The sequence below is a fragment of the Staurois parvus genome, unplaced genomic scaffold, assembly GCF_062004578.1.
Source record: "Staurois parvus isolate SC_StPar_1 unplaced genomic scaffold, SC_StPar_1.0 ptg000059l, whole genome shotgun sequence".
NCBI classification, from domain to species: Eukaryota; Metazoa; Chordata; class Amphibia; order Anura; family Ranidae; genus Staurois; species Staurois parvus.
Window position 1 is genome coordinate 13,197,103 of NW_028317855.1, and position 72,089 is coordinate 13,269,191.

At 40.6% G+C, this 72,089-nt stretch overlaps 1 long non-coding RNA gene across 1 annotated transcript; it reads right to left on the reverse strand.

Annotated features, from left to right (window-relative positions):
• Positions 1-34,517: 34,517 nt before the first annotated feature.
• On the reverse strand, positions 34,518-45,054 carry LOC149469823 (uncharacterized). Its single transcript, XR_016311507.1, has 4 exons — positions 44,968-45,054; positions 36,126-36,229; positions 34,894-34,985; positions 34,518-34,809 (listed from the first exon to the last, which is right to left on the reverse strand). It is a non-coding gene; the product is annotated as an uncharacterized LOC149469823 (long non-coding RNA).
• Between the last annotated feature and the right edge of the window lie 27,035 nt (positions 45,055-72,089).

Below are 72,089 nucleotides of genomic sequence, written 5' to 3' on the forward strand. Positions count from 1 at the left end.
CTCTCTGAAGAGCAGTTCGAACATGGATCACTCTTCAGAGCCCTGTGCATGTGAATGAGGCCTTAGGAGGACACTGGAACTGGTGTGGTGGTGACTGGGGACACTGTGACTGGCTGCACCGGTCTGGTAACATTGTACTGCCATAATGGTGATCAGAGACAATGGCTGGCTACACTGTCATACAGTGATATCAGAGCAGCCAGACATTGTACATAATCATAGTAGTGTAATGTCACCAAAGTGACCCTGCATTTCCTCTAATGACAGTATGTGTGAAAAAATATTTACAGTATTACATTATCACCTTAATGACACTGTACTACTCAGGGTTAGGTGATTTTATATATATGTATATACACACACACACACACACACTATCTGACTGCTTACAGTCATGATGACTGTAGTAAGCCATCAGTTTCCTCTCTCAGCTGATCGCTGTGAGAGGAAGCGACTCAAAGGCTGCACATACAGCTTTAGTTTTCAAGTGTGATCACTGTGATTGGTCACAGCTATCACATGGCACAGGGCCAATTTCATTGGTGATCTGATAAGTGAACACATTAAGTTTGGGAGTGAGAAACCCTCAGTGGGGCTGAGAGAAACTCCTTATTATTATAGGCCTTGGTGATCACCTTTTGCACCCAGCTGGCCCCCTGTAAAAGGTAGACTTGGATAGGACTTCCAGTCCTTTGTTCCTTGGGTCCTTAAACACTAGGACATCCTCAACAGGGGACAGTTAGAGGTTTGTTTCAAGCATAACGGTGCTAAGTCACAGGTAGGGCCCTCTTAATAACAAATGCCTTCTTTACAGGGTATTGCTTGGCCAAAAGAAAAAACAAAAAGCGTTTAGGAGGCAAAAAAAAGCTTTTTCTGAAAGGGCCAGTCAGCATACACGATTGTAGTAACACATGTACTGGAAATTATAGGTTGGAGTCTATTGAGGAAGATCGATCGTCAACCTTTGAAAACAGATAACCAGGTTGCTACAGCTCTAGACATGAGCCTATTGTGTCCATGCAGACTGAAATGCAAAATATTTAATCTGGGAATGATTTCAGAGGACCTCCTTATGCACAAAATCTTCCACGAAGGATAGGTGAGATTATTCCTCGTCCTCAGCATCATATGCAGAAGCAACTGCAGCTGTAGAAGAATTCACTCACAGCCCCTATGTACTGGACCAGCCACCATGATAGTGATGCTTTTGTCAAAACTTCTATGATTGTAGAAAATTCCTCTCTGGAGGATAGAGTAGGGTGTTATCCTAGACGAAACTAAGGAAGCTTCCGAGAAGCGTATACACTCAAATAGAGGACTGTGATCATGATTGTCTGAGTCAGGTCCAAGTAATAGATACTACACATCACTCCAGAAACATTTGTGTATGTAAGCAGGCAAGACCCCAGAACCAGTACTCTTTCACCATTATCTGCTATACTGCTAGTATGGGAATTGTCAATAGAGGTACACCAGCCACAGAAAGGTGGGAAAAGTAAAATAAAAGGCACACATACACAACGCACAACACATTCATGCTAGAAAAACAGCACAAGACACAATCTAAAAGTGTCTACTATTGTATTGTACTGTGCAACACAATAAAAATCTGTCACAGCCATACAACGTATTGAAGTCACCTTACAAAGTGTTGCAGTTAGGGCCAGATCTAGCCTGTCTGATCTGCGGGTGCAGTAAAAAAAAAAATCAGGGGGCATAATGTCAGTAGTATGACAGGGATGCATGGAACCAGTATTCCCTGTTCACTCGGCACACTTTTGTAGCACGGAGTTATAACCTGGAAGTAACATCTTATAGGTAGTGGATAGGTGGTGCAGGAGTGAACTGGGAATGCTGTCATTAATTTAGAGTAAGTAAACAGAACCTGTTCCCCCTTATATCAGGTGTCCCTAACAGAGTCCCTCCTTATATCAGGAGTTCTTCTCAGAGTTCCTCCTTACATCAAACTTCCCATAACAGTCCCTCCTTATATCAGGTGTCCTCACTAGAGTGCCCCTTACATTAAATGTCCCCATCAGAGTGCCCCCTTACATCAACTGCCCCCATCAGAGTGCCCCCTTACATCAACTGCCCCCATCAGAGTGCCCCCTTACATCAACTGTCCCCATCAGAGTGTCCCCTTACATCAACTGCCCCCATCAGAGTGCCCCCTTACATCAACTGCCCCCATCAGAGTGCCCCCTTACATCAAATGCCCCCATCAGAGTGCCCCCTTACATCAACTGCCCCCTCAGAGTGTCCCTTTACATAAATTGCCCCCTAAACTCTGCAACATTCCTGTTCTCCATTCCCACACAATAATAGGTTAATCGCTTAATTTATTAATTATGAAACATATGATAGAGGTGTGCTAATGAACAAATAATACATTTTACTAAAGTATTGCAAAGGAAGCATGGAAATCGAATGCCCCGTATATGCATTTGAATTAATTACTTTTAGCTTTTTATTATCTATAGCGGCTGAAAAGGGGGAGTATATCTGGTATATGGTGTTTGCTTTTTAACTGCAGTTCTTTACTACACACAAAAAAAACAATAATGTGCAACCAGTCCACAGGGTGCAATAGTACATTTCAGATATCTTTTGATTGAGAATATACTTGGTGATCCTACCTTGACGGGTCTCAATGTTAATACATGGTGGTGGAATACTCCATTGTTGTCACTCATCCTGCTTGCATCCACCCTTGGACTACAGTGCACCACACTCAAGCCAATCTCAATGAAAGATCACCTCTGTGGCATCTGCAAATATTCAAATATGGGACCTGTAGTTCTTTTAGCTGGCTACATGTCACAGGAAACTTACTTTTTAATGTTTTTCTACCCGTTGACCGTAACAGAAATCCAATGAGCTCCTAACTTTCTCTAGTACATTGACAACACTCATTCTACTGGAAATTCCATGCAATGTTTCCACCCCATAAAAAGGAGGATGTGTTTTTATGTAAATTAAAATAGCATGGGCGATTAACTAAAATAATATGTGCAACAAAATAAGGAGAGCAAGGGTAACAGCTAAATGTACCAAATTTAAATGACAGTTTGCAGATGACAACACAAAGTGGGAATAAATGGAGCACCAAAAATGGCTACAGATCTCTCCCTGTGTCTCCCCTTCATTGGCCCTAACAACAGAGGTAATAATTGAAAGAATAAGTCTATAGCAGGGTAAAATGACACAGGGGCGGACTGACAACTCATGGGGCTCCTGGGCAATAGGGGATCATGGGGTCCCTGTGTCCTCGCCCATACTCAAACCACAACCAAAAAAGTCTATGAAAAAGCCTATGAAAGGTACCAGGGGCATCTCATGGGGCCCCCTACTGACCCTGGGCCCCCAGGCAGTGCCCAAGTGCCGGAATTGCACAGGGCAATCTCTCCCTCTCTAAGGGACATAAAAACTTCTATTTGAATGGTCAAATTAAACACCTCTAGATGGCATCTCTATAAGCACCAAAACAGAACACAAAAAAAAAAAAAATGTTGCAAAGAAATATAGATCAAGATTTGTCCACAAAACATAAATATAATATCACAATATATTTTAAAAAGCAGTGTTAAAGCATTGACTTTAAACCCAAATCTTAAAAATTAAAATTAAAAGGATAGTCCTGTAAAAATGGTATCATAACACAAGTTTGACATGGTGATAAATAGGCAGTTAATGTATAAGTACACCCATAATGGGTTTTTTTAAAAATTAGAATAGGGAAGAGTTAGAAAGCTTCTATCTGGGGGAAGATTTCCTCTCATCTACTGTCATAGTGAAAATGGTTTCACAAGATTGAAGTCTAAGAAGAACTGTCACAATTTGAAATCATTCAGCACTTGGTGGAAGCATAAGGACGTTTTACAAAATTAGGAATATCCAGTCACTTTATATTTCTTTATTCATTTATGTTTGGTATATGAATTGTTTGACATTTATTTATTTGTATTTATTCACAAAACTCTTTTTTACTTATTATATGGGGAGTATAAGGTGCATATTTACACTTTATGCTATATATTCCATTTGTGCACCTACCTATTCATCACTAATTCATTTTCATGGTAATAAATAGGCAGTTAATGTGTAAGTACACCCATAATATTTTCTTTTTTTTTAAATTAGAGTAGGGAAGAGTTAGAACCTCTCATGTTTTGGCTTCTATCTGGGGGAAGATTTCATCTCATCTGCTGTCATAGTGAAAATGGTTTCACAAGATTTTTCCTCTGCTGAAATAAAGATGAATGGGAGGCATGCAGGCTAGTTTTATTCAACCTGACTAATTACTATGTAAGTAAAGTTTTGAGCATGGTGGCAGTATTTGTGAATGTACCTGTGTGGGGGGGAAGGGGTGTTGGACATTGGGTAACGGGACAATATGAAAAAAAAAAAGAATTTCCTTAATAGTTTGGTTTTTTTTTTACTTTTTTTGTACATATTATTTAGATTTACATTTCACAATATTACCCATTGGAAAACAGTTTCTGATTTCTGTCACCAGATGGCATTGTTGCAAAACAGTTTTCGGATTTAATCGCCAAATAGCAAAATCCATCAGACAGAAGAATCCCTCTGATAGTAAGGGGAAAGTAGCTATGAGTACAGAGGAGTGGAATGGTCTGCTGGAGCTCAAATCAAACCCAACCAATCTAAAAGACTCTGTAGTATATGGTTTGGTGTTGTAGATATTCCTGTATCTTTGAGATCTTTTAAGATTTTTTTTAAATTAAAATGCATTCAAAGAGCTCACAACATTGTTATTGCATGGTTGGAAGAAAGTCAGGCATCCTGTGGGCTTTTACTTTGATTTAATAAAGCAGTGTATACAATATAGGCAAGGCTCTGGTTAATACCTAAACAGAGAATGGGAACTGGCTATAATCTTGCGGGGGTCATGCAAGGACAAAGTCCCAAAGTGGTACACATACACAAAGATGCAGTGATTGTGTCACTAATTTCCACCATGCATGTTCTATTTCTTAGCAGACAACCCTTCCAGCTCACACTATTCGCAGGCTGATTATGAACAAATCAAGTCTAAAATTGAAACAACCTAAATATAGAAATGAATCAGCTCATGTATGGGAACAATAACAAGAAACTACAGTCTTTTTTAATCATGGCGCTGCTCGAGGCTGGACAAAAATACAATCACCCCACCGGCAAGGAAGAGGGGAGCAGCATCCCGAGCTATTCCAGGAACCAGGCAGTGTGTGAGGAAGGAGGATGGATGCTGCTCAGACCCATCCCGAGGAGTTCTATTAGAATGCTGTAATGCCAATGGCCTCAGCATGGGTGGACTCAGGGGCGGACTGACCATTTGGAAACTCAGGCACTGCCTGAGGGCCCGGGGTCTGTAGGGGGCCCCATGAGATGCCCCTGGTACCTTTTTCATAGGCTTTTTTGAGTTTGGGCAAGGACACAGGGGCCCCATGTTCCCCTATTGCCCGGGGGCCCCATGAGTTGTCAGTCCGTCCCTGGGTGGACTGGCAACTCATGGGGCGTCGATCCAGCCACGCACTCTGATGCGTTTCACCCCGCTCATAGGGGGCTTGATATCTGAGGCCTCTGTGATCAAGCCCCCATTTGGCAAAACGTGTCAGAGGGCATCGACGGCTTGAGCCATTGGTATTACAGCGTTCTAATAGAACTCCTTGGGATGGGTCTGAGCAGTCTCCATCCTCCTTCCTCACATACAGTCTTTTTAATGTTTTGGATAGACAAGTGAAAGCGATCATCTTAATGTAATTAAGGTTATCAGTTTGTTAGTGTTTAAAGGCATTGTTGCTACATACTGTATAAAATAGAAATGATACCGTTTATAAACATGGAACTGCTTTAGTTGGTTATTACATATGCAGATTCCACTTGCTCGTAGCTCTCACGCAGTTCAGAAAGAGAACAGTGCCCTTTTTAGTGAGTTCAGAATAAAATGAGAAAAAAAAGAGGAACATATGAGGAAGATTTGAGCCAGATAACCTGTTGTAACCTCATGGCAGCCAATAATACACATGTAGATTTCAGACAAGAATTTTTTTTTTTAATTAACTACTCGCCCTTCAGAGGTTTTACCCCCCTTCCTGACCAGGCCATTTTTTGCAATACGGCGCTGTGTTAATTTAACTGACAATTGCGCGGTCATGCAATGCTGCACCCAAATGAAATTTGTGTTCTTGTCTTTCCTACGAATAGAGCTTTCTTTTGGTGGTATTTGATTGCCTCTGCATTTTTTATTTTTTGCACTATAAATAAAAAAATACTGACAATTTTGAAAAAAAAACACAATATTTTTGACTTTTTGCTATAAAACATATCCAATAAAAAAGTTAAAAAGATCTAATTTCGTCATAAATTTAGGCCAAAATGTATTCTGCTACATCTTTCCTAAAAAAAAATCCCAATACGTGTAAATTAATTAGTTTACGTGAAAATTATAGCATCTACAAATGGCGATATATATATATATATATATATATATATATATAAAGATATATATATATATATACTGGAATTTTTTTCTATAGTAGTAATGGCAGCGATCAGCAACTTATAGCGAGACTGCAGCGGGCATTCTGACACTGGGAGGGAACTGACTAACTGCCACTGACAATCCCCAGTGACACTTATACAGTGAACAGTGCTAATAAAAAGCACGGACACTGTACTAATGACACTGGGCAGGAAGGGGTTAACATCTTGGGCGATCAAAGGGTTAACTGTGTGCTGTTTTACTGTTTGTGCTCTGTGTGTGTTTTACTGAGTAAGCATGCTGCTTTATGTTGCTCTGCTATGCAGAGCATTACAAAGCAGCATGCTTTTGCTGACAGGGGAGAGATCTGTGTTGTTCACATACAGACCTCTCTCCTGTCACTGTTCCTCGGAGATCGCCTGGAATCTCTGGCTGGGACCTGGCAATCGACAGCTGTAGCCACCAATGGTGGCGAGGGTAGGGCAGCGCTCGCGTGCTGCCTGTAGCAGTAGTTCTGCTATAGGGTGATAGGGAAGCAGTTAAAGTATAAAATAAAAGGAGAACACAAATGTGAGCACAAAGTCTCACAGTCAACAGCCAAAGCAGAGGTATAGTTGTCGTATCCAGAATTAATTATCAGACAAGGAGTGTGTGCTGACCCTAATACCATTGAGTTGCAATGAGCAATATTCCATTTGTTTTCACAAAAATAATATGAGTTCTTTAGCACACTATCCCTAGATAAGGTGGGAGGTGAGCTATGTCAACAGTCGGTAAATTCCATTCAGCAGTAAATGAAGCCCATAAATATCAGACAATAGACAATAGATAAAGGCAACATGTCCTGCAAATAGTGCGATAGAAGGGGGGGGGGGATAAGATTAATAGAAAAGGAAGGAAGAAAAGAAAAAGGTGTAGAGAGAGAGTAATGTCTCGCACACATGATGAAAATATCGGACGAATGATCGTCCATTCTCTTTTTGCATGCTAGTCTCCATATCGAAAACGAAGAGGTTACTCAACTTACGAAAATACTCGCACGACAGGATGGAATTTTGGGAGTGATGTAATGTATTGTATTGTATTTGTATTGTATTTTCAGCCAAAAACTGTACTGATTAAATGAAAATTGTACAATCTGTTATCGAATGAGAACAATTTTCGGGAAAAGTTTTTGGATGAACTGTGGTGATCAGCTGTTGAAAGCTGTGTACTAATGATCAGATTATTGACGATCGCTTCGAAAGGTGTATTTGTTGCACAATTTTCAGATCGTGTGTACGAGGCTTAAGATGTGGTTCTGCCTGGATCGACTCCCATATCCCAGATAGGGGTTCCAGGTTCCAATGTAATCCAGGGGTTCCAAACTTTTTCAAAACTAACTTGTTTATCCCTTCAAATACTAGCCAGCATTTCATGGAGCATTATCTAAGAAATGTTGTTTTTGTTGGCAATGTTTACCCCTGGGATTTTCCATGCTTAACAATAGACATTTTATCAGACAAAACAATAAAAAAGATGAGAGACTGAGAATGTTTGGGGATATCATCAGACATGTCACTGAAGAGCTCCATCTTAGCATTTTTTCCATTGTTGACAGTAGTCAGTGAATGAATCAGAGTAAACACTCTAGTCCAAAAACGTTGGACTTTCGGGCAAGTTCATTGAGCATGGTATATAGTGCTCTCCAGTCCACAACCCCTAAGGCCTCTTTCACACAGGTGTTCCCTTTGTCTGTTTTTCATCTGTCCATTTACAGATGAAAAACGGACATTCATGTATTTCTATGGACTAGCGGATTCAAATGATCATCTGTTTATATCCATTAATGTCCACATCTGTTATTCACTGCCCGGCTGCCCTATAGCAGAAATACTGCTACAGGGCAGCATGGATGTGCAAAATCACGTATATATACACGTGATTTCGCATTTTTGAGTAGGGGGAGCACATGCCCTTCCTGCACTGCCATTCGCAACCGCGGCTGTCAATCACCAGGCCGCGGCCGGTAATTAATCGTCTGTGCCCGGTGATTTCCGAGGATCTCCGACGGGGAGGAGAACTGTTTTGTTTACTAACAGTCCTCCTCCCTGTCAGCTTGGGCACACTGTTGTGGATGACTGTGCACAGCACAGCAATCCACAGCAGTATGATTACAGTGAGGCACACACATCCAGTCCCCTAGTAAAACACTCCCTGCACACAGTTAACCCTTTGATTGTCCCTCATGTTAACCCCTTCCTGCTCAGTGCCATTAGTACAGTGTCAGTGCTTTTTTTAATCACTGATCACTGTATTGGTGTCACTGGCGCTGTCAGTGACACCAAGCCAGTTCCCCCCAGTGTCAGAGTGTCTGTCGCAGTCCCGCTATAAGTCGCTGATCGCCGCCATTACTAGTAAAAATTAAAACAAAAATCCCAGTATATATACCGCCATTTGTAACTTTCTTGTAAACCAATTAATTTACACGTACTGGGATTTTTTTTTTTTAGCAAAGACATGTAGCAGAATACATTTTGGTGTACATTTACAATGAAATTTGAATTTTAAAATTTCTCTACTGGACATGTTTACTAGCAAAAAGTCAAAAATATTGTTTTTTTCTCAAAATCGACGGTCTTTTTTTTTACAGCACAAAAAATAAAAACCGCACAGGCGATCAAATACCACTGAAAGAAAGCTCATGTCGTGGGAAAAAAAGGACATAAATTTCATTTGGGTGCAGTGTTGCTTGACTGCGCTATTGTCAGTTAAAGTAACACAGTGCTGTAAAGCAAAAAATGGCCTGGTCAAGAAGGGGGGTAAATCCTCAGGAGGGCAAGTGAATCGTTTTTTTGAATGGAAGAAAACCCTATTTTTCTTCTGTAAAAATAAACGGAACAGATGAAAAACGGATATAAACGGGTGTAAACAGATGTAAAACAGATGTAAATGGATGTAAACAGATGTAAATGCATGTGAATGGACATACGGTCTGTTTATGCATTGGTAAGGAATGTAAAAAATGGATGCAAACATATGAAAAACTGATGCAAAATGGTGAAAAAATGATGTGAACTTTTTCTAGGAAAAAAACGTGACTGAACCGATTAAAAAAACAGAACAACTGTGTGAAAGAACCCTAAAGCACAGAGGGGAAGCATCAGGAACAATGCTGGCAATCCTTGATGGCACCAAGTACCAATGGGACAGTACTTTATAGTTTGCAGTGTTAGGCTATCCCCTGTGCACCATGGTGGACCATTGGGACCAGTCCCCTTCTTGTATCTCCATCCCCAGATCCGCCTCCCATGGCCGCTGTTTTTTTTTTTCATTATACTCTTCCTTTTCCTTTGTATAAACTGAGGAGAAGAATGTATTTACCCATTTACTGCCCGCCCACAGTAGTTGTACTGCAAGTGAGCAGCAGCTCCAGCCCTGTCCCTGTACATCAAGATCTTTCTTCTGGGTTCGGGATAGGCAGGAACACCACCTGCTGACCTGTTTGGCAGCTAATTTGAGCCAGTGATCCCTTTGAAGCTCCAGCAACAAAGACTCCACCTCTTTACTAGTCCTGTTAGCAATGTCACCCCTCATATTTACTAGCAAATACCCCTCCCCCCTTCTACCTACCCTGTCCCTCCTATACTAGGAATTCCCTTGGACAGTCACAAGTCAATCATGTGAGCTGCCAAACAAGTTTTCTGATATTCCCACAATGTTGTAGACTTTAAAAAAAAATGAGGGCAATAAAAACACCAGGCAAATCTGAGTATTTTTTTTTTGCTGCCATTCGGAAGTATTTTTGAACCCATTATCGCAAATAAGGGCACACTTCTGAAAAGTTTTTTCTTCTGCCTGTTCATGAGTTTATGAGGGCACAGGGTGTTTTTTGTAAGGTTACATTTTATCTGTACATGTCTTTTGCAGTCTAAATATTCGGTGTACCCAACCTTTTGGAAGTCCTAATGAATACCTTGCTGTACAGACCTAGTGGCCACTAAATAGAATGAGTTGAGTATATTAACCACTTCAAGTCCAGACACTTTCATCCCCTTCCTGTCCAGGCTAATTTTCAGCTTTCAGCGCTGTCACACTTTGAATGACAATTGCGCGGTCATGCATCACTGTGCCCATATGATTTTTTTAGCATTTTTTTGAGACAGATAAAACTTTATTTTGGTGGTATTTATTAACAACTGGGTCAAAATGTATTCAGCTATCTTTTTAGTAAAAAAAACCCCCATAATAACCCAAATTAGTTTATAATCAAAATGTATTTTTCAAAAAATGTTTTTACATTTTGATTTTTTTTTTATATTATTATTTATGTTTTTTTAACATACTGTCACCCTAGCAGTACAGTGTCACCATAGTGACACTGTACTACTTGTGGGGGGGTGAAGATTTTTTTTTTCTTCTTTTACACTGATTGCTTTTACACCCATAAAGGCTGTAAAAGCAATCTTTTCCCCTTCTCTATGGCTTCATTCTTGCATTGAGAAATACTGTGAGAGCTGTGATTGGCCACAGCTCGTCACATGGTACATGGTATGTAGCCTTGTGCCATGTGATCTCTGTGATCATTCACAGATTTCACTAGTAGTAAGCAATGATATCAGGAAGTGACATCTTGTTTACTACTGTTCCTGTGATCACTGATTAGCCAATCAGGGGTCACATGAATCGGGACCTCACACAGAGGTCCTGTTCAGCGATCGGTGTTTGGTGCCGGGCGCTCCCAGGGAGCGCACACAGGCAGTGAATGCGGGGGCCGTTTATAAAGGGCGACCTGCTTCGGCACTGCTCCCTTCTGGTCATGTATGTACATGGGCTGGACAGGAAGTGGTTAATGTGTGCTAATCCAGTGCTGCAAACAGTGAGCTCAAAGACTCAGAAAGCTGCCATGAACTTGCACTTGGCACTTAAGCCAAATAAAACAAAGAAATATTGGGCAGCACAGTGGCTAAATGGTTAGCATTTCTGCCTGGCAATACTAGGGTCGTTGGTTCAAATCCCAACCAGGGCACCACCTGCCTGGAGTTTGCATGTTATCCCTGTGCCTGTGTGGGTTTCCTCTGGGTAGTTGGGTTTCCTTTCACACCCCAAAGACTTGGCTTCTGTCTAAAATTGGCCCTAGTATATGAACGTGAGTTAGGGACCTTAGATTAATTGTACGCCCCTTGAGGGTTGGGGACTGATGTACAATATATATGTAAAGCACTACGTAAATTGACAGCGCTATATAAGTCCCTGTAATAAATACAATTTTAAGCTAAAAGTAGCTTGTGTACTGGAGAAACTATAAATATTTCTTGCTCATCATATGCCCTAGGCAGTCTGGGCTGGACCATGCAAGTTTTGCTGTGTCTGAGATCACTTTTAGATTGGAGTATAAGGGGGTAAAATGTTAGGACTGCCTATCGTATGTCAATATTTTGGATTAAACTGTTAGTTATATTTCTAGTTTTTCCTGAGGACTGTAAGCCTGTTAACTATTGGCCTGTATGCCATAGAAGTATTATTTTTATTGTGCATACCTTTCATTCATTTTCACACTTAAAAAATGTTTTGAGAAACATGTCAGGAAAGCTGAAGAGGTATGGGACATTCAGCCTTCAGGCACAGTTGGGTGGGTTTGGTCACAAAGGTGTGCTGAGAAGAGAATGTGGTGCTCAACCTGTAAACATTCCTTCTGTAATGTAGTCTGTGAAAAGCCTCTGCGCAGCAAGTCGTGAGAATCTTCTATTGAAATAACGCAGTTGCAGTTTTTCAATGCATTATCCTTGCCCGTGTCTACAAAAGCATGCAGCTACGTCTGGCTCAGACATTTTGTATGAAAGCCTACTAGCTGGATTTGATTGTTCTGTACGTTCACTAATGATGAGATAATGATGCACGTGTGGTTCTGTTCAATGCAATGCTGATGTGATATGAGGATCGGAATACATGTCTATCCACAATTCAGGAATGCACGAGTTATCTTGGCAGTTGGATCATGCATACATATTAGCTTCTAGAATATTTGTCATTTTAGATGACAGCAAAAGTCTTCAGGCCAACAATTCTTTTGAAAAATTCTCATTAATCACAAATGTGGTTTAGAGGTGTGTTGTGTCATGTCGTAGTGCACTGCATAACCCAAACCTTCCAGCACTACATTACAGCCCCATTTATTTCAAATGGGCTGGTGAATGCAATGTGCCCCAGAGCAGTGTGTGCTTTTGTGAAGTGTGTTGAAACTTCATGCTGATTTTGTTTTAACGCAGAACCCAGCAATATACTGTATATCATGCATTAAGCAGGGGCATTGTGGAGTGCTTTGGGTGCCATTTAAAATCAATATGCCATTATTAGCAATGAGCTAGATTAGCAAATTAGCAATGCACTAAAGTGTGCACAAGGAGTTACTGCAACATGCTGTTAAATGCTTTTTATTCCGTTTTTTTTACATTGTGTAAACCAGGGGTCTCCAAACTGCACCAGCAGGCCAGATATGGCCCTTTGCTTCCTTTTATCCAGGCGTTGGGCCACTCCACTGATACAAGGCACTATCCCTTCCACTGGCACCAAAGACGGGGCACTATTTCTCCCACTGACACCAAAGACAGGGCACTATTCCTCCCACTGATACCAACAATGGGGATCCATTCCTCCCACTGACACCAACAATGGGGGTCCATTCATCTTACTGATACCAACAATGGGGCACTATTCCTCCCACTGACACAACAATGGGGCACTATTCCTCCCACTGACACCAATTATGGGGCTTTAATCCTCCCACTGACACCAGTTATGGGGCACTATTCCTCCCACTGACACCAATGATGTGGCACTATTCCTCCCACTGACAGCAATGATTGCGGCACTATTCTTTCCACTGACACCAGTCATGGGGTACTATTCCTTCCACTGACACCAACAATGGGGCACTACTCCTCCCATTGACACTACTTATGGGGCACTATGCCTTCCACTGACACCAATGATGGGGCACTATTCCTCCCACTGACACCAATGATTGAGGCACTATTCTTTCCACTGACACCAGTCATGGGGTACTATTCCTCCCACTGACACCAATAATGGGGCACTACTCCTCCCATTGACACTAATTATGGGGCACGATTCCTCCCACTGACACCAATGATGGGGCACTATTCCTCCCACTGACACCAATGATGGGGCACTATTCCTCCCACTGACACCAATGATTGCGGCACTATTCCTTCCACTGACACCAGTCATGGGGTACTATTCCTCCCACTGACACCAACAATGGGGCACTACTCCTCCCATTTACACTAATTATGGGGCACTATTCCTTCCACTGACACCAGTTATGGGGCACTATTCCTCCCACTGACACCAATGATGGGGCACTATTCCTCCCACTGACACCAATGATTGCGGCACTATTCTTCCACTGACACCAGTCATGGGGTATTATTTCTCCCACTAACACCAACAATGGGGCACTACTCCTCCCATTGATACTAATTATCGGGCACTATTTCTTCCACTGACACCAGTTATAGGGCACTATTCCTCCCACTGACAGCAATGATTGCGGCCCTATTCTTTCCACTGACACCAGTCATGGGGTACTATTCCTTCCACTGACACCAACAATGGGGCACTACTCCTCCCATTGACACTACTTATGGGGCACTATGCCTTCCACTGACACCAATGATGGGGCACTATTCCTCCCACTGACACCAATGATTGAGGCACTATTCTTTCCACTGACACCAGTCATGGGGTACTATTCCTCCCACTGACACCAATAATGGGGCACTACTCCTCCCATTGACACTAATTATGGGGCACGATTCCTCCCACTGACACCAATGATGGGGCACTATTCCTCCCACTGACACCAATGATGGGGCACTATTCCTCCCACTGACACCAATGATTGCGGCACTATTCCTTCCACTGACACCAGTCATGGGGTACTATTCCTCCCACTGACACCAACAATGGGGCACTACTCCTCCCATTTACACTAATTATGGGGCACTATTCCTTCCACTGACACCAGTTATGGGGCACTATTCCTCCCACTGACACCAATGATGGGGCACTATTCCTCCCACTGACACCAATGATGGGGCACTATTCCTCCCACTGACACCAATGATTGCGGCACTATTCTTCCACTGACACCAGTCATGGGGTATTATTTCTCCCACTAACACCAACAATGGGGCACTACTCCTCCCATTGATACTAATTATCGGGCACTATTTCTTCCACTGACACCAGTTATAGGGCACTATTCCTCCCACTGACACCAATGATGGCGCACTATTGCTCTTGCACAGAGAAAAGATTGGCAATGCAAGCAGCTAGACTGGTAAGTATAATATATTTGCTTTACAGGGCAATCTTTTTCCATATTTTGAATGTTGCAAATAGGGTCACCAAAACTAGGATGCATTTGAGGATAAACGTGTAAATATCTAAACGGCAGTAGAGAGGATTTTGGTGACTAAGCAGCAGAAGGAAATCCCAGCAGAGCACAGAGAGAGTGCATGAGAATGTGGGAGAGAAAGAGATAAAATACTACTCAAATGGCAACTCTTATTTTGTTGCATTTTTTACATTTACAGTTGCAAGAAAAAGTATGTGAACCCCTTGGGATTACGTGGAGTTTTGCATGAGTTGGGCATAAAATGTGCTCTGAACGTCATCTAAGTCACAACAATAGAAGAACACAGTCTGCTGAACATAATACTACACAAACATTAGATGTTGCCATGGTTTAATTGCACATACCATGTAAACATTCACAGTGCAGGGAGGAAAAAGTATGTGAGGCCCTAGCTTAATGACTTCTCCCAGAGCTAATTGGAGCCAGGAGTGAGCCAACCTTGACTCCAATCAGTGTGATGATATTGGATGTGTTTTGGACAGCTGTCCTGCCCTTAAAAAACATGCAACTGTTTTGGGTTTACTGGTTTCAAGAAGCACTGTCTGATGTGAACCATGCCTCGCAGAAAAGAGCTCTCAGAAGACCTACGATCAAGAATTGTTGACTTGCATGAAGCTGGAAAGGGTTACAAAAGTATCTCCAAAAGCCTTGATGTTAATGTGTCCACGGTAAGACAGACTGTCTACAAATGGAGAAAGTTTAGCACTGTTGCTACTCTCCCTAGGCGTGGTCGTCCTGTAAAAATGACTGCAAGAGCACAGCGCAGAATGCTGCATGAGGTAAAGAAGAATCCCAGAGTGTCAGCTAAAGACCTACAGAAATCTCTGGCACATGCTAACATTTTTGTTGACACATCTACAATAAGGAAAACATTAAACAAGAATGGAGTACATGGGAGGACACCACGGAGGAAGCCATTGCTGTCCAAAAAGAATATTGCAGCACGTTTGAAGTTTGCAAAAGAGCACCTGGATGTTCCACAGCACTACTGGCAAAATATACTGTGGACAGATGAAACCAAGATTGAGTTGTTTGGGAAGAACACACAACACAATGTGTGGAGAAAAAAAGGCCCAGCACACCAACATCAAAACCTCATCCCCACTGTAAAACATGGCGGAGGGAGCATCATGGTTTGGGGCTGCTTTGCTGCCTCAGGGCCTGGACGGATTGTTGTCATTGATGGGAAAATGAATTCCAGAGTTTATCAAGACATTTTGCAGGAAAACGTACAACCATCTGTCCGCCAACTGAAGCTCCGCAGAGGATGGGTGATGCAACAGGACAATGACCCAAAGCATACAAGTAATTCAACAAAACAATGGCTGCAACAGCACAGAATACGCCTTCTGGAGTGGCCCAGTCAGAGTCCTGACCTCAACCCCATTGAAATGCTGTGGCATGACCTTAAGAGAGCGATTCACACCAGACATCCCAAGAATATTGCTACACTGAAACAGTTTTGTGAAGAGGAGTGGTCCAAAATGACTCCAGATCGTTGTGCAGGTCTGATCTGCAACTACAGGAAACGTTTGGTTGAGGTTATTGCTGCCAAAGGAGGGTCAACCAGTTATTAAGTCCAAAGGTTCACATACTTTTTCCTCCCTGCACTGTGAATGTTTACATGTTATGTGTAATTAAACCATGGCAACATCTAATGTTTGTGTAGTATTATGTTCAGCAGACTGTGTTCTTCCATTGTTGTGACTTAGATGACGTTCAGAGCACATTTTATGCCCAATTCATGCAAAACTCCACGTAATCCCAAGGGGTTCACATACTTTTTCTTGCAACTGTATATAATTGCAGATATGAGGAAACCCTGTGGCAGTGTCGCAGTGCTAGAAAGTTCAAGTATATCTATAACCAAAGATGTTTTTTTATAGGTTGGAATAGAGTGTGGAAGGGTTAGAATCCCTGTCAGATTTGTATTACTCAGTGGGGTTCATGTACTAATGTCAAGTAGACTGTGCACTTCGCAAGGGGAAGCTCTGCTGACTTTCGTTGTCCAATCATATGCAAGCAAAGATTTCCTTGCATGTTATTGGGTATTCTTTGCAAAGTGAAGCTTTACCCAGGGCCAGATTTAGACCTTGGGGGACCTGGGGCACTTTAGGTTGGGGGGGCTCATACACAGAGTTCATTTACATTCTCAATGACAGTCACACATTTTAAAATATATAACATTCTGAGATCATACAAGCACACACATGTGCAGTCATAGGTCACCTACCTTAAGAGCATAAGTTCCTTATGTATGGTTTGCTGCCAAAATTTAATTTTTCAAAATTATGCACTATACCAATCCAGAATAAAAACTTTTACAGATGATGGCAGGCAAAAGATTCCTTCCCAGGATACATATAATAAAAGAAAGCAATTTTCATTCTGATATATTTTATATTATTTTATCATTATTTATTTGTATTATTTTATATCTTTTTTTTTACATTATTTTATATTATTTTTGTATAGAGAAGGGCCTCTTCTGTCAGAAGGCCCAGGGCAGTTGCTCCTTTTGTCCCCTTATAAATCCGGCACTGGTTTAACCTCATTTACTAATCTCTGGATTGCACTTGCAAAGTGCACAGTTTATTTACGGTTAGTAAACCAACTCCACTGTGTCCTCGCTGTGGAGACTGACTCTAGTAGTTGCAAGGACTGTTGTCACTGAGATAAAATCTTACAGTTGTTTCCAGAACAGGAGGTGAAATCTGCAAATAGGGGCACTTTTTCTGGTGACAGTTTAGAGTTTTCCCTCTTGTATCTCTGGGAGAGAAAGTAAAGGGAATTCTTCCTAGATAGACAGAAAGGTAAGACACTTACAGAGCTTTTATCCATGCCCAACTCTTCCAAAGGGGGTCACTAAAACTATCCCATTTAAAATGCCTCCTAGGTCACCAAATTCAGTTTTGACAATTGGTGAATCAGAAAAGTTAGAGCAGATTAAACACTGCACTGCACTTTAAATTTCAACAGTGCTGCAGTTCAGGTCTTAGAATAGAACTCCTCGCTTGTAATCAGATAATTTATTTTATATAACCAGTTCCCCCAGATGTCACATAAACAAACTTACAATCTAAATGACTTCATTCATAACCAGAAGTTGCTCTTAGAAAACGACCAAACGGTAAACATTCAGCATTCTTTTAATTTATGTGACTTTTCTCTACAGATGTTTGACCATGCCTTCTCCTGTGGGTCATTTTATTGATTTCTTTGTCCTCTTGGCAGTATCAATTGGCAACTGACTGGCCATGAAGTCATATGATATCATGAATGTGCTATGTCTAATGTTACACTGTGTCACATAAATCGCATCATGTAGGGTGTATCAGAGTTCTTAGTTGTCAGTCCTCAATTAATCCTCAAAAATGATGATATCTCTTACATTGTTACAAAAATGTTAGCTTGTTTCTTGCTGGACTTGAAGGTTGAGTGTATTGTTCTGCTATATGTGTCAGAGGTTAGAACGTGTGCGGTTTGAGGTATGGATTATCATTGCTAGGCAAAAGGCAATGAACAAGGATCTGAAGCATACTAAACTATAGAAATTCACTGGGAACATCAGATCTGGGCAACAAGCCATGTCCATACTGTAAAACAGTCAAATATTTAGTCAAATCTACAGTGTGTTGGATATCTGACCCTTCACTGATTGCCATGGATACTCCTATCAGCCACTATGTCATTACTGTGTCATTTTAACCTGCATTAGCTGAAAATACCCATATGGAAGAAAAATATATTTGAAATATATTTTAAAAATATTCTTCCCAAATATATTGCCGTATATTTGAAATGCTACAATTTTGGCCATATTCAACATATTTCAAAATATATTCCAATATATATATATATATATATATATATATATATATATATATATATACACTGAATGTTGAAATGTGTTTTTATTATAAAGTATATGCAAAATATTAACATCTAAAAAATTAATTTCAACATATATTTTACATATATTTGTAAATGCATTCCAAAAATGTAGATCTGTATTTTTAAAGACATACAGTATATTTGAAATATATTTTTAAAAATTTTTTTCATATATTTTGTAATACAAATGCATTTCAACATGCAGTGTACAGTATATGTATATACATATATATATATATATATATATATATTTTTTTTTTTTAAACATAGTGAATATGGCCAAAGTTGTAGCATTTCAAATATATGGCAATATATTTGGGGAGGATATTTTTAAAATATATTTCAAATATATGTTTCTTCCATGTGGGACATACGCAGTGTTAGCAGGATCAGCCCCGTTCGCTGCCAGCACTAGTGTTTAGCCCCTTCACTGTTTTTCAAGGAAGATTTGTATCAATTGATTGTGGGCCAAAGCAATTCATACGCACAACAATACACCCAAATTCAGCTCTTGCCAGACAATTCACATACAAACCTTTCACGGTTTCCGAGTTTAAAACTTTTTTGGGCCTAACCCTCAGCATAGACATTGCAAAAAAGAATGAATTGCGGTCATATTGGTCCACAGAGCCGATTCATCATATGTCCATGTTCTCTGCTGTTACATATATGCCCAACAAGAACCAGCAATGTATTTGTATGTCACTGGACTTTGAGTGGTTATACCAGGATGATGCCTGTAGCTACAGGCATCATCCTAGTATTGTTTGTTTCAACTGGTCATCGACTTTCATGTAAAAGCAATCCTAGCTGCAAATTAATTGCTGGGTCACTTTTACAAGGAGCAGGAAGGGACTTTCCCCGTCCTGCCGCCTTCCACGTCCACTGGGGAACCCGAGAATGCAACCAGCAGTTCTGCTGGCTGACCATGGAGCTGATTGGAGACTAGAATGGCTCCAATCATCTCTATGGTCTAAGAAAGCAGAAGCTAAAAGCATTTCATCATTTTGGTTTCACTGGATATAAAGAGCGCCATTTTAAATTTGGGAAAGCATCTGATCACACTGATTTTGGTGCCATCAGATGCTTTAAGGGCAGAGGAAAGATTTAAAGTCTAATAGACCCCAGCTTTCTCACAAAAGAGTATCTGTCATTGCCTATTGCTATCAGAAAAAAAAAGCAAAATAAATAAAAAAAAAAAAAATCACCCTCTCCACCCCCTCCCATGCTGGCACGCAAAGACAAACGCAAGCGTCGGTCAGAGATTATATGATGCAGGTATCACCGCAAATGTCACATCGAAGGCAGTAATTCTAGCACTAGACCTCCTGTGTAAATCTAAAGTGGTAACCTGTAAAAGCTTTTAAAGCATTGCCTATGGATACTAAAAATGTACGTAGTTTGTTTTGCACAATTTTAAAGCATGTCATGTTTGGTATCTATTTACTCGGCATAACATCATCTTTTATAGTTTATCAAACAATTGAGCAATATATTATGTTCTTGTGCATTAAAATTAAAAAAAGTGTATTTTTTCCACAAATGTTGTGTTTGAAAAATCGCTGCCAAATACCTCTGTGACATAAAAAATTGCAACATCCACCTTTTTATTCTCTAGGGCCTCTGCTTTAAAAAAAATATAATGTTTGGGGGTTCAAAGTAATTTTCTAGCAAAAAGCTGGGTTTTTTTTCACGTAAACAAAAAGTGTCAGAAAAGGCTTGGTCTTCAAGTGGTTAGAAGAGTGGGTGATGTATGGCATAAGCTTATAGTGTTGGTCATCAAATGCCAGGATAGAAGAAGCAACCCCTTTTCTCTTGATTGTTCATTTTGGCCGGGTGGCCCGCTTTAGGAAGATTCCTGGTGGTTCCAAACTTCTTCCATTGATGGATGATGGAGGCCGCTGTGCTCATTGGGACCTTCAATGCTGCTGACATTTTTCTGTACCCTTCCCCAGATCTGTGTCTTGATGCAATCCTGTCTTGGAGGTCTATGGACAATTCCTTGGACTTCATGGCTTGGTTTGTGCTCTGACAACTGAATTTCCCACAGGTGGACTCCAATCAAGTTGTGGAAACATCTCAAGGATGAATAGTGGGAACAGGATGCACCAGAGCTAAATTTTGAGTGTCATGGTAAAGGCTGTGAATACTTATGTACATGCGTTTTTTTCATTTTTTATTTTTAATAAATTGCAAAGATTTCAAAACAAACTTCTTTCATGTTGTCATTATGGGGTATTGTTTATAGAATGTTGAGGAAAAAAAATTATTTAATCCATTTTGGAATAAGGCTGTAACATAACAAAATGTGGCAGAAGTTAAGTGCTGTGAATACTTTCTGGATGCACTGTATATACCATAGTTTGTAGATGCTATAACTTTTACACAAACCAATTAAAATACATGTATTGGGATTTTTTTTTTTACCAAAGACATGTAGCAGAATACATTTTGGCCTAAATTTATGACTAAATTTGAGTTTTTTGGATATTTTTTATAACAGAAAGTAGAAAATCTTCAGTCTTTTTTTAGTTTATATCACACAAATAAAAAACCCAGTGGTGATCAAATACCACCAAAAGAAAGCTCTATTTGTGTGAGAAAAAGTACATACATTTAATTTGGGTACAGCATTGCACAACCACACAATTACCAGTTGAAATAGCGCAGTGCCGAATAGCAAAAAATGGCCTGGTCAGGAAGGGGGGAAAATCTTCTGGGGCTGAAGTGGTTAATATTTTTACACCTTTAACATATATTTACATGAGAAAAAAAAGCGCAAAATTGAGAAAAAAACCTACTATATTTCATTTGTAAATAACTTGGCAATGCTTTGCACCAGAATCATAATTTTAGTGTCATTTTATACAGGACAAATTACAGAATAAAACACACTTTTATGTGCAGTAACACTACCTATTTTTAAACTAATATGGCTAAAAAAAATAAAAAGTGTGTTTTGTTTAGTTTTCTTATGTTTAATTGTCAAAAGATTGTAAAAAAAAATCATTTTTCCAGAAAATATTCATGAAAAGAAAGCCTTGTGTAATGTGTATTACGTTGTTATCTTAAGTAATGTAAATTTTGCTGTGGTCCACAGGGTGTGAACAGGTGGGAGAGTCAAAGTGGTTCAGAATAGTGATCATGTGAAGCCATTTATTATCACACAGTTGTTTGGCTCCATTTTAAGTCAAAATGATAGCAGAAATAACCAAATGGACCTGATCAAAAGTTTACATACCCTGGAATGAGTTTATTAGCTTTTTTTATTTATTAGCTTTTATTGTGGATGCAATGAGCAGGCTAAATACTAAACCACGGGGAGCAGAAAATAACTGTCAAAAGACCTGCATAACAAGGTAATGGAACTTTATATAAATGGAAAAGGATATAAAAAGATATCCAAAGCCTTGGATATGCCAGTCAATACTGTTCAATCACTTATGAAGAAGTGGAACATTTGGGGATCATTTGATACCAAGGCAGACCAAGAAAAATTGCAGCCACAACTGTCAGAAGAATTGTTCGGCATACAAAGAAAATCCCACAGGTAACCTTAGGAGAAAAACAGGCTGCTCTGGAAAAAGATGGTGTGCTTGTTTCAAGGCGCATAATACTTGAACAAAAATGATCTGCATGGTTGAGTTGCCAGAAAGAAGTCTTTACTTTAATTTGGAGTGACAAGACCAAAACAGTGCTTTATTCTCACAACTATAAGCACTATGTTTGGAGAGGGGTCGACAAGGCCTATAGCCACAAGAATACCATCCGCACTGTGAAGCATGGTGGTGGCTCACTGGTGTTTTGAGGGTGTGTGAGCTCTAAAGGCCCTTGTGCAAATTTATGACAAGATTAATGCAGCATATTATCAGAAAATAAACAGTATTAAGAACTAAGGGTATGCAGACCTTTGAACAGGGGTCATTTCATTTGTTTACTTATTGTCATGTTTTGGTTTATGATTGTGCCATTCTGTTATGACCTACAGTTGAATATGAATCCCATAAAAAAAAGAAATGCGTTTTGCCTGCTCACTCATGTTTTCTTTAAAAATGGCACTGTATATTATCAACTCTCCAAGGGTATGCAAACGTTTTGAGCAAAAGGGTAAAAATTGCTAACTGGGAGATTTCTGGCTAGGCTTCCATGGGGGCCCAAATGGCCTACAGCTATGACAATAACATTAAGAAACATTTTATGAAGCTGCCCAATTTATTAATATTTACAGGGTCCCCTTGATGGCATATGCTATTTTCTGGCTTAGCTTTTAACTGTCAGTATACTGTATGTATAGGTATAGAGAAGCATTACCCTTGGAAGATTGGATTAACTGAAATTGTTGGAAACCAGAACCTGGACACCAAGGGGAAAACAGAAAATTATAGCAACCATTTTTATTAAGATTCAGAAAGTAAAGATATTTTTTCCTAGATTGTTGTCCACATGTTTATTTATCTGATACCAACACACACTGTTTGATGGACACAAAGAGGCTATTTCCTGTAATAACTATATCACAAGTTTGCAAATATGATCACCACTTTGCATTAAAAAGTTCTATCACGATCCACTAATATTGAGTTTGGAAAGCCTACCTGCTTTTGTTTTTTAAAAGCTTGGATACACCCATGCAATTAGGACACATTAGTAACCATAGAAGTGCAACCCTAAGATCTCTGGACTATAATCTGAAATCTCTGATAGTTTTAAACTGCATACCCTGATTTCTGGTGAATGCATGCTATCAAACTACTGTAGACATAAACTCTTTATTGGTTTGGTGGTCCCATTTCATTTTGACAGTATACATAGCTGATAATGGCACAGTTCCATAACTAGGGTGGTTAAATGCCTGCGATGATCACGTGAGGATCTGGTCATGTTGTTGGAATATCTCTGTATAGGAGCATGCCTGATTCTTTCCTTTTCAGAACAGAAAATAAAAGGAAGTATTACTTTCTGTCAAATGAACCAAAATGAACTTTATGATAGGACTGAGAACGGGCAGACGTTGCACAAACTGGTGAAACATCTGTCCATCCACGACTAGCCTTCTACCTGATACTACAGGCCCCAGGTTTAATTGACTCTACAGTCCTATTTTCTCTGTCTCATACCTTTGCACTGGAAATTATCATGCCCACTGAGTAACAAAAAGGACTATGCCATGTTAAAATATTTTTTTCTGGATTGTTAGATATTTGTAAAGAATTTTAAAACACTGTTACATGTGTATTAACCAAAACTTGTTATCCAATTCCCATTCATCCATTTATACAACCTAGCTGAATACCTGATTGACAATAACTAGTACGCAAGCATTTATGAACCACCTGACCGTGTGTCAAGTGCATTTGTACAGATAAAACATGGAGAGCGCTGGAGTTTTTTTGTAGACCTCATGGAACATGTTTGTATAAATTTTTCACTGTAACAACAGCACATTTGATCTATTGATAAACTCTACTTAACTAATGAAACATGATTAATTTTCAGGGTCTTTAGGCACCAGTGTTGTATCGGTCTGTGAGATAATTAACTGTAGCTACCTGCAGATTTGCAAAATGTGTGTAAACTTTCTTTTTCATACATTTTTTTCGATCAAAGAACCGTTTTAAAAAAGCCATATATCATAGGCTACAAATATTTAACTGATCCACTTTGTAACATGACATTCTAGACTAGAGGTCTTCAAAGTATGGCCTGAAGGCCACATCCAGCCTGCTAAGACATTTTCTCTCCAGTCTGCAGCTAGAGTCCTCAGACGCACTGCGCAGTTGGCCTCTTTTCAGTTTAACTCCTCCCCCCCCATTTCTGCATCAGTATGTGGCAAAGATTCCTGCCAACAACCCGTAAATAAAGTCCTCCCTCACCTTACTGTAGTGTTGGTTGCTGGACAACTGGCTGCAACTCCCAGATACTGCCCCTCTGTTAACGTCAGCCTTTTATCGCTGTAATCCCGCACACAACTGGCCAGTGTAACAGTGGGGTAGTGTGGGAGCCAGAGATGTAGCAGATCTCCAACACAGGCACTCTGTATGTGGAATTATAGTGGTATGATGTACTGAAGTAAGGGGTATATGTGAGGTGGGCGAATGGACAGGAAGACTCAGGTGGGGCACAACAGAACAGGGAAACTCTGATGGGGATACAAAAAGAAAGGGGGACTCTGATGGAGACACAAATATACATGGGGATTCTGATGGAGACACAAATAGACATGAGGACTCTGATTGGGACACAAATAGACAAGGAAACTATGATGGGGACACAAATGGACAGGGCTACTTTAATTGGGACAGAAATGCACAGGAAGACTCTGACGAGGACACAATGCATATGAAGATTCTGAAGGGGACAAAAATGGAAAGGGACATTCTGATGGGGACACAATCGGACAAGCAGACTCTGATGAGAACACAAGTGGACAGAGAATCTGTGAAGGGGACACATGGGATAGGGAGACTCTGATGGGGACACAAATTCATTTTGTTTTACTAAAGTTCTTTCTCTTTTGTTCAGAATCATATCATGCTGATTACACATATGTAAACCATATCTATTTATTTAAAACATATTCATTCTTTTATAAATAACTGATTTTTTTCAGCCCACAAATATTTCTAAAATTTGGAATGTAGCCGTCTTACTGAAAAGTTTAGAAACCCCTGCTCTAGACCTTGAGAAACACTGATTATTGCCTGTGAATTATGACCTTGCACCTCATCAGGTGTTAACTGGTATCTGGATTACTGGAGCAGTATTTATTGTATAACAGTAGCAGTAACAGATCTGTGCTCTTTAGGACTGAGGATTTGTTACAGTATGATTTGCCAACTAGACCTCAACATGTAATTTCAGATAAATAATCCATGTCTCGAAACATCTAATGTTTTAAACATCTTTCTACTGTTCTCTTTCTCAAGAAATGCTTATAATTGATTGAATTGATTAGTTAAATCGATTTGGATTTAGAGAATTCACATTTTATGTTAACAGAGCAAGGTTTAGCTAAACCTACATAAGAAAATGGTAGCAATCAATTAGAATTGCAAAGGTTAAATTGACTCTTTAATAAAAAAAAAATATATAGAGGCTGCCTTTGCCCTATTTTGAACATTCTGCTTGCCATGGAATGAAATGAGAGCAATGACACCACCCATACTTTTCTTATGACACAGTCACTTTAATCTAATTTCTGATTGCTATAGAATGCTACTCTTTGGAAATTTTATTTATTTCAATAATTAAGTCAAAACCTGTAGAGGAGTGACCATTTACTGACTATGCTCAGATGCAGGGGCAGGTACCTTTAACTCCATTTCCCACAACTCCCTCGATTCCTGCACATGTTTAGTTAAGAAAAGTTCCTCTCCTTCCCTCCCTTGGCAGCTCAAACAAGCCACACCTCTTGAGGTAGAGGTGGCTGGGCGAGTAATCTGTAGCCTGGTGAGTGGTCCTCCACTGTCAGAACCAGGATGTGGGCAGCTGGGCAGGAGTCTAATAGCACACAGCTTCTCTTTTAGACTCGTCTATTGTGAGCAGCACCTTCACGATTGCTATCTGTGAAGGTGCTGTGCCCTCAGGTCTTGGATTCCTTCAGTAGCTGTTTGTGTTCTGAATTGTTTTACTAAAGTGGTGATACTCATCTAGTATCTCTGTTGTTAATGAGTCTTATAGGGACTATACCATGCAGCCATAGGTTACTCTGATTGAGCCACAAAAACATTGCTGTGAAGAGTCCATGTTTTTGCAAATTTCATAATCTGAGGTCCTTGCTCTACCTCAGAAGAAGTGCGTGCGCACGAAACGCGTCAGCAGGGGCCTGTGGACGTCGTTGACACTACGCCGCTGGTGCCATGTGGAGGCCCAGCGGCCACCTTTAATTTTAAGAGGGTCAGTGGGTCACTTTCACTTGCCACCTGATTACATGTTTTTTACTTGGTTTTTTTTTTTAAATAAATTGAAGTAATATACTACACTATGAGTATCTCTCTGTGTTCTCTGTGAGGAGTCTCTCTCCCAATTTCACAGCCACAGAGTGATTTCAATCCCAGCCTTGGTTCCATTGAAGAGGAATATCCTATCCTGGGAGCTTCCTGGCCTGCAGGATTTCGCTTTTCCACAAGAGGGCGTTATCATCATCCATTTCAGCACATATCCATTTTCTGACCAGAGGGAGAGGGGAATCTCCAAGATTTCTTACACACATGCGTACTTTAAATGCACTTCTGGTTAGTTTGCATTCTTTCCATTGACACTGGGAATTAATGAGCACCTTTTCAGGACTATTATTGTGTTGATTTGCATGATTTGATAATTTTACAGCGCTGCATTTTATATGTATAGGAGTCTAATAGCACACAGCTTCTCTTTTAGACTCGTCTATTGTGAGCAGCACCTTCACGATTGCTATCAGAGTACTGTGCCCTCAGGTCTTGGATTCCTTCAGTAGCTGTTTGTGTTCTGAATTGTTTTACTAAAGTGGTGATACTCATCTAGTATCTCTGTTGTTAATGAGTCTTATAGGGACTATACCATGCAGCCATAGGTTACTCTGATTGAGCCACAAAAACATTGCTGTGAAGAGTCCATGTTTTTGCAAATTTCATAATCTGTTTTGTATTATTCTGTAGTGTATGCATTTTCTTTGCCAATGTGTTTTGCATATTTGCTTCTGCTTTTGCTATACACAACACTTTTGCACCTGTTTGGTAAACTGTAAATTACAGGAACTCCCTGTCTTATTATTTGGCACATTACAGAACATAAATATAATGAATAAAAATGGAATACAAGGCATGTGTCATGCCTGAGTGTTTGCATTAACAAGTGGCATTTACCAATTTCCCTTTGGATCACAAAATAATTAGGCCTGAATGTGTCTAGCTATTAAATTAAAGGCTAACCTGTTTGCTCTCAGCATGCACAGTATTAGGAGTATTGTCTTGGATGTGCTAAACTAGAAAAAAATTGGCAGAGGCATGAGAGGATGCAAGATTAGGCTACTGATGGCCTATGTGGCGCCAGTACAGTCTGCACAGTAGACCCGATGGTGTTTATTTCAGATTGATATGCCTGCTTAGTTTGATCTTTTAGACCCTGCCAGTACTGATATATGAAATTCCCCGCGTGCTGAATAAGCTGCCATGCCAGGATATATGGATTTCTTAGTTAATGTCAACAATTTCTTTACAGGAGCACAACAGGTGCAGATACAACTGCCTCCTATGTACAAGTCTGTGGGTGTTATATGTACCGTTATGTGTGGTATTATGTATGTAATATAATCTCTCTTTAAAGTAGCAAGTAGACTTCCTTTACGGAATTAGATTCTGAACACTAGCATTAGTACATACAAGGGCATCCCCACCTACTTAAAGTTAACATTTGTTTGAACTTTATCTTCCTCTTTAAAATTCTATAAATGACTACCAATACCCAAACATATTTTACCCAATGTTCAATTGTCAAAAATATAAAAAGATAATCCTCAATATTACATAAAGTGTATAAATAACCAAAACCTTGTGAGTGGAGTTATATTTTGCTATCTGTGTCCTATTGGGGAGATTTCACATTTCCCCTCTTATGCAGATCTTCTGAATAGGTGTCTCCATTAAAAAAGTATCCTCATCTCTTCTGGAAACAAATGTAGAAGTTTTGATTTCTCATCATGTTCTGTCTCTGTGATAATGCTCACCAGGACCAAAGGATCAGCTGAATCTACCAAGTGTAGGTGACACTGTTCACTTTGCAAGGGAATTATCCCCAGAGCTTAGTGAATGAGGTGAGGCTCTGCTGACTACCATCATTCTATCATATGTAAGCAAAAATTTTTTTTTTTTTTTACCACATTCACTCGGGGGGAATTTCCCTTGCAGAGTGCAACTTCAGTTGAACACAAACGGTGTATTTGCCTTTAGCAAATAAACTGCTGTTTGTTTCTAAAGAAGGTATTCAAATGAATACCAAAAAGACATTATTGCATGGTGGGACTAATATAGTAATATGGAAAAAGAGAGCTGATATGTTTGCCATACCATCAGCAGACATTACATAGTCTTGAATGAATAGAGATATTCTGATGTGTGGTACCAGTGGCACAACATTGAAAATGGATTCTCTTTGTGAATAGTGGAGTTGTGCAAACAAATGGATTGTGACTATTTGACTTGCCAGGTGAAAAAAAAGAAAACCTTCTTGCCTATAATCTCCAATCACATATAATAAAGAAGTGTTTTGGAAATGGATTTCTAGGAGAGAGATATTAGTACTTTTAAATGAATGAACTAAAGATTAAAGTAATAGACCTTTAAATCACTATAAAGGGAATGATATCAGTGGAGGTAGAGTCTTTAGTAAGGTATAAGGAAAAGCTTAGGCTTGTTCCTGGTCAGTGACTCAGAAAGACATCAGCATGGAAGCCATAAACCTTTATTCTTACAAGGCCATCAGTAATAGCTGCCCCACTGTTTTCTCAATACAGATTTCCTCTTAAATTGTGGTATAATGCATACCTGCAAGGACAGTGATGGCATTAACCTAATTCTTTCCCATCACCCCTCATCAGCTGTGTAATTGACTATTGCAAATGTTCTCACTCCACATCGCCTGCCATCATAGGTCGTAGTTGTGATCTGAGTTCCAAGGTTTCCAGCAATACATTCAATTCTGATGTACCAATAAACAATACTCTATTAAGGCCTTTCCAGATACAGGAGACTGGCTGGAGACATAAGGGCCACAATACTCTTTCGTGTATACTGGAACATCAGTCAAATTGTGAAGCACTCCAGGGTTCTTTGGAGCCTGATACACTTACCTGGTCCTGGGCATGGAGGGCAGTGCAAACTATATACTCAGATAAGTTACAGTAATTAATTAAAGGTAGATGTGAAAAGGGGAGAGTGGCATTCGCAATAGTCACAATAGAACACTATTTAATAAAATTAAAAATACAACCCAAGCTTCGTAAGTATACCACAAAAATGTCAGGAAGAATGGATTGAGGTCTGAAGGGAGAAGCAGTGTTGATGGCTGCAACTTGCCTAGGACAGCTTTACATGTGCAGATCTTCGATCCAATTTTCATGAAACATGAGGCATTTACCGGAGCTTGTATTGGCGGCCGCACATCTGATCTCAAAAGAGCTTGCTGCCTTATATTTTTTTTAACTCTTGTGCTCAAGCAAGGTAACAATTCTTGCAATAATTTTTGCAGAGATTTTTAATCAAATTTTAAATCATTCGGACTCTTATGTTTGCTGATTTGGACCCTGAACACCAAAACTGCATGATTACTGCTGGTAATGCTTGTATCTGTTTCATGAAATTAGTAAGTGTATAGATAGACATGATTTGAATGATTTTTAATTTAATGCATGATTTTGTTTTAGAGTCTACATATTTAAATAGCAGGGAAACTATTTCTGTAATCATAGACCTGAGGGGGTGATCATTTATATAGATGAAATACATCTGTCCTCAGGACAAGCAGTCTGCAAAGGGTTGCACAGTAATGATGCTGACCTAACAAGTTCCTTTTACTGTCTAGGAAAGAATGGAACGAGATCCAAGTTCTAATTAAAACCTATCCAAAAGCATTTGCCAAATGGCTGCCAGAATACTAACACTTTATGCATTTTTTGTTGACCATTACTACTTTACCTAGCAAGCAACCAGTTATACAACATTATATAAAATATTGGTCTTTGTGGAACTGTGATTGTACACTAGGCATGGCACACGTTCGTTCCCCTGCATTGTTTGTTTAAATCCTACTGAGATCTGCATGTAAACAGAAAAAAATCTCTGCCTACCAACCCGTTGCTGAAAATAACCAAAAAAAAATGTGCCACAACATCAATGTACTGTTCCCCGGTTCCATAACAAGGCTTTAAAAAATCCATTAGAGGGGGCTGAAACCATAGTCTGTAAGAATTAAAAATTGTGATAGGAATAGCTCTCCAATGGAGGCCCTGAGAAAGTTAAGAAGATGGTGCCAACAAAATTCACACTGTTGATTATCAGTTTTTGATATGTTTTAACTAATACCAAATGTTAAAATTCTTCTAAACACCTTTAGTAAAGTTTTTTGACAAGAACAAGAATTATCTTTTACTTTTAAGTACTAAAAAACCTGCTAACAACCATATGCCTGTTAATATTTTTAGCCATCCAATTTAAAGTTTTCTGGTATTAGTACATCAAAAGCACCTGGGCTTGCTTTGCATTATTGAAAACATTTCCAAGCTCATTCAAGGAGCTCCGTTGGTTCAGCTGAGAGGTAAGGAATTCTCTCTTGCTCATACACATATGGTAAATTCTGTTGCCATAATTATGTCAAAAGAAGTTTCAAACCTTAATGATAAAAGTAGCAGAAGGAGCAAATTGTTATAAAACTGCCAAGGTAGAGCTTTTAGGACAGTATTGCATGTGGCTGGTAACTGTTAGCCCCCTCCATCAGGTAAACATTGTTAATCCAGTTGATCAAGTCTGGTTTAGATGGTTTCCTCTATTATTTTATGTGTTTCCAACTGTTCTCAAGAGTGTCCCAAAGATTAAGTTAGCTAACAGTCTCCACTAGAAGCTTTCCTAAGTTGTACTGTGGGTTTTTCATTTCCCTTAGTACAACATATATAGCTTGTTGCTCTCTTTGCTGCATTAAATTATGGAGACCACATGCAGTCACAAGCTGGAGCTTTGATGTTTAACTGCAGCAGAGATGGGTCATGTCTCCAGCCTGGCTAAACAGTCTGGCAGGGCTGTGTAAATGTCAGGACTGGATGGCCAGAATTACAGATGTTTTGACAGGTAACAGTTCCCAAATATGTAATAATACTGTATATTTAGCTGCTTGCCTGGAGTTCAGCTCGAAAAAATTGTTGGCATGCATGACATCACCATTACCATCTTCACCATCTATTGAATTTATTGCCTCTGAAACAGATACTAAATTAATAAAAGAGTTCAGTAATTCAGAGAGACATACAAGCGACTGATAAGCACAGGGGCAGGAGCCACACAGCATACAAATATATACAAGAACAACATGGTGAGAACACAACATATTAACTTATCCCCACTACTTCTCAGGGTAGAGATCATAACGTTGTTCATGGGAGAAGCCTCACTGATCTCCTGTTTGAATAATCTGGGATTCATAGTATGAAATGAAAGAAGTAAATTAAATCTGTATTAATTAATTAATACATCTGAAACATTTTTTATATTCATCTGTATTTTAATTTGTGGGTTTTATAAAATGTAAACATTTTACAAGTTCATAGTTGCCAACATTATAAAAAAATTTCCAGGGACATTTTTTTTTGGTGTGAATCCCGTAAGCCATGGTAGGTGGAGAATAGAAATAGGGGTGGGGCATTCATTTAAAATGGATATGGCATGTGGCATATAATTGACCTAGTGCACAATTTTACCACTTCATTACAAAACACTTTCAAACCCTTCCTGCCAGGCAAATTTTCAGCTTTCAGTGCTGTCACACTTTGAATGCCAATTACTCAGTCATGCAACACTGTACCCATATAATTTTTCACCATTTTTTGCGACACATTTTTTTTGGTAGTATTTATTCACCACTGGGTTTTTTGTTGAAAAAATAACAACCCCCCCCACACACACACACACACACACACACACGTACACACGCACACACACACATTTTTCTTTGTTTCTGTTATACTATTTTGCAAATAAACAATCTTTCTTTATAAATTTAAGCCAAAATGTATTCTGCTACGTTTCTTTGGTAAAAATAACCCAAATCAGCATATTTAATTTAGTCTGTGTATAAGTTAAGGAGTCTACGATCTATGGTTTATATATTTGAAATCTGTTTTTTATTTATTTTAATACAAAATTAAAAAAGAAAAAAAAAACAATATTTTCCACATTCTGTTGTAAAGCATATCCAATAAACAAATAAAAAATAAATATCAAATTTCCGCATAAATTTACGCCAAAATAAATTCTGCTACATGTCTTTGTTAACAAAAGAAAATCCAAATGACTATATCATGGTTGTGTGAAAGACACACACACAGACACACAGACCTCCCCTTAGGCTCCCTCAGCCTGTCATACTCCGGTTCTCAGCTCTGCGGGCACAGGCAGCTCTCCCCTCTTCCTCCCACTGTTACACTTCCTTAAACTGAACCTCTCCAAAACTGAGCTCCTAGTCTTCCCCCACCCCCCACTGACTTCTCCATCACATCCAACAATGCCACCATCAGGCCCACCCCGCAGGCCAGAGTACTTGGTGTCATTCTTGATTCCAATCTATCCTTCCAGCCCCAAGTCCAATCACTAACAAACTCATGCAGACTCCACCTCCGCAACTCCACCTCAGAAACCAGTAAGCAGCTCATCCACTCCCTCATCATATCACGACTCGATTACTGCAACTCCCTCCTCACTGGCCTGCCTCGCCCCAGGCTATCCCCGCTTCAGTCAATCCTGAATACGGCAGCCAGACTCATCCACCTTACCAACCACTCAGTTTCCGCCACCCCCCTCTGCCAGTCCCTCCACTGGCTTCCGATTGCCCAACGGATGAAATTCAAAATCCTAACACTGACGTACAAAGCTGTCCATCATATTTCCCCAAACTACATCACCGACCTAATATCCAAGTACCACCCTACACGCATTCTCCGCTCCTCACAAGACCTCCTTTTCTCTAGTTCCCTAGTCTCCTCCTCCCATGCCTGCCTCCAGGACTTCACCCATACTCTGGAACTCCCTACCCCAATCCATCAGACTATCACCTACTCTCCTCTCCTTTAGGCGCACCCTGAAAACCCACCTCTTCAGGGAAGCCTACCCCACCCCCTGCTAATTCCCGACCTCCTCCACTCCTCCTACCACTCCATCCCAAACAGCTACTTCCTCCTGTACCACTATCCCCTCCCTCCTAGATTGTAAGCTCCAAGGAGCAGGGTTCTCGAACCCTTCGTGTATCGCATTGTATTGTTATTGTACTGTTGCATGTTCTGTCTCCCATTGTAATGTACAGCGCTGAGCGAACTGTTGGCGCTTTATAAATACTGTATAATAAATTAATAATTAATCTTTCCATTTAATTCAACTAAATAAATTCCAGGTGCACCAAAATAAAAGGCTTTACAGGTTTTTTCTATAGCAGCTAAAGTCAAAGCAGAAATGCCTGTCCCCACCATCATGCTCTAGAGAGGGGCTCTTGCTCTCTGTTGGGGAGCAGTGGTCTCTCTACAGTGGTTTGACACGCGCCCTTGAAAAGTTTGACCTCTCCAATCAGCAAAGCTCATGTTCCATGCTGTATGTAAGATCAAACCGCGCAAATCCCCAATCAACTAAAGTCACAAAGCTGCAAGTATATAAAAAGGATATCGTTTCTTAAAAGGCTAATTCAAATGGATACTGCACTAGGTGAACCCTTAAAATTTTATGAGAAACCTTCACACCTCTGAAAAATGATAAAAAAAATTAAAATAAAACAATGTAATAGTTAAACTAAATAAGTGCATACATATGCCCTATGAAGACCCTCATGTTCCATGCTGACTGGAGAACTCTGGGCTCTGATTAAGAAAGGGATTTTCTGAACCTCTGTATAGAGATCGCTGCTTCCCCAGAGAGACCAAAGGTCCCACTCTGAAGAATGCTGGCAGGACACAGGCTTTTGTATTCATGTTGTGGCTTTTTAATCAACAGATATTAAAATACTTTTATTGCACATATATTGCTTTGATCCATCTGCAATGTATTTTGCTGACTTCAACTGAAAGTTTAAATGGGCTTCCAAGTATATAACACAGAAGTAACTGGGGTGGTGAAATTTAATTGTAAGGGCAATGGCTTTTTCATGAAGCAATGGGTTGTGGTGGAAGAAGGGTTCTTACTTTTCTTCATTGACTTATATCTCAGTACATTGGGAGGGATAAGTGAGACTCCAGACAGGAGTGAGAGAAGGTCCTGGAATTTGAGCAGTTTCACCGATGTAGACCCTGTAATGAATAAAATGCAATTTTAGTGATTCTAGTCATTATTTTGCACCCATAAACTAATTATTCAATGTGAATAAACTTCACCGATTGTAAGCTATAATTTTCTCTCCCTCTTCCCCGTCCAGGTGGTGTTGGCATCACAAATCTCCACTAATAAGCCGATGGCTGTCAAAATCCTGAAGAAGAATGACAACAACTTTGAAGATATCCTTAAGGAGAGGCAAATACTGAAGAAAGTTCATGTCAGCCTGTCACGGCCAATTATCAATTCCTGCTTACTGATCTGGAGTGTCACGATATGAGTTCTCTGCCAGCCCAGTTATTAATCCCCAGGTATTAATTCCTTTATTAATCCCTCCTGGCCATAGGAAGAGCCTCCTCCAATTAGTATTCACTCCTGTGTGCCAAAGGCCCCTAGCTGTAATTAACTCGCCCCTCCACAAAAGGTCCCAAATTCAATTAGTGTATACATCCCTAATTAGTGCCTTACTTTTGTATTAATGTATTTTCCCCCACTGTTACACTGTTTACAGCTGCAAATCCAATTATCCTGTTTCAGTGTCCATCCTGTTCAACCAGGATGTCTAATTATAATATCCTCCCCACTAATTAGTGCCTTACTTTTGTATTAATGTATTTCTGCCACTAATTATCCTGTCCAACCAGTCTTTTCTGTTTCCAGCCACAAATTAAATTACTGTAGTTCCATTCCTGTCCATTCTCTTCATTGTCACCTGCTAATGACCCCCCTCCGCCTCTCGTCCTGCTCAGGGGGTTTAAGAGGCCAGTGCTGGTCTCTCTTGTAAAACCATTCTGCTGGGCAACCACTGAGGGGTCCAGCTGGACTCTAGTGGCCCCCCGGCTCTGCCTGAGCCCCATTGGAGGAAGGGGGATCCCAGAAGCTACATCAGCCCTGCCTGGAACGCTGTCAGCTCTGCCTGAGACTATCGCATCAACTTTGCATGAGTGTATGCTTCCCTTGTGCTATCTGACTGCTTATGAACTGCCTCTTGGATTACAAATTGCTGTAGAGACTTTAACTTTGCCCACCGGGGGTGGATTACAAGTATTTTGGACTCTCTCTCCCTGCACTACTCAGTCACTACTGAGTGACTGTTGTCTGTTTTAATAAAGCTTTAAGTGTTTGCCGTCTGCCTTGTGTGTTCTGTCCCGCTTACCCTCCGTCACACAGCCCATTCTGCACTCATGCATATGATGTCTTGCTGACAGAATTAAGTGACTCTATATTCTACCTATTATGTGGGTGAGGTTGGTATTAAATGGTTATCCTCTCGGGATACTGCTGTGAAACCTACCTTTCTCTCAACATATCCAAGGCTGCATAAGGGTTCAGAGAGCGAATCATTTCTACAACCTCAATCTTTCTTTCCTTTGCACAGGATGCTTCATCACGGAATACCTGAGTGATGGAGACCTGTATAAGTTCTCTGAGTAATGGAAACCAGTAATTATTGAGACAACAAGGTAAGCCAATAGGGGTACCATGATAATAGGGGTGGGAGTAAAACAGAGAACTGTAGACAGATCACATCAGTGTGTAGAAGTGTTCTAGTTACAAGATGGATAAGACAATAGGGTACCATGATGGAGGTAGAACAAAGTACTCTAGAAAGAACACATCAATGTGTAGACTTGTTCTAGATTTAAGGTAGGCAAGACAATAGGGTAGACTTGTTCTAGATACAAGATAGGTAAGACAATAGGGTACCATGATATTAGGGAAGGGGGTAGATCATATAAATATGTACAATTGTTCTAGATACAAGATGGGTAAGACAATAGGGTACCATGATAATAGGGATGGGGGTAGAACATAGAACTGTAGATAGATCACATCAATGTGTAGACTTGTTCTAGATACAAGGTAGGTAGGACAATAGGCTACCACGATAATATGAATGGAAGCAGTACATAGTACTCTAGAAAGATCACATCAATGTGTAGACTTATTCTAGATACAAATTAGGTAAGACAACAGGGTACAATGATCATGAGGATGGAGGTAGAACATAGTACTGTGCATATAAACCAAAAATGTGTAGTGCGCAACTCCTCATTCAGTAATATGAATGAAATAAAATAATCCTCCAATTATCCCATGCAAGATAAATACACACTAAAAAAAGTCCAACTCCCCCCCAAAAAAAAAAAAAAAATCCAAACTAATACGTTTAACAGTCACTTTCCAGATACTCCCCTGCTCACCTCTGCGTTCGACCTACAAATTATAATAGGTCAAATGCGTTTTTACAGGAGTGAATCCTTTCATGTGGCGATGAATCCAAATTTCTTCACTCAATCACGACTCCAAAAATGTGTATATAAAAAAACAAAAATATATATCATAGTACAACACTGTTTAAATTACAACTAATTGTTGAGTGCACAAAACATATGCGCTTGCATTAAAGCAAAACACACCATGCTCCACAACAGTGTTGTAAGTGTTCACTTCATCTAACATGTACAAAAGTGCTTCCCATCATTAATGAGTGTGCCATGCACTCACCTTCTTCCTTGCCCCATATATTATATAGGTCATGAGCACTATAAACTTGGTAAATCTTTTGCTTGTCCACCGCTATCCCTTAGTAGCTATTTCCTTGCTACTGGCCCTTTAAGAGACCGGATTTCAGCTTCCCACCAGGATGGTAAATGCTCATGGGAAAAGAGGACAAATCATAGTGCAACCCCATAAAAAAGATTTCCTTTAATAAGCTATTAATATCCACACACAAAGTGCAAAACAGTGCAGGTATGTAACTCCAGAAATGGTTCCTCTCACCACACTTCTCGGTTTGCACAACACTGGAAGTGACATCACTAGGCTCTGCCCCACGCATTGCATCACTGGTCACATGACTTTCATAGTACTGTGCATAGCTGACATCCAAGTGTAGGCTTGTACTAGATTCGAGATCGCAGTGGGATGATCTTTTGGATGATCTGTTTTACCCTGAGAATGATTTGTCAGGGTGTGTCACGGTCTGGGTCAGGTTCAGAGACTAGTTGATATAGCAGAGTTAAGGCTTACCTAAAACCAGCAGGATAGGTACACAGGTAGGTCACCCTGGGAAAGGACGCAGGCTCACCTGAGGTGCGGGGTCTAAGCACCAACTGGTTTTCACCAGAGCTCCTAATGGTGGAGATGGATTTGGCCGCGTGCTGGTACCAGGTTGCCGATCTCAGGATCACCCCACCAGGGAATGAGCAAGCCGGAATCCAGTAGCAGATCGAACAAGTTAGGGATCAAGCAGAAGCGGAGTCAGTCAACAAGCCAAGGGTCGGTCACAAACGGTAGTAGATGAGGATGAGGCAAAATCATAGTCCAGGAACAAGCCAAAGATCGGTAGCGAAGGTTTAGACGGCAGCAGGAGGGACAAGCAGGATATTGGCTGGAGAAGGCACAATAATTTGGCAAAGAGGAAATGCAGAGACATGGCTTTTATCAGGAAGTTCATGGGAGGAGCAAGGGGTTCAAGACAAACAAGGCCAAGGCAGGATCATCCAAACAATTGTCAAGGGAGCTGTCCAGCATTCCAGGTGGCTCAGCAAGAAGAAACATTACTTCTCACCGCAGAAGGCCCAGGTTCGGACCCAGGCTCTGACAGGGTGCATCTACAGATGTTGCAGTGTGATCATATACATACTGTTAAATCCAATCCAGCTGGTTTTGGCCAATTCATCATCCAGTGGACGCCTTCAACCTACCATCTGATTGGGCAATCTTTAGCCCATCACTTCTCAACTTTACTAGAAATTATATTGTATAGGGGCCTACTAAAAAATCTATTCAATTTATATCTAACAAGTCTTCATACAACATCATTTTTTATGAACTTATTTGTAAATGTAGTTTATTTGTAGTTTTGGATGGAGTAGGGAAGATTTTTTATATTCCTTTCTGTTTTGGCCTTACATACACATTAAAAGAAACTGTACAATCACATTCAGTCATATTTGGACCCATTTACTATCACAAAAAACATTTTGTGAAAATTTACAAAGCATATTTGCTACCAATTCATCAGTGATTTCAAATATCAGTATAAAACACTTCTATGCACAGTATTTTGCTAAATTCTGCTGTTACTGATAGTATTTTCTTTCAGCATAATTTAGTTATAGCACGCATACCTGACTATACCTGACAATTGAAGTGTTATCATCAATATTTTATTTTCTTTGGCTTAGATTGTAATAAGATGCTTCACATCAACCTTTTCTATCTCTCCTTCAGATTCTTCACTGCGGAGATCATTTTCAGTCTGCAGTTCCTTCATGGCCAGGGGAATGTGCACTGGGATCGCAAACCAGAAAACATTCTGGTGGATAGCATTGGACATGTGGGAATCGCCGACTTTGGCTTATCAGCAATGGGTGTGGGCGAGTCCAGAACCCTGACAGTCTGGTATGGCACTCCAATGTACATTGCTCCGGAGGTGAGTATTGGATAATTTTTTTTTTATTCTTGTCAGTATTCAGTAATACTACTACTATACTGCTCAAAAAAATTACAGGAATGCTTTTTAATCACAGTATAGCATCAAGTCAGTTAAACTCCTGGGATATTGATCTTGTCAGCTAAGTAGCAGAAAGAGTTGTTAATCAGTTTCAGCTGCTTTGGTGTTAATTAAATTAACAACAGGTGCACTAGATGGGCAACAATGAGACGACACCCAAAACAGGAATGGTTTTACAGGTGGAGGCCACTGGCAATTGTTTCCCTAGTCATCTTTTCTGACTGTTTTTCACAAATATTGGCTAGGGTCAGTGTCACTACTGGTAGCATGAGGCTTTACCCTACAGAGGTTGCACAGACAGTCGAACTCCTCCTGGAAGGCACATCAATACGTGCCATTGCCAGAAGGTTTGCTGTGTCTCCCAGCGCAGATTCAAGAGCATGGAGGAGATTCCAGGAGACAGGCAGTTACTCTAGGAGAGCTGAACAGGGCCAGTATCTGCTCCTTTGTGCAAGGAAGAACAGGATGAGCAATGCCAGAGCCCTACAAAATGACCTCCAGCAGGCCACAGGTGTGAATGTCTCTGAGCAATCAGAAACAGACTTCAGAGGGTGGCCTGAGGGCCCAACATCCTCTAGTGGGCCCTGTGCTCGCTGCTCGGCACCATAGAGCTCTGTTGGCATTTGCCATTGAACACCAGAATTGTAAGGTCCACCGCTGGCACCCTGTGCTTTTCACAGATGAGAGCAGGTTCACCCTGAGTGGATCTGTCATTCTAGTCTGGCAGGCAGGCGGTTCGCGTGGGAGCGCTGCTCAGGCCATTTAGTGACCGCTGCATTAGTCCGTTTTGGTGCCATCTACTGTTGGTAGTTCATATGTATTGTAGATGCTGACTATAGCTCAACCACATGATTACATTGCCTCACCCCATGGTTTTGAGGCTTTGTTAAAAGCATTTTTGCACTAAAGTAAAATAGTTACAAAAGCTACATAATTACTGACACGAGGTTTATTTGGATCTTTACAGTTCATTTCTGTGCGTTAGAGAATGCATGTTTTCTCACGTATTAGTCTATGTTATGTTAAGCTAGGCAATTTGTTTGACTAGGTTGACTGTGTAGCAAAATGCAACAAAAATGGGACATGCACTTTTTTTTTTTTACACAGTGCTCCCCAGCATGGGGTACATTAGGGTTCAGGTCAATGGACATAGCTTTCCTGTGTTTGCTGTGTATTTGGAATACACCTCAAATGGAGTTCAGCAGAACCCCATTGACTATAGTTGAGCAGTACACATGGGAGTACAGAAGCTGCGTTTGTCCTAGGACATAGCATGTCCTATTAAGATACATCTGAGCTGCAGGCAAAGCAGGTCAAACACTGCCTTTTCTTGTCAAAAGCTGCTTTCCCATTTGAAATAGAAAAGCAGTGTTTAATTAGAATGCCGATTAACAAGAACCCTTACTGTGTCTGAGGACATGATGAGACATACAGGAAACAAACTAAAGAAATAAAAAGAGAAGTAGAGAAGTATCACTGCCCCCCATCCCCCCTTTGCTGCTTGAGGGGTTGTCCTTGCTCTCTTTTGCAAGGGAGCCCATTTAACAAGATTTAGTACTGAGGAACTGGGTAAGTGACACAAAGTTAAAAAGATTTTCTGATCCTATAAGTGGGCTTAATTGCATATTATATGTAATATGTATTATATGTGCCCGTCAGTGCCACCAGTCAGTGTCGTCAGTCAGTGCTGCAAGTCAGTGCCCTTCAGTGCTACCTATTAGTATCCTTATGTGCCGCCTGTCAGTGCCCATCATTGGCACCTATCAGTGCCCATCAGTGCCTCCACATCAATGCCCACCAGTGCTGCCTCATCAGTGCAGCCTATCAGTACCCATCAGTGCTGCCTCATCAGTGCCCATCAGTGCTGCCTATCAGTGCTCATCAGTGCCGCCTATCAGTACAACCTCATCAACACACATCAGTGAAGGAGAATCATTACCTGTTTGCAAAATTTTAGGAACAAAGAAAATTAGTTTTTTTCAAAATTAATGTTTTTTGAAATCCAGGACAGTCGAAACACCTACCCCAGGGTAAAAAACTGGATTGTCATATAGAGGGGTGGGGGAACTGGCCTGTAGGACAACATCTTAAGTATAATGAATTGGTCACAGATTGCTAGGAGAGGTGATGCTAAGAACGGGAGAATAGAGTGATGTGGTCTCCAGGCAGGAGGGAGACACAGGAGGGATCTCAAGTCTAAAGGGCTGTGTTCCAACTGAGTATTTGTTTTGCTTATTTTTTTTTTAATTAAAATATAAGGTTTCAATACAGAACAAAGCCTACTGGGCATACCCAGGCTGAGAAAAAACATAACTATAATAAAACAGAACAACAAAAAGGAAAGAAAAGAAAAAGGAACAAAAACCCACTAATATCATGGCAACCGGTACCTATAGCCACAGTACACTCCGTTCATCATCGATGTAACAGTAAGTGGCTTAATAAGAACATCTTCCTGCAGTACACTAGGATGCCCTCATTCTGAGGTTTAGAGAGAAGAATGAAGCTCAGTCTAGGTTTTTTGTTACCACATTACAATCTACATTCCATGAATTGGCGAGTGATAAAAAAAGGCTTTGGCCAGGCAGATTGGGCTGGTATTAAACATATTACAGAGCTGCTGAGGCAAGACGTCCATGTTCAATATGTCAACATGGCCAAACCGAGAGAAGCTTCTATCTTTCCTCTGAGGTCATGGGAGATTTCTGAGAGGATTTTAAAATAGTTAGGACTATATAGCGTATTTAGGATAGGAAGCAAGCTGTGTGCCTAAATAAGATGTGAAACTGGTTTTCCATCTGAAGTATTTTCTTTTATTTGGATACTTAAGCGCAATGTTTAAGAGGTCAAATTTAGAGATCCACACCTTGAAATTACCAAGGTTGTCAAATAGTTTGATTCCTGTACCCTACCCTTAATTTCTTGTCCAGGTGGACAGGGACAGGAAATGAAAGGAAATCTCTCCAATGGGGTCACAGACAACTGACCGGGTGCATGCAGAAAATATAAAGTAGAAGGCTTGGTGAAGATATGAAAAATCCTTTATTACTCCATAACAGAGAGGACAAACAGCACAAGGACTGTGCTAGCTGTTAAAGCGTTTCACAGTCTCATGTGCTTAATCATAATTATCATATTTTATTATATTTTATTAGTTTTTTTTTCTCTTGGTTGAACCAAATTGACTTTTTTCAACCTAATAATGACAGAAGACTGGGAGAAGATGACATAAGTGGGGAAAGAGCAATGAGGTGGAGCATGAATGTAACATAGCAGGGGGGATCATTTTTCTGGGTAAGTGTGTTGCACTTGCACATCATGACAAGAGCTCCTGGAGTCCCAAAATACTATAGTTCCTGCTTAAAAGCATCTGCTTATATTTTGCCTTGTTACTTATTGCAGGTCCAAATGCATGCTGTAAGAAGCTCACAGGGGTAGACTTACTAAAAATGGCGCACCTGTGCATGGTAGTCAATCTGCTTCTAACTTCAGCTTGTTCAATTAAAACCTGGAAGCTGATTGGTTTCTATGCAGAAGTGCACCTAATTTTGCACTCACCAGCTTTAGTTTTAATAAACCCCACAGTGTGCAGTGAGATTGGAGTTAGGCAGGCCATAGATGATGTGATTTTCTTTCCTGCAACCACAGGCAGTATTGATGAAGGAATCCATCCTGCGGAACTAGTGTGTTCTCCCAGCGGTGAACTGTCCCTGCCAGGAGAACACAGTGATTATTGCTAGTGGCTATAGCCACTGACAATAATTGCATACCTCTGACATGCTGATTGATCCATCGATTGACTTGGGGACAATCAGCCTGCCCATTGATGGTTTGAATCTTGGCCGGTCCCTGCTGAACTGGCCAAGGAATTCCAACCATCTATGAGCAGCTTAAGGCTCTTTTCAAATGAAGCCACTGAGCTCTGTCTCAGCAGGGGACCCATGAGCAGATCCCTTGATGAATCAGAGCCGAATAGGACAGATGTCAATTATTTTACATCCGTGCCCGTTCAGTTTGTGCCTGGCAGGCATGAGCGGACCCATGCTGGTTCTATCGGTTGCCACATGTAAATGGATATAACTTCACTTTACATCAGGCTACCTCTGATCCATCATGTTTAGGTCCAGAAAAAAGGAAAATTATGCATTCCTTTTCTGTTTTTTTTCAGGCCCTGGATGGACTTGGAGGTATCTGCCTGTCCATAGAGCGGCATTGAGATTCTGATCAGTTCTGCCTGAAAAACAGGCAGGAGTAATTGATTGGAATGCCTGTGTGAAAGGGCACCGAGCAATTTCAGTACAGGACAGGAGCCTATACATCTATGCAACACTGAATATAAGTATTTGAAAAACAACATTGAAATCAGGTATTATTAGTTCAGAATAACAAAAGCTTTGAAAGCACAGGATATGATCTGCACTGATTTTATATATATATATATGTATATATATATATATATATATATATATATATGTGTGTGTGTGTGTACAGTATATAAGCATTTTCTAAATCACCTGCTCTTTTGGATTTGGTATGCTTTTTTTTAGTATAACTAGGCTCTCATTACAAATCACAGTTTTGTACCATTGAAGCGTCTGCAGATCAGTATCAGACTTTCTTGTGCCATGCTGTTATGGCAGTGAATAGCAGTACACGCTTGGAATCATTTCAACGTACACAAAATATTTCCCTTTTGTAGTGGAACAAATCACATAGCTAAGAATGGTAAATATATATTTAGCAATCGAGAAGTTGCTCTAACAGATAGCACATATGGAAAAATCATTTGAAATGCTTCAGTTTCACTGCAGGAGCTGTGAAATGTATTCATTTGCTTTGTGCAATTACTTTTAAAATGGTGTTGAAAGAGACACCTGCTGGTATTTGGTTGCTGCAGAAACTTTGAAATTCTGCCAGAAATACTGTTACACGTCTAAAGTGACACGAGAGAGTGAACTGGCTGGTAATAGTGTCAGACCGAGTAAAGATCAGAGAGAAAAGCACACAGACACCAACTGAAGTGGAGAAAAATGTGCCAAGTCTTTTCATTATATTGGCCCCGATGGAAAACGAAATCTAAAATCCTGAAAAGGGGAACAGGTGAAAATTAAATAAATAGTTTCAGTCTTGTGTAAACCTTTTTGACTAAGACGAAAATAAGGTCCGCACAGTGATTGTGGCAGGCGCAGCACCCTTTGGTTCCTTGTGCGCTGTGGCATTAGAAAAATTATGCAATTGCTGTTTCTTTTTTTGATTAGACTGACTTTACTCTGTAATTCCTCCAGTGCCGCTCTATGGATGCAGTAGGTTTAAAGAGCACACCGAATACTTTAGTTAACTTCTTTAATAACTTCAATCTTCTTCATATAACTGCTTACAATGGCTTGTTTTATTTATCATACAGTAGCTTATTTCTTTATATTACAGTGGTTTGATTTGATAGCTTGATAAATTTGTTAGATTCGGTAAATTTGTAAGTTCGATTCGATAAGTTCGTTATATTCGTTCGTAAATTCGTTCGGTGGAACTACAAGTAAAACACACACAACAGTTTCAACACACAGATCCACCTGCACTGCCAAACAATAGAGGAACACACAAGTGCATTAAATACCTATTTGGCCTGCTCTGCCTCCATAAAGCTCTTCTGATTGGAACTGTCTGTTTCCTCTTCTGTCTGGTGAGCATGCGTCTCTAGGAAATCCTAGCAGGGAGTTTTACACAGGCATAGATGTGAAACTGGCTGGGATTGGTTAAGGCTCTGTTCAGTGTGAGGCTGTCTGTGATTGGCTCACCTTATACTAACTCTTAAAGGCATATTTTCCTTTTCTGCTTCTGCTAACACAATTAATATATAAATGTCATATAACAATCAAAGACATAAATTACAGCAATGATTCTGCTTTTGGCTTTTACATATGCACATATATACTGTACTGAGGTTATTGGCAGGTTTGGTATACACATATATGTGAACCATATTAGCAACCTATGACTGGTCTTAGCTGGCCAGCTACAGTGATATCCAGACATCAGAGGGTTTACTGAAAATCAGGCAACATACATCAGCAGTTATCATTGAATGCCTTGACCAGGGGCGGACTGACAACTCATGGGGCCCCCGGGAAATAGGGGATCGTGGGGCCCCTGTGTCCTTGCCCAAACTCAAAAAAGCCTATGAAAAAGGTACCGGGGCATCTCATGGGGCCCCCTACTGACCCCGGGCCCTCGGGCAGTGCCCGAGTTTCCAAATGGTCAGTCCACCCCTGGCCTTGACGCACATGCTAAGATATAAGGCTGACATCTGACTTGGAGGCAGGGTGCCTGAAATAGTGCTCCTTCCCAGGTGTCTCTTAAACTGGAACTCCAGACACACAGATACTTGTACAAATTTTTAATAAACACAGTCTCTGCCAGTCAGGAGGATCACTCTGCTACCTCCTAGTTCAGCAATATTGCTCCTTCGATCAGCCCCCTATTCACTAGTCATGATGATGATGATGCTGATTCATTGCATGGTGAGCAGGCTGGAGGCTGAAAGGTGACATAGGAAGCCAAATTGCTGAATAATTGTAAGAAAAGGCCAGTATGTAAGAAGACTGTTGCATGCTCAGAATTCTGAGTAAAGGCTCACTGCATGATGTGTATTAGTACACACGCACAAACATATTAGTGTGTGTTCAAAGCAGTATATGCACATGTACATGCTCGGTACTGGAATTGGCATCAAATGGTCTATTTGAAATTGTGACATGAACAGATTGCTGAGTGCTCTTAAGCCCCTTCCCGCTTTACCTGTGCACTGACCTGCTATATTTGCCTTCCTGTGCACAACCCAAGAAACTGCAGAGAGAGGAGAGACAGCAGAGAATGCAGACAGAGAGACAGCAGAGAGTGCAGGGAGAAAGAGATACAAAAGAGAGTGCAGAGGCAGCAAAGAGTACAGACAGAGAGAGGAGAAACAGCAGAGAGTACAAAGAAAGAGACAGCAGAGAGTGCAAAGAGAGAGACAGCAGAGAATGCAGACAGAGAGACAGCAGAGAGTGCAGGGAGAGAGAGAGATACAATAGAGAGTGCAGAGACAGCAAAGAGTACAGACAGAGAGAGGAGAAACAGCAGAGAGTACAAAGAAAGAGACTGCAGAGGGAGGAGAGACAACAGAGAATATAGAGACAGACAGCAGAGAGTGCAGAGAGAAAAGAGAGACAGCAGAAAGTACAGAGAGAGAGAGAGAGAGAGAGAGAGAATAGAAAAGAGAGAGTACAGAGAGAGAGAGAGAGAGAGAGAGAGAGAGAGAGAGAGAGAGAGAGCAGAGAGAGAGGAGAGAGTACAGGGAGAGGCAGCAGAGAGTGCAGAGAGAGAAGAGAGACAGCAGAGAGAGAGAGAGAGAAAGCAGAGAGTGCAGAGAAAGAGAGAGAGAAAGCAGAGAGTGCAGAGAAAGAGAGAGAGAAAGGAGAGAGAACACGGAGAGAGGATAGACAGCAGAGAGTACAGCGAGAGAAAGAGGACAGGCAGCAGAAAGTGCAAAGAGAAAGAGAGACAGCAGAGAGCACAGAGAAAGAGAGAGAACAGAGAGTGCAGAGACAGCAGAGAGTGCAGAGATTGAAAGAGATTCCCTGATCACTTTGCCTTGGATTAAGGTGTTCTACAAATTCTGCTGCGATGGCCAGCTTTAGGCCCCTTTCATGCAGGCGTTTAGCTCATGTGTGTTGATTAGCAGTTTTGGATCATTCAGACAGGCACCGAGACCTGTCCTGTATGCTGAGCCTGTATGCAGTTGCACCGGCTGCACAGACACAGTCTCATGTCAAATTTTGACATTCTGCATACACTTCTATGAACTGCCTGCATGCAGATCCCAGGGGGCCACATCAAATGGTGGGTGTGGCCAACCTGCACTAACATAAGCAGGGTCTTATAGGGGCATTGTTAAATGCCAGGATGGTTTTACAGTGAGGCTCAATGCACATGTGCCCGGAACACCTGAAAAACACGTGTTGTGCTTGCGGTGCTATTAATTGTTAATGGTATCCCAAACGCAATAGCTGATGCACATTTTACCACCTACAAAAGTGCATGACAAATACAGTAAAAATAAGCAAACGTTCAATGTGCCAAAATACTTAATGAATTACTTTGAAATCATTGAGATTTCCTATGCGTGCCGTGGGAGAAACGCACCAAAACACACGTGCTCTTACTACGCTAGGTGTGAAAGGAGTCTGAACGTGAAACTGGTGTGTTTACAGCCTCCCCCCATCTGAGCTGGACCTGCACTACAAGAACAATGACAGCTGGGTGTCTCTGCCCACTCCCTCCCATGCACATGTATAAAAGATGAAGTAGGAAAGTGGATGGAAATAAAAAAGAGGGGGTACAGTAATGAGGGAGTTGTGTTCAGAGAGGTAAAACACACCCTATTCTGCAGTGTCATAAGGCAGCACCAGGGGCGGACTGACCATTTGGAAACTCGGGCACTGCCCGAGGGCCCGGGGTCAGTAGGGGGCCCCATGAGAAGCCCCTGGTACCTTTATCATAGGCCTTTTTGAGTTTGGGCAAGGACACAGGGGCCCCATGATCCCCTATTGCCCAGGGACCCCATGAGTTGTCAGTCCGCCCCTGGGCAGCGCATGATGGGATATGAAGCTTCCTGAATAGTCATATGATGCTACTGGAAATCAGGGGCTTAGGTGCATCTTTTGAAATTTTGAATAGAGAGGGTACAGGTTCAAGGATGCCATGAACTAGGTAAGTTACAGATAAACACATTGGGATGGCATGGGCAGAAGAGACATTAGAAAGGGCTTCTTTTTTTTTTATTTTTATGAAAAGTGAAAAGGTGAACTTAGCCTATAATAGTGAGTGCTAGAGGGGAAATATCTGCCTTCTCAAGTTAACTCTCTCTTAGCCCTTTCCCAGACTGATTCTACACATCTCTCCCCCCCCCCCCACCTCCCAGGGATTCTGGACACTTTGGACAAAATGGCAATAGACCCAAAAAGGGCGCGAATAAGATATCTAAGTTAGGGATAAACCTCCTAAAATGTTCTACAATTTCCAAAAGAAATGTACCTTCTTTTTATGAGGAGACAGGGCCATTGTTAGATTGCTTCCAGCTTGTTCCGCTGGGTTCTGATGGCACCTCTGCCTAAAATGCATTCTAAATACCAATGCTCTTCAAGTTTAATCATGCATTTTCAGGGTTCACTTTGAGACCTAGGGTATCCATGACTATTTGGATATTTTTACATGATTTTCCCAGTCCTGGCTAAAGATGACAGATCTATGTAAGCCCCTTAGAATTCCCTATGGGGTCTTAGGTCTTTTTCCATGGATCTCTGAAAAATGGCTGGGTGTACTGTGCAACTGAAGTGACATTGCAAACAGTGTTTTTTTCTTTAGCCTCTTTGAAGAGTTGGAATGACCAGTAACCCTTTGTTAAATCCAAAGTGGTGATGTGCTGCGCTGGACCTAATCTTTAAATTAACTTGTTCTGTCTGGACATTGAATATGCATCCAGCTTAGAAACTTCATTTAACTTCTGAGTTCCATTTGGTTTTGCTACTAGGACTATAGTGCTTGACCAACTACTGGTGGATTCCTCAATGATTCTGAGGTTCAACATTTTTTTTAGCTCTGCTGTCATAATCTCCTGGTGGCCTTCAGGAATTTGGTGCAGCTTAAAGTTCATATGGACACCAGGATCTGATCATGCTTGATTACATTAGTTAGGCCCAGCAAGTATGAGAAAGTTTCCTGATTCCTCTGCAAAAATTCTTAGGACTCCTGTTTTTGAAAGGGGAAGATTTCTTTGCTATCCCTATTTTCTAACCTGGGTGTCGGGATCTTCCTAAATTTTTTGGTCAACTGTCAAAACCTCTCTTTCCTTTCAGAACGTGATCAAGTTAACATGATAGATTTCATAGGGCTTTCTATTTTTTTCGACTAGTATACCTTGTAGTTATCCTTTCCCACTTCTTCATCTATCTTAGAGAGTCCTTGCCATTTTCCTAGGAATTTGCACTCAACAGTTGGCACCAGCATAAAAACCCGATCACCAGGCTGAAACTCTCTAACTTTGGTGAACTGATTGTAAAATTGGCTTTGAGCCTCTTGCGCAGCCTACAAGTGTTTCCTGGCAATGGGCATCCCGTATGCCATTCAGTCCTACATTTGTGCAATGTCTTTCACTATGCTTTGATAGGGTATAGTCTGTAGCTCCCACGTCTCTCAGACTACATCCAGTAGTCCATGGCGGAGTTGTCCATAAACCAAGTCAAAGTACAATGGTTTTCAACCATATTCTAGAGCATCCCCTTAGGCGTTTCTGGAACTGTTTCACTAACCCAGCTAATGATACACAGAGGTTGGTAGGTGTTTATTTTTATATTTACGTTTAAGTAAAAGTTAAGTTTACAGAGCTTATTCATAATATTAGACATATGCCTTGATTAGTCAGGATCTTGCATGGGAGACCTGTTCTTGTGGCCAGAGTGAGCTTCCAGTTCAAGTACATGACAGACAAAATGCACCCAGCCCTAGTTATGAAGCATCTGTTTGCCCCAGGAAATGTGAGGCAGCTATTTAACAGGTTAGGAAAGACTTACAGTATTTCTTGATCTCCTGGTATATCAAGGGACAAAAAAACTGTTGCAAAACCCATTTATGAGTTTAAGTAGCCCCAAGATAAACCCCAGCAAATGAGCATGAACTAAATTTAACACTTTTGTATTTAAAAAGCTGAGGTACCACGAGCTGTTTAACCACTTTGTAATGCCCTTTGGTAACTCTGTACAACAGATCATGATTCATGGGGAACTGCACATCTGCCCCAGGTTGCTGTGGGTCACTGTTTAAAGGATTAATTAGCTTTCTGGAACATGTTACGTTTTACTAATTTTTAGGGTGCAACATGTAACATGTTTTTGGTTATGCAGCCCCTTGCAGCTGTTGGCTTGTAGTTCTCAATGAATTACCACGGAGCTATTGAGCACTGTGGTAGTTTGTTGATTCTTCCTGTCAGTTTGAAACTTCCTGCCTGTATGATTTATGGGCAGGCAGATCACACTGGCACCAGTGATCTACAGATTGCTGGTGCAACACTTTCCAGGCTTTTAAAAAAAAAGTAAATGCACATTTTTTCATATGCAAAAAAATGTGCATTTATTATTTTTTTAAAACATGAACTTATCCTTTAACAAGGGGGCCTGGCTCTTGGGGGGGGGGGGGCGAGAGAGCGTGGTCTTTCGTCTGAGTGTTAAGAAAATCTTCTCAGAAGAACTCCAATCCTGGTAGCTTGGCTCAGAGCAAAGGGAATCCGCTTCTAAATCCTGCAAACAATGCTGGAGGAACCTGGGTCAGTATCTGCAGGCTCACATTTCTCATGATGCACATTTGTGTCATTCTCAAACTGAAGTGTGGGATTAGGTAATTCATCAGAAGGTTCCTTCATAATATGGGAGGCTTCTGGGACCTCCAACTTTTATAAATACAATTTCCAAAATATCAGGTAGTCTTGCCGCAACAATAGGTCATGTTGCAACCCTGGCATCACTCCAACCTTTACTGAGAGAGAGGGTTATATGGGTCATGGAACAGTTGTTCACATTGCCTCGCACACAGGTACGCTCACTCATTCTCCAGATATCAGTATCATCAATTGTTGAATTGGAGAATGATAATAACATTCCCAGGAGTGCAACAAAGTCCTGTCTTTTATCCCCATCACACACATACAGATTTACAAGTTTAGCATTATATACCACATAGGCATACATGGGACATCATCAATCACATTCCTTCAGCTTGTCCGGCTTCGGGCACTGGGCTGCCAGATACCCAGTTGGTAGCAGGTTGTCTGTTAACCTGCCAGTTCTAGGTGTTGAGGTGGCTTTAGTAGGAGTGTTATGCCCCCAGGTGGATTTGCTGCAGTCATCCACTGACACCTTGGCATCAGGGAGTGTCTATTTGCCCCAGAAGCAGCTCTCTTATTGCAAAAGGGCCCCCCAAAAAAGCCCTCCAAGCAGTGGTATTGTTCCATAGCACTGGCCATCTCATCCTGAGATGGAAGTGCAAGCTGGGCCACCCAGTGGTACAATTTTGTGGGAAAGCCACAGACAAAACTGTCCAGGGCAACCTTCTACACAATCATAATGTGTGTCAGCACCTCAGGATGCAACCAGTGTTGAAGTGAGTGCACCAGGGTATTTAGCCAGGCAGAAACACAGATTGTAAAAGAAAAAAATTTAAAAGTTACCCATAGCTTGGCCAAAATTTTAGCCCAGTCAAGGCCAAAGTATGCCTCCTGGGGTGTCCTCGAGTTGAAAAGGATACAAATTAGCATGACGGTGACTTTTTTACAGGTGCAATTGACACTAATGACTGTGTAGGATGTATGTCCTTTGCAATGAGTACTGCTGAATAACTATGAATATCTAATATAACAGTGTATTTTTTAAACTGATACACTAAAAGAAACGGGAGAATTACCCTATTCTGAACAGTGCTCCTCAGCATTCCACTTAAAATAAACATTGCTACAATAGAGATTGTGGTTACTTGAACGAGCTAGAAATACTGTATCGTGGAACAAAAGAAAGACTTAATAAGGCTGCGTTCACATCTGAGCATGAGTGCTTACAGAAGGTGTTGAGACTTTTTTATTTGTGCGTTTTTGCACTTTTTTTAGGCTTATTCAGGCTTGAGTGTTTTTGTTTTGGCTAATGGAAAACTAGATACTAGAAGTGGGAAGCTTGAAATCTATGGGTCCAAAAATGCCCCATTATTCTTCAAAAGGTAGCTCATGTAGCACTTTTAGCTTCACGCATTTTGGATAGTGGGGAAGAGTTAAAATTTCTGTGAGGTTAGTTCTAACTGTAATCTTATTATGGAAGTTCCCCTCACTTTCTGTCCTTGTGACACCATGACAAGAAATAGAGGACACTCTTCCCTATGGCACAAAAAAAATTCGAAAAACTATAGTACCTCATACAAAATAGTAGTAAAAGAAAACAAATGGTTTAGGAGCTGATTTATAATGAAGAGTGGATATACTGTAGGTCTCAGCTATACAGTGCTACATGCATTTTATGTCCCATTCATACAATGCAGGCCATAGTGAAGAGCCTGTGGCCTGTCATGGAGTTCTTGCTGTTTAACACAACAAAGAGATCTCTGTGACTGGAGGGAAGGCTCCCATTCATTGAACACTCCTGAAGCCCATCACTGTCCTCTATAAATGTTCTTTTTTTGTTTTTTTAAGCAGTGTTGGCTGCAATAAAGAAGAATTATATTTTTTACATCATTCAGTTCCTGATGGGACAAATTACATTTAGTACTTTGTCCCATATTCCCAGGTGTTCTGTAACATTATCTGTGCTGTTAGGCAGGGTGCCCCTACCTTGGAACAAGGCTGCCTGAGTGTTACAGGGCACCTACAAATTCTAAAGGACATACTGCTGCTTTTTAAATGGAGTTCTATATTATTATGCATAAATACAAGCTTAGGATACTACAGTATTTTTGTGTTCACATGAAGTCCAGATAACTTTTTTGTTGAAAAGGATTTTTGCAGAACACACGGATTATGCTATTTCAGATGACCGCATGTCTAAATATTACTTGATCCGCATTCTGCATTTCCCTTTGGCTCAGTAACAAAAACCCAGAATGCCTTTACTCAGTAAACCTGCCAAGTTATCTTTGGTTACTGCTGGCAGTGGCCTAACTGAGATTCCCCTGGTTGATGTATAATTGATTTCATGACAGATATAATTAATATAGGTTTGTAACTGGGAGGGAAACCCTGTGCCTCACATGCTCACATAATTTATTGGCTCATTCAAAAGTAGCTAGTACTTGTTGATAGTAAAGTAAACAAGCAACTAACCAGTTAGACCATGGAAATCTACCAAGATGTCAATAGTTCTACTGAATCTTAAATGAGGATAATTTATTTGTGGCTTAGCAACCACTTTGTGCTTTCTCAAATTAACCAAACATGGTGATATTTGATAAAGACAGAGGCTGCTGTCTTATAATATTTCAATAACTGAGTATCTGTAAGGACAAAGTTTTATGCTTTCTCGCTCCTCTTACATCTTATTTAACTGCTGCATAGATACATGCACATCCCCTGTTTTTCCCTTTGTGATATGTCTTCTGATGGCCAGCTTGTGCCTATACCTTACCTTTTCTTCTCCCATGTGTTGTTTCACTCAGCTTGAATCTTATTAAAGGAAACCTATGTAAAAATATTGAGGAGGGGGGCTGGGCACTATTCCACCCACTGATACCAATGATGGTCCACTAATCTGGCCACTGATATCAATGATAGTCAACTATTTTGCCCCCTGATACCACTGATAGGACACTACTCCCCACACTGATACTAATAATGGTCCACTACTTTGCTCACTAATACCAATAATGGGACAATATTTTGCCCACTGATAGTCCACTATTTCATCCACTGATACCACTGATGGGACACTATTCTGCACACTGATACCAGCGATAGTCCACTATTTGAGCCAACAATACCACTGATGGGACACTATTCCTCATACTGATACCAGTGATGGGGCATTGTTTACTCACATTGATGCCAGGGTATTTTCCACTCACAGACGGTGTAGCAAAACAAAAAAATACATATATATATATATATATATATATATATATATATATATATATACATATACATATATTACGCCATGACTCCAAAGTATGTTCTAAATTTTATTTCACTTTTTATGTTATTTAAAAAAGATTCACATCACCTTCACAACAAGACCTCCATGGAACATTACACTGGATTATATTTCCAACAAAATGTTTTGATATTATATCAACCAAAAATCAACAAAATAGCAGAAATATATGAAATTGCAATACACAGAAGATCTTTATTATTTTAACAAAATTATGTAACATCATCAAGCTGCCATGGCAACTGACAAGGGGGGGTGACATAAAAAAAAGTGAATGCATCCTGGACACCACTCTTGCTGCCCTGTGTCACGTACCTGATTAGAGACTGAAATGACGAGGTCGGCCTCACTTGTGTCACTGGCCCTGACCCCACTGGAAGTGGAACAGAGGGTGTCTAGGGACCAGGGGGACAAGAGTGCCAGCAGATGTTGTTTGCAGCTCTTGCAGCTGGAGACTTTGGAAAACTGATGAACCTCTGATTCAGGAACAGTAGTGATATGCAGAGCTGGTATGGTAGGTCGCCAGTTGTGCACCAGAGCAAGGCAGGAAGCTGGGATGGGAGACAGGAGCAATGTCATAGGAATATGACTAGGATGTCATCCAAATTTTCATCATCTCTGAATCAGGATGGATACTAAGAAGAGGAGTCACTGCGCATGGTTCCTTTGGAATGCAATGGTTCTGACAGTATTCGGAAGGGAAGAGGTTCTCCCCGGAAAGCCAATCGATGGATGGGTTGTGTGCCCTTAGCTAGGGAATGCCGAGGATGAATGGAAACATTGGTGAGGTTATGACATCCAGACATAGAAATTCCTGAAGTCCCGAGGAAGAGTGGCAGAAAATTTGCATACTCTCTTGTGTCACTGGGCCAGAACTGATACCAGAGCCATCAGCCAGATGGACCGAAAATCTTTGTGTCTTAGTACGGAGAGGGATATTGTTTTGATTAGCAAAGCAGGTAGAATCCATGAAGCAGCTACAGGCACCAGAGTCTATAATTGCTAGAACACTAATAGTTCTTTCAGCAAGTTGTAAGTGAAGATAGAAGGAGAGGTGTGTTTGACTTGTTCCTTGGGGGTGCATCATATGGAACCAACTAGGAGAAGGCTTATGAGGTCTCACTGGACATGTCAGTACATAGTGACCCGCATCACCACAGTAGAGGCAAAGGTTGGAGTTTTGTCGTCGAAGACGTTCAGCAGAGGATAACGGTGGTCTCCAAAAGCTCCTACGAGGAGAATTACAATGCCTTCTTTTGCTGGAGAGTATGTCTGATGTGACAGCAGTGGGTGAGGAGACAGGAGTCTCCATTTCTGAGCAGATCAAGACACCCCTGCTAGTTCTTTCATCCAGTCTTTCCCGGATCCGTCGATCGATTTGAATGGCAAGGTTAAATAGGTCCTCTAGCCTGGTTGGTACCCCAACTCGGGCAAACTCATCTTTCAGGGTGACAGAGAGACCAAGGCGAAACTGATGGCGGAGAACAGACACGTTCCATTGAGTGTCAGAATTCCATATACAGAACTCAGTGACATATTCCTCTATAGGCCTTTGACATTGCCTTTGACCTTGCTGCAAATTATTTGCTTTTCATAGACAAATTATCCTGAAATAGTCCCTATATCCTGCTTGGAAGTTACATTACTCTAGATACCGTCAATACTATCACACCAATGCAACAATTTACTTTAATATATACAATTTACCTTTTTGTTAATGCACCAGTCACCAGTCAAAGTCATGCGAAATCAACCTTAGTGTGGAAATACCATACCCTGATATATTTAAATACTGTATATTCTTACTTCATAAAATGTCCCAATAGGGTATGTTGTTGAAATGTAAATTTCAACCTTCTCAAGTTAACCCCTGTGCATTCAAACACTGTTTAATAAAACAATAATGCACAGAATAACAAAAACTAGGTTTTTGCAACTTTGCAAGGCAAACCTGGAATAGTTCATAGATTCAATTTGGCCAATTCCTTAGTTGCGTCTTTTCTTGTAAGCAAAGTTACATAGTAAATCTGGTTGAAAAAAGACACAAATTCAATGAATTAACCCAACAGAAAAATAAAAAAAATCAAAAACTTCCATAAACGGAACTCTGAACCCATAGTTGAACCAGAGGGACGCAAAAACCTCCTAGGCTACATTCACACAAACAATTAGCAAACAGTGCAATTTCAGCAGCAAGAATCTGTGAATTCCTGCAGCTTTAATGACAGATGTGTGAAAAGAAATATGCTCAACCCATATAATGCAATGACAGGCTGACAGCAGCCACAGCTATATATGTTAGAACAGGCAATGATCACCTGTGGTTAGGAACAGGTGATCCTAGCTGGTCACACTCTGTGAGCATCCAGCCACCATCACCAGATTCAGATTGTAAACAGTGGATCACAATGACAGCCAGGCAACTCAAATTTTCAGACGTTATATAACAGCCTCCATATACACTCAGTACTTATTTTTTCAGAAATGCAAGACCAAAGCATAATCTATAATATTGTTCTATTATTATTTAGAGAAGTGTATTGGTAGTTTCATTTACCATATTTGATATTAGAGAACACTTAAAGTAGAACTGAAATTACAAAAACCTTGGCCATAAAGGTCACCTTTATCTTCCTCACCACAAAAGTAATATAAAGCACAGAATTTAGGTTTTCAGTCAGCAAGAACCCTGTGGCCCTCGGGAATTGTATATTGAACAGTACTGTGCAAGAACTTGTCGGCTCCATAGGCTAAAATGGCTCCATCAACATAGTGATCGACAAGTTTTTATTTAAACATATGGAAATTAAAAGCACATGTGCAATACTTTGCCCCTCCTTGCTAGGAGGAAGCTTTATAAAAATGCAAGAGGGCTTTGAGTTGATTTAAAGTGTATCTAAAGCCAAAAAGTAATATATTGCCACTTACCAGCCCTTAGATGTGATGACTACATTAGTTTTGATTACTAATCACTTCAACAATGACAAGAATGTGCTGCCCTCTCCCCCACCTGACCCACTACTATGTGTCCTGGGATTACCTGTCCCTCCTGGGTGACTAGGATCTTCATGGCAAGTGTCAGGATAAAAAGCAGTAGGAGAACAATGAGCATCTATTTGCTGATCTCCCCTGGGAAATACAATATTTTCAAATGTCCATTCAGAATAACCACTCCCTCTGTTGGCCATTTCAATACAATAGTCAATAAAGAGGTGGTTAAAGAGAACCAGTCCCCTGCACTATTCTATCACAAAGAGGACTTTTCAGTCCCTTTGTGACAACAATAAAGTTAAATTAAATTAAAGTTAAATTAAATAATAACATATTTTTGCCATATTAAATTTAAAGAATAAAATAATAAAATATAATAATATAAACTTTAAATATAATGAATAAAAAATTCCCCAAATTTTTTTAAAGCCCTCTCCCCCCATCCCACTATCCATGTACATGCAAAAGCAAACATGTGTTGGGTGCATACAGAGACAAAAAGGACAGCTGCACCACACATATTAGGTATTGCTATACAATAATTCTAGGGTCATCATTCATGGTTAACTCTGTATAAATGAGCTATAAACTGTTTTAAAACATTGCATATAGACAATTATGGGTACCATAGTCTTTCACCATTTCATGGTCATGGGCAATTTGGAGGCTTCATATACAGTATATTTTATATTTTACCAAAACATTGGATATTATATTGTGCATGTGTGCACTTAAAGTAATTAATGTGTATTTTTTATTGAAAATATAGATTTGATAAACATTCATGCAATTATTGTGTGACATAAAAATTACAACTGCCCCAATTTATTCTATGGTTCTCTGCTTTCAGAAAATATCTAATGTATTGGGGGTTGTAAGTGTTCTCCAAGCCTAAAATGTGCATTTTTAACACATGCTTAAAAAATAGAAAAATGGCCATGGCAGCAAAAAAGTTAAGGCTGTATTTATCATTGGGTAAGGACGGTGCAGGGTGACTTTTGGGGCAAGGTCTTTAGTAATTTTAGTTTAACTTTAACAAAAGATGCCTTTTAAGGTATATAAACACTTTTAGGACAACTTCCTTCAGTTATGTACGTAATTGTTTGCATTGACCACAAACTATTCAACAGTCTATTTTACACTGAGATTGTATTTTCATTTGAATGTGCTTTTGTGGGTAAGAGACCAATATTTCAACTTTGACATTTCACAGAATCAGTAGACATATATGTAGGATGTGTCATACTGTTGTCTGAATAGTGTCTGTACTCTGAGCAAGCAGCGTGCTAAATTGAAGGAAAAAAAGAAAGCCGTGATAATAATAATGAACAAATTATATTTTTTTTATGTTCTAATATGATATTGTATAACACTTAAAAAATGTAAAAATGTAGACAGTAAAAAAATCTGGAACAAAAAAAGGAATTTGCCAATCCACCACTTCTATACATCCTCCCTTTTAAGCCTTAAGAGTATCCACTCATTCATCTCAGCAATCTTACTGCTGACCCGAGACCTATTTGGGTTGTGACAGTATGAGCTTGAATTTTCTGCTAAGCTACCTTTATTGCAAGTTTAAAAGGAAGCTGTCTTGCGATAAATGTATGAGCTGCCATTACTGATCTCTTTTTTAAAATGCCAGTGACTCATATGTTGACCCATTGGCTTTAGTACGTTTTAAAGCACTCCCCCAGAACAAGTATGTAGAACAGTAAGGTCAGAGAAAGTTCAGAAGTCAGTATACTTGTTTCATTATTATTGTTATTATTATAATACAGAATTTATATAGTGCCAACAGTTTGTGCAGCAGTTTACAAAATGTAATGTCCATGTACTTATCAGAATACTTGTTCCATGCCTAGGTGCTTGTTTTTGCACTTGCTCTAAACACCTTCTACCCTCCTCTGGTCATATCTCCAGGTGCCTTGGTCTAGCAATGCCTGTGTTCTGAAGTACAGCAGGCCATACACTTTTAGTTTTTGTTCAGCCGGTGGGTTGAATGAAAAAAAAAAAGCAGATTCCTTCATCCACACAGTACCTGCTGACATGTTTATTGATCACGTTTATGCCTTCTGCCTGGACCAATCCTTTGCCTGTTTGTTGACCATGTCTCTGCCTGCTGCCGGAACTGACCCATCTGCATGATGAACTTGGCTTTTAGGAAAGGAGACTACTATGGTTAGTAACTAAGCTATATTCCCTTTTAAAACAATGATTTTTTATTTTTTTAATGTTTTTGAAGTGTTATTAACTGAAAAATGTGTGTAACAAAACACATTTTCATTTTCATTCTGCATTTTCCAAAAACTTGTGGCAAAAAAATGAAGTCCACAAAAGACTCACTATGCCTCCTAGAAAATATCTTGGGGTGTTTACTTTCCATAATGTGTCATTTTATGGGTGTTTTCACTGTCATGGTGATCCAGGGCCTCCAAAAATGTCATAGGTAATCAGGAAATTAGACATGTAATTTATGCCTTTGGAACACCTGAAGGTCCTCCTTGGATTTTGGGACTCACTATGTGGCTAGGCTGTGAAAAAGTCTCAATTGTGTTATCTCCACTCTGGGAAGGAGTAGAAGAATGAGTTTTGGGGTGTAATTCTAAGTATGCCTATGTGTTCCATCATGGTTTATATAATATTTTACGTTTTGGGGGTATTCGATATGTGCAAAGAGAGATCACACAAACACTTATAAATATAACATTTATTAAAAGTAATGACAGATACGGATAAAGATAATATTAGAAAATATAACAAAAATACTTGACTAAAGATGCTGTTTCGCCACAGAGTTCCCCCATGATGGCGTGGCATATGAGACCACAGACACATGCATAACGCAGCTCTGACATGAGAAAAATATTTCCAGCCTAGCTGTGTGTTATTTCCTGGACATGTATGTAGTAAATGGTCAACTCCCCTTGAAAGCAATATGACATTTCAATGGCTTGGTCAGTTTGTAATCACACATGCCTGAATGGAGATTAGTAGGCTGGCTTGTCCATATAGCCAGCTTCCAATGAAATTCCTATAGTCAGCTAAGGTAACCAGAATAAATAGGATATTAGAAGCTTTTTTTTAGGTATTTGTGAGACCAACATTAATAAGGAATATGAAATATGCAGTTTCAATATCACTATGATGATGTTATGTTAACAATTTCTCATTAACTGACAAAAAAAAAGTTTCTTTCCACATTTTCCAAAAGCTTGTGTCAAAAAATGAAGTCTTCACAAAACTCACCATGCCTCTTAGAAAATAGTTTTGCTTTCCAAAATGAAATCGTAATGTGAGTATTTCTCCTGTCCTGGCACTTCTGGCGGCAGGGATGGAGGAAAAATTACTAAAAGGAGAGGAATCAGCACAAGAGACATATCGTACTGATAGAAAGTCATTTCCCTTGTGCTGATCTTTCTGTTTTTATCTTTAACTACCCTTTGGCTTTATTAGAAAATATATTTGTGTTGTATATTTTAAATGCAAGCAGTTTAAGTACCTGAATTTGACCTTGTATTCCCCCTGCAATCTTCCAGGGTAGTGAAGATTAATATAACTAAGGGGGCTGCCACATGCTCTGATTAAGAGAGCCTGGCTATGCCTGACCTTTCTACTCAGCTATACATTCATAGAAGCCATATAACAGCTATTTATGAATAAAAGGATCTATGGCGCATCAAGCATCTGCCCATTCTCCATTCCTAGATGATGTTTCATTCATGGGAGCTGTAGTACTGATTCCATGAATGGCACAGCTGGTCAGAAAGAGTTGCAATAGTCTCTTGATGACAGCCCATGGCAGTCCTTTAGTTGTATTAGGGACAGGGACAGAAAAGAATTTCAACTAAAACAAGAAGAAGAATCAGCACAAGGGACACAACCAAAAAACTGTAAGTTATATCCCTTGTGCTGATTTTTCTATTTTAGCTACACTTAGATACAGAAAATGTATTAAAAAATTCAGTTTGGCTGGGAGCAGTGATTTTTTCTTTTTTCTTCTTTTAATCCAAACAACTTTTATTGTTGAGATAATAGAGAAAATGGAACAGTACTTAGAGAATCCACAATGACATTACTGCAACAGCAGGATTACACATAAATAGAACAACGTGGATATGCAGATCCCATAATAAACAGAATAACAGAAATGGTAATCAAACAAAACAGAGACCACAAGGATCCAAAACTTTCTTGAGAATATCTTGCTTTTTCCTTTTTACATCTTATTCCTCCCCAAACAGATGTATACAGAAATGGGGGAAAGGAACAAAGTCCAAAACATATCTTCAAACAATAAAAAAAGCACACATCATCAACAACCTCTGGTTCACCCGAGACATCTCATCAAAAAGCATGGGAGATGCACATGAACTCCCCTAGGGGGAGGAGTGGAGCCACGCACCACACACCACGCATCTATCAATTGAGGAGGGGCGAGCCCAGGTGTATCCAGCCAACCCTGCCATACCTGCTGGAACTTACGATATGCATTGTGATGTTGGTACGTGAGCTTCTCCCATGGGGGTAAAGAATTAACATAATCTATCCATTGCTTACTAGTCGATGGAGCCGACGAAAACCAGTACCTTGCTATCAACTTCCTAGCCAGATATAAAAGTCTAGATACCATAATATACCCTCCTGGTTGGAACAGTTCTTGGTCCAGTGCCCCCAACAGACAATGCAAGGGATTCTGGGAAACAGTATTTTGCAATACTAGAGAAATAAATTGGAGCATCTCACTCCAATATCTATGTAACTTGGGGCAATGCCAGAGCATATGAATGAAATCACCCTGTTGGACCCTACACCTCGGACAATCAGGTGAATCCCGCCTGCCCCACCGATACAGTTGCACAGGGGTCCTATACGCTCGATGGAGAATGAAACATTAAAGACACCCAATTCCTTAAAAGAAAAACTTCCTGGAGGGTGCTATAACCCTGTCTGTGAAGTAATGCATGTACAGTGAGGAACAGAAGTATTTGAACACCATGCAATTTTGCAAGTTCTCCCACTTAGAAATCATGGAGGGGTCTGAAATTCACATTGTAGGTGCATTCCCACTCTGAGAGACAGAATTTAAAAAAAAAAAGGAAATCACATTGTATGATTTTTAAAGAATTTATTTGTCTTGCACTGCTGAACATAAGTATTTGAACACCTGAGAAAATCAGTGTTAATATTTGGTACAGAAGCCTTTGTTTGCAATTACAGAGGTCAAACGTTTCCTGTAGTTCTTGACCAGGTTTGCGCACACTGCAACAGGGATTTTGGCCCACTCCTCCACACAGATCTCCTATAGATCTGTCAGGTTTCGGGACTGTTGCTGAGAAACACGGAGTTTCAGCTCCGCATCCTCACTGTATCTACTACAGCAACACTGATATTTACAAAGAGAAACAAACTGTTTAAATGTCTTTTGCTTTGTAAAAAATGGCATGGAACCCCACCACAATACATTCCAGACCCCTATTGCAAAAGGGGGGAAAGGGGTGGTAACAGTGCACCCCCCCAAACCATGCCAGACCACGTGCCCTAAATGTAGGGGGGTCCCCCCTGGCAAAGCACCTTGTCCCCATGTTCCTCTTCACTACTACCCAGTTATTGTGGGGGTCTGTGGGCAGGGTGCTTTCTCAGAATCCTGAAGCCCCCATTAATAATAAAGAGGCACCCATATACAACCCCCCCCATGTTAATGAGTAAGGGGTACATCGTATCCCAACACATTAAAAAGAAAGTAAACTAAATAAAAACACATACTTAAAAAAAAAGTCTCATGGAGTAAATCCATAGGCAATCTTATCATCAAACGTAAATTTTTGTAAATTTTTGTCAATCATGATGAATGATACTCACCTAAAGAAAAAGCCAGCTCTACCATGATGATGGCCAGTTGCCAAATGACAACTCTCTGAGCTGTAATTGGCAGTATAAAGAAAAGGGATGTGGATAGAGGTGACATCATTGCCTAAATATGCCCATGGTCATATTTGGTCATTGTTATTGCCATGTGGCCATATTTAAGCAATGATTTCATCCCCCTAGCAGCATCTGCTGCTTCCTTAGCAACCATTGACAGCAAGAAGTTGTCTTGTTTGGCTCCACCTAACACCCTTAAAATCCCTGGTGCCAGTTTTGGCAGACTTACCAACAGGTACAGCAGATTCAGGTAGTTCTTAATGGCACCACTTTTACAAAGTAGCACTTGGGCTGTACCATATTCAGAAAGAATTACGGAGATAACAAAGCTGGAGGTAATTAAGACCAATTCTTAAGCTGGCTACACATGGATTGATTTTTTTCGTTGTGTATCCACACAAGCGAGATGGATACAGGAATCCCCCCCCAACTGAGACCTTTTGAGACATTGCACCGAATATACTCATCAGTACTGCAGCTGATTGGCTACAGCCTCTGATCGAATGAATATTTTCCAGCAGGTCTGTTTGGCAGTGGCAGATCTAATGATCAGCTTCTGTTGGACAAAGAGGGCTACACACACATCAAAATTCAGCCGGTTCAGCAGGGAATTTTAACCTTTATGTACCTAGCCTAACTTGTATGCTGTTTTAATGTTTGCTGCCACTATCCCCTCTTCACTTGTCGCTGGTTGTCAAGGACACTGTTGACTTCAGAACCTACAGTCTTCCTAGCAACCTGGGATGCTGACAGTGGGTGCAGCTTGATGGGGAAGCTGAGTGATTGGTTCCCCATCAGCTGCAAGGGGAGCAGACCTGATGAGGGACTAGTGTCTCTAAATACTCATCAGGTCCCGCCAACCCAACTACAAGACTCCTCAGCCCCTGCACTCTCTGTGTGACAGATGCAGCAGTGGGGAGGGAGCTCAGCTACACTAAGAATGGAGTGACTGTACGGGACACTCTGCACACAGTGCTTACCCCAAATTCATGTACGGTACGTTTTTCCAACAGATACATGAATATTTCGCCTATGCCAACATTAATAGACACTCTTTATGAATTCCCCAGGATGTGTTAGATTAGAGATAAATTTTATGTGTAATTTATGCAAGTGTTTAGTATCTACAAAATGAAAAAGATTCTTTATAGCTTCATCTGTACAGAAACATTTTGCTTTTGGTAAAATAATTTTGACTTATGTGTGTTATTTAGAACCTAAAACAAACCACACCGATGAAAAATATGTTATGCTTCTTGAAGATGCTCCCACAAGTGTTTATTTTCGGATATCCAAAAAAAACAAAGGCATCTTATTAACAGTCGTATCATTTTTCACTGCAGTTGAATTAAAAATATATCTCCTTACAAATTTTTCTTTCACTCTGCAGAAGCAGTTGTTTTAGGATAAAGTCACATAATATTACTCTGTTGATTATGTTTTTGCAGGAACACCATGTACATATTGCAGCATTAGGAGCTTGGATGGATCAAAGGTTTATGATACTGGCAACTTATCAGAATGGGTATTTTTGGAGGGATTTAGTTCTTATTTTCATGGATATTATTAATGAAGGCCTTATGCTGGGTGGTGCTGCAGATTGTATTTTTCTCTTGCTTTTTTATTTCCTTCTCGGTTTCAATTGACAGCGTAGATAGTCTTCACAGTGCCAACAGGCAGGGTGGTGAATGCAACCACTGCATTCTATTATGGCTGTTACCATTCCAATCTTTACTAATATTATAGCCGGCTGGTTTAAGACAACGTATTTTTCTTTTATCATATGGTAGCTGTTGGCAGTAATTGGAGTTCTAGAAGTAGAAATATTTTTTTTGTACTAGCCTCCAGTCAATAAGGATTGCATCTTGTAGCAGCAAGTTTATGTGATAGTAAATTTGTAAATTCCATGTTGTAGTATGTTCTCCAAGCTCTTACATCTGACTTTCCTTATTTCTGGCATGCATTATGATCTAATCAGATGAGCTAAAAAGCAGAGCAGAATTATTCATTGCACTGCTCTGTATAGACCTGGCCACCAGGACCTACCACAATTTACCCCGTGAGTTAGACTAGTTCTTCATAAACTATGGGTTGGGATCCAATTAGGTTACACCACTTGACTGTGTAACCTTCTTTGTCCAAGAATGAAATCAGTGGATCAGTAGAAAGTTAAATAGCAAACTGTTGATGAGAGACGTCACAGACACATATAGGTAACTAGACAACATGCTAGTTGAGGGGCAGAGGGAATTATGCAGACAAAGTCTAAGCTTGATACCAAGCCTAATTCAGGTACATAACTGCTTACATTAAAAAAAAAAAAATACAGAATACAGGGCTGTGTTACCAATGTACCTTGAGTTATTTCAAAGAGCTTATTGGGCCATGCATATCCTAAAAGAAGAAAGGATTAGTAAGTGTACAAACAGTATGGTTGAAAACCTGCAGTATTCAGTATTTAACATAACTGGACTGCAGTTTCCTAGCAACAGTATCTAAAGACAGTCCTAACTTGTTATAACATTCCCAGTTCTGATGAAAGAAAAATTGGCCAGAAAATCTGGGGCCCTTGAAGAAAGCAGAATAGTTTCTAGCAGACTACAGAATAACTTGTTGGCTTCTTACCAGACCCAGGGTGCTCTCTTCAGTAAATGTCAAGTTCAGGTTAAACAGGGATAGACGTTGCTGTGATCGTTCTCTTTCAATCCTATTGGAACAGTCCCTCTTTTCCTTCCTTACAAGTGGTGGGAATGCTCTCTAACACAGTCTGATCACACCAGGCATCCAAATCATGGGTGCGCAATGAGCAGCCTCCCCCAATTGTGGTAAGTTATAGCAGAGTTCTGTTCAGTCAGCAGTCCAATCTTTTTTCACACCTCTCCAGCTTTTTGACTGTCCTCTCTGCTTTTTTCTCAGCAGCCTGCAGATCACACTACTCCCTTCTCCGTTGCATCAGCCAAGCACCGTCCTCCAGGCTCAATCGAGGGCCAGCCAAGATGGCTGCCCCCTGCACTGGAGACACTCCATACACATGTTACAAAGTGGTCTCCAAAAAAGTGATTGTAAAGTTTTTTTTAAAATAACAAACATGTCATACTTACCTGCTTTGTACAATAGAATTGCACAAAGCGGCCTCCTCTTCTGGGGGCACCCACTGGAACTCCTGGCTCCTCCTCTTCTTGGTGTGACACCCTAGGAAGACACTTGATCTGGAGCCGTACTGTCTGCATCCATAGACACAGACAGTGCAGCTTGGCCCTTCCCCTTGCTTCTTCGTCATAGGATTTGAATGACAGCAGCCTCAGCAAAGCCCGTGAGAGCAGGGAGAGCCGCTACAGATGGGCACAGCACTGGATCGAGTGAGGGTTCAGATAAGTATAAGGGTGATATTATTACCTTAACACTTTTTACCTTAAAGTGTTTGTAAATGCTTAGCTTTTTATTTTTAAATTTTTTTTGAACAAAACAAACATGTAGGCAGGTAAAGGTGGGACCCACTAATTGGCCCACATAAATCCTTCCAGGAAGGAGAGTGAGTTCACTTTCTGCCTGTCAGGGTCTCTTATATAGCGTGGGAGGATTTATCCAAGTGGCAATAGGTTTCTGGCCATGTGAAGGAGGCTCAAGAAGGGGAGCAATATCTAGGAGCAGACCCTTAATCCTTTCCTTCCCCCTAGTGGTGGGTACAAGGGATACCTCACCAGCCAGATATGACCAATGATTGTTTTTGGAGAGAGTCATTTCATTTGAACTGTGTTTGCCCAAGGTCTCATTGATTGTTATGTGTTATGAATCTTCAGTAAAGAAGAAGCTTATCTGCATGCGGGCTCTGTTTGAGTTCTTCAGAAAATGCAGTAGATGAAGTGAGTGAGTACAGCTATAAATGCTACCACCTAGCTTTCGAGGCCTGGGAGAAGTGGGCCAGTGTCCTGATACCCCTGGGAGTGAGGGGGTACAACTGTGCAACCAGAAAAGTGGGCAGAGGGCCCAGTCACCATCCCCCACCCATGCATCAAGGGAGAGAGTGGAGTATACAGAGCAAGGGCTGGTATACCTTAGGTCAGTCTTTTTCCTGCTGCTGCTGTGGCCACGAATAGGCAAGCTGTCACCTGCTAACAAACAGGTTGATACTTACCAAATCCATTGCACAAAGACGCCGCAAATCTCCTCTTCTTGGACCCCCCACCAGCGCTCCTGGCACCGCTGAATGCTTCCATAGAAAGCCACTTTCTCTGGGGGCAATCATGTGGGCTTGCTCTCAAGCCTCACTGTTTGCGTCTATTGCCACCATAGCTTTGATCCACTGGCTTTGATTGACAGCAGTGGGAGTCAATGTGAGGGGAGAGAAGAGCTGCAGATGGGCACAGCGCTGGATAGAATGAGGGTTAGGTAAGTAAAAGGGGGGGGGGGTCATGTCATGATGAATAAACAGGCATTAAAGTGAGCGCTAAAAGTGAGCTGCTGTAACACCGAAAGGCACCAACAACCCTGATGAAACCAACTATTGCATAAAGGTGCAGCGCTAAAATCATCCATACAATAAATAAGATTAATATAAATATAAAGTGCAGATGCTATCAACCTGAGAGATAAATCACTCCTCAAAGGTATACAGTAACTATAACATGACAATTATTGCAAATGCATATTCCCAAATGAAGGAAAATAAATAAAGTGACAACAGTGCAAACGCACATCCAAAATAGTGAATAATGGTGTTATAAGTGACAAAGTCTGTATATTAATCGAAGGATGTAAAACTTTAAAAAAAAAGAGATCCACTGTGCATCTTCTGGTGATCACTCACCATGCATTTGAGAAAAATCACATCTCAGTGGGCCAGCTGGATCCTCTTATGGACTCCTCTATCCTGTTAGGGACTTCCCTCTGGGTCATCAATGGGATACAGCACCTCTCAACTCCTTTCTAAGTGGGCTCTGTGGGTGGTAAGGCTCAGCAAGAACCCCAAGAAAGGATGCCAAAATGGTGTGATATCATTTCAAAAGGGATTTTTATTGATCCATAACAGGAATAGGCAAAAGTAAAAAACAGACTGACCATGAGTTGAATCAAGATGGCCGCAGGACCAGCATGGGTCTCAGTGGCGTGACGTCAGGACGCTGCAGCTCCTCCCTTATGCGTTTTGTGCTCAAGCATGTATTCATAGGGGGTGTGCCTGCAGCAGGCATTTGGGAATATGCATTTGCAATAATATGACATGCAATAGTATGTCATGGTGAATACTGATGCCTAAACAGACTGACACAGTGCTGGATTGAATGAGGGCTCAAGTAAGTAAAAGTGGAGGTCACACATTATTTACCTTAATACAAGGAATACATTAAACTAAAAAAATGTTTAGGCATTATAACCACTTTAATGCAGGGAATGCATTAAGGGCAAACATTTAGGATTTAGAACTACTTTAAAGATGTCCACCTTACCTCTGCATCAATGAATATTAAATTCAGTATTCAATATTTAATTCAACCCTGTCCACACTGCAGAAGGATAACACAGCAGCAACAAAGGAGGAAGTTCCTCAGCAGTTATCATCACATCAGCTATAGGTCCAGGTTACATACAACATATATATATATACAGGTAGTCCCTGAGTTACATACAACTCATACTTACAAGATGGAGAAATAGGAAGTGAGAGGAAATCTACCCCTAGGAAGGGAAATTCACTCCTGTAAGAGTTATCATGAGAAAAGGGTGTCTCCACTGAAGATTTATTTAATTATTGTTTTTTTTTATCAATATGTTAGATTTAAAGAACTGCACTCACCCTACCCTTAATTCCCCTTTACCTTTCTTGCTCAGTAGACCACAAAACACATATGCCATACATCACACGCCAAGTGATCCAGCAGTATTGTACTTGAATGCCAGCTGGTACAGTTAGCTCCCTTTCACACAGGGTTGATTCCATACGGATCAGTAATGAATCAGCGCACAGATCCCCTGCTGGTCAGAGTGGAGCAGATGGATGACACATTCATGTCTGCTCAATTTCTGCAGAGTAGACATGGACAGAGCCCTCTCTGCAATATGTCCATTTACTGTACACCCAACTACCTTCCACTCCACCTAAATGGAAGAGGACTGATCCCTGACCCAATCAGAGCTGGAGGTAGGAGGGTGTAAAGGGACACAAGTCTGTTTACACCCACCTGTCCATAGGTATGAACTGACTTTCCAATCAGGTCTGCCTGAAAAACTGACAGTTGGACCTGATTGAAAGGGCCATATGAAAAGGGGCATTACTGTTTGTATGTTTTTTTTTTTTTTTTTTAATTTATAAGTCCATTTTTATTTGTCCTTGTATGGCTTTGCATATTTGTTGGTAATCACTCTATCCTTGATTCCCAGCACAATGAAACTTTCCCTATTTGGGTCTTTTGAGTTAAAACTTTAAAGTAGAAATAAAGGCAAAACTTTGTTTTCCATTTTGGATAGAGTAAGAGAGCGTTATAACCCCTGTAGGGCAAATTTCCCTAACAGGGGCACAGGCAGCAATAACAACCTGAAAGGTGTTCTAATCCCTCTCTACTCTATCCACAACTAAAACATGTTTTGCCTTTTTTTATACTTTAAGTGCCGTGAAAATGCACAGAAAAGCATTCATGCCTCATATTTCAAATTGCATAACAACATACAGCAGAGATCTGAACAACCTCATTAAAGGATAAGTTCATCTTTAGAATATGTTACATGTTTCACCCATATTTAGGGTGGAACATGTAACATGTTCCAGCTCCAGCCTCCCCCCCCTCCCCCCTCCCTGTGACAGTGGTTGGGGGATCTTCTCCTTGCACCTGCTGTCACAATTTAAAAACAGCAGGAAGGCTCTGACCACATGGCCATGCCATTCATTCACAGATTCACAATCCACAGTGTTCACAATTTTTCTTGCTGGGGTGCATCTTCATGCTGGTGCCCAGGTTAAAAGTCTCCAGGTTAAAAGTTCCAACTCTCCTTACTTCACCCATAACCAGTCTTTACAGAACTTCAAGCATACATTGTTTCCACTGCTGAATCCAGGAGTCAGAGCGTGTTCAAGATTTTATGTTTGCACTGTGGCCCATGCATGTGTGGGCCCCCCATTAGTATAACATGGTAGTGGCCTTTTGAGAGATGTACTGTGTGCTTGTATTTCCAGACCACTTTATCTAAATAATGGGTTCATTTTCTTTGTTTATCACAAGCTAAGCCTTGAGATTGAACCTTACTGCCTAGTGAGGGGCCCTAATTCTTGGAAAATCTTGCTTCTGAAACAGGGTCCCTGGTGAGAATGTATATTCCACAGACAGCCACAAGGAAGACAGAATTGCTTTGTGGGTTTGTAGCACTAAACAAATATAGAATGTGATGGTATCCGTCTTCTGACATGTCGAGTGTAAGAAAGTCCAATGTCAGTACTTCCAGAGAGGCAGATGTGTGCCAAGTTAGCAGCACTTTGCAAAAAAAAACAGACCACACAGTGTTGGCAGCCTTGTTCAACCAACTGAAAAAGACCTGCAGCTTGTCTCTTAAAGCTAGTGAACATTTTGTGGACACCTCAGTGTCCTGCTTTCATGTGGATTGCCTCTGCCACAGACATGGCCTGGGCGCTGACAGCACAACCTGCCTGTTCACTAATGAGTCATGTGGAAATGGTATTCAGTGGCACAATATATCATCCTTCAAGGTAAAATGGGGTTATTCATTCTGCAGATTCTTGGTTCCGCATAATACAGTAGTTTCACTCCTTCTCTGGGTCTTGGCCACAGTAAGCATAACGCCTCTATTAGGGTGGCAACCAGTGGATCCTCTCTCTGTGTCTCTGCTCAGTTATACACATCCAATACATGGCTGAGGTTCACCAGAGGCCTATTTTTATTCCTTTCTCCAGTTAAGTCAGAAATTTCTTTCTTTTCAACTTCATCCACACTTCAGTGAGACCAGAGTAGTGGGTACCGTGACAGGGCATCTGACCTATTGTTGCTTTATCCAGGGTAATAATGAAAGGGGAAGTCAAAATTTGCCTTATGGGCTGCCCAACATTGCACCAGAGTATTTGTAGATCCACCAATGGATTTGTTATCCATTTAAACATCAAACTTGGCTTCATTTAGGTACTCAGCATTTGTTGACTTCCAAAAGCAAGGCCAACAGCTCCAGGAGCTGAAATTTGCAGGGTTCCCCTCAGTGACAGATAGGCTTTAAATGGTTTAGGCGATGAGCCTCTCCTGGACACCTTGTATTTGTGATGTCCCCTAGGTCCTTAGCTGGAACAGGGAGAAGTTAGTAAAGGCCTGCAAGGGAGCCAATATCAGATGCTGCTTCAAAAAGACTAAAATATTCAGTTGTTATGATCCCTATTTCACTTTCAAATGACCCTTCCCATCTGTTCCACCCTGTGCAAGAGCTTTTGAATCAGGACAGAGTGGTGGTCATAGTGCTTTATAGAACACCAATAATACTTAGCCTGCCAGTCCCAGAAGGGGGTCAGGGTTTTTGGCAGCCTCTATTTACATTCTTTTGATTGGGGATTATGCCTCATCTAGAGATGATATATCCTTAAGAACTTAATCTCATTCTTGAATAGATTACATTTTTGGGTTGGAGCTTCAGCTAATTCTGGCGCAGTCAGGCCAGCAGAACATGAAAGTGTGCAATATGGTACTTGAATATGGCAGAAAATACCACTGCATTATACAGATATATTAGAATAGTATGCACTGTTCCTAAAACAGTGTACCAGCATCATCTGGTGGATCAATATGGTGGATGCATTGTTCATCTCAAACTGCATTGTTTTGAACTGGCATAACCCCATGGGAGAAGTGGAAGCAGATTTAGACTATTCTACCTTGGCGACAAAAATCTGCCAATACCTGCTGGGGAGCTTGAATGTGGAGTAAAAAAATTGCCTGTCCTATGGTGACAAGGAACTTAATCTGAAGAAAAGAATTGGTGTCCCTTGTGTTAACAGAATGCAAACCTCTATAGTTCACACAAGGAGGAGGTTGCCTTCCTTCTTTCTCACGGAGACAATTAGAGCTGACCATGGGCTCTTACTCTTTTTAGTCACCCCTTTTGCATAATCTTTTCTATTATCTGCATG